Source organism: Ambystoma mexicanum, chromosome 5q (assembly GCF_040938575.1).
Source record: "Ambystoma mexicanum isolate Mex_15411 chromosome 5q, UKY_AmexF1_1, whole genome shotgun sequence".
NCBI classification, from domain to species: Eukaryota; Metazoa; Chordata; class Amphibia; order Caudata; family Ambystomatidae; genus Ambystoma; species Ambystoma mexicanum.
Window position 1 is genome coordinate 321,746,604 of NC_090933.1, and position 72,089 is coordinate 321,818,692.

A 72,089-nucleotide genomic window follows, 5' to 3' on the forward strand; every position below is an offset into this window, starting at 1 on the left:
GAAGTGCGTTGTATGTGAGGGATGCGGTTTTGAGTCTGATTTTCTCGTGGGTGGAGAGCCATTTGTAGTTCCTTCTTGTTTCTGAGATGTGTTCTCTCTTAGGAATGTTCAATGCAGCTCGGAGGGCAATGTTTTGCTGTATCTGAATTCTGTTAATGGTGGATTTGGTGGCTCCTATGTACAATGTGTTACAGTAGTCTAATTTGGAGATGATTAGGGCTCTGGCTAATGTTAGACAACTGTGCTGGGATAAAAATTGTTTTCCTGCTCTAATTAGTTTACATGTGTAAGCTGTAGATGAAGCTAGGGAATTTACCTGTTTGGAGAATGATAAGGTGGAGTCAAGGTAAATACCTAAGGTTTTTACTTCTTTGGATACTTGTATGCAGTTTCCATCAATGATGAAAGAGGAGTAGTTTGTACTTAGTTTATTAATGAGGGAAGCGGTTCCTAGGATAAGAAGCTCAGTTTTATCATCGTTCAGGCATAAGGTTGCCATCCATGCCTGAACGATGCTGTAAATTTTGTTCACTAGAGCTAGATCTTTTTCGTAGTCCCCTGTAAGTGGGAGGAGGATCTGGGTATCGTCAACATAGTTGGTATACGTGATACCCAGATGGTCCAGGTCATCAAACAGGGGCTTAGTGAAAATGTTATATAGCGTTGGTGAAACGCAAGATCCCTGTGGCACGCCGCAGGTGATGGGGATGGGGTCAGCAGCTGCTATAGGTGAAAAGACCCTCATAGTACGGTCACTAAGGAATGATTGGATCCACGCTATAGTCTCAGTGGAGAAGTGTGCTGCTGTATCTAAGTGGTCACACAAGACTTTATGATCCACTAGGTCAAATGCGGCAGATAAGTCTAATAGCAGGAGAAGAGCTGGTTTTCCAGAATCTCGTACTTTGTCTATTTGGGCTTTTAGGTCAATCAATGCCGTTTCTGTGCCATGCAGTGGACGGAAGCCGGATTGACGGGAGCCAAGTAGTTGGTTTTATTCCAGGAAGTTCTGGATTTGGACAGATGCCACCTTATCCAGAATCTTCATGCATGAGGAACGGTACGGTAGTAATATATCTATAATTAGTGGGTATAGCCGCGTCTAAAGTTGCCTTTTTAAGGAGAGGGAGCACCCAGGACTCTTTTAGATTGCTTGGGATGTTGCCTGTGGTTAATGAGGCATTGATCAACTTTGTGATGAACGGTGTTAGGTCTCGTGCGGCATCTTTGATGAGTTGTGCTGGGCAAAGGTCTCCTTTGCAGTTGGACGGTTTTAGACCAAGTATTACTTTCTCCACCTCTAATATAGAGACTTTGGAGAAGTGGAATTGGGCGGTTGGTTTAGGGTTGGAGAGCATTTTGGTAGAGGGTAATGTGGCAGTGGCTAGGGTCTCTCGTTTTAGTTCTATTTTCTTTTGGAGGTTTAGGACTTTGTTAGATAAATATGGAGAACAATTCTTTAGTACTTGAATTGGCTTGTGTGATTCTGTTGTTATAGGTCTCTTGTTTAGCTGAGATGATTTCTTTTTTATATTGAGATGAAATGTTAATTAATTTCAGTTTATTTTCCGGAGTGGGGTGAACTTTCCACTTATTTTCCCATTTCCTTTTTTTCTAGTCTGAGATTTTTTAGGAGCGGGTTGAACCAGTTATTCAGGTGGCTCTGTGGTTTACTGTTTCTAAGCTTGAGCGGAGCGATGTCATCAAGGGTTTTGTTCATAATGTTATTAAATTCTTCCACTAAGTCTTTAGGGTTTAGGTTGTTAGGTAGCGCGTTCAGAGTCTTGCTTTGATTAGTAGTCTCTGTTGACAATAATGTTCTGAGGGAGGTTTTCTCTTGACTCAGTCTAATCTTGTTCTTTCTTTCTTTCTTTCTTTCTTTCTTTCTTTCTTTCTTTCTTTCTTTCTTTCTTTCTTTCTTTCTTTCTTTCTTTCTTTCTTTCTTTCTTTCCAGGTTTTGAAGAGAGAAAATATTCACACATGGAGATTCACCAGTGTTTTAAAATGAACGCCACCAAGTCGGTCTGCCCTGTCGTATGGTGCGCGTGTCGTGAGCGAAGGCACACAGAAGAATTAGGTGTCATGGCCTGCTGTAGAACTTCACTGCGTGGTGAGTCTCTGAGAACTCGGAAGCTGCATTCTTCAGGAAACGCAGTAAGTGAGTGTGAGACTAATATCTCAGTGCGCTTTGTAGATTATGTCTCTTTTAACCAATTTACCTTTTATTGCAGGTTACGGAATGTTGGAGGTCAAAGAAGAACGTAGAAGTCTGAGGTACGGAGTTCAGAGAAAAGGCTCATCTTACTTGGAGAACTGCTGCAGAGAAAACTTCTCATCAGATACGTAGAGTCTTTGGTCTGTGGAATTTCCTGGTACTTTGATAACTTTATAACATGCTTTTCTTTTGTTTTGACAGGTCTCTGAACAGAAGCGCCGGTAAGCGTTGCACCGCTGTCAGATGAACCATTGTGATGCGCAAGTCAAAGCGTAGGTGGGGCTTATGTAGTCCTCCAATGCTAGCTACTAGTTCGTACAAGCACGTCTGTCTGTAGCCCACTAGGAGGCCATCCTGGGCTAACCCTCTACCATTAAATTCTATGGGGGCTCACTTTGGATTCAAACTCTGATAACTGAGAGAAATGTCTGACAGACTTGAGAGATGAAAAACATTTTGCAGACTATTTTGGTGGAGGGGGAGCTCATATTTCAAATGTGTATACCATGCCATCTGATAGTAGAGTACATGGAGGTCCCTCAGAAGGAACACTTTATGAAAATAATATTGACACACACACACACACGTAGATTTGAGGAGGGTACCAGTGAAAATATGGACCAGTGTGTCATGATAACCTCAAGAACTAAGAGTTAATTATGCAGACATGCAGGGATCAGGTGGTTAGCAGCATGGTGTGCCAAACATTGGGTTGGGTCAATACACAAAACTGTGAACCACTACATTCCCTCATCATCTGTCCCTTGTAGGAGTAACATGTTTTTACCTCGTGAGTTCTGCTACTAAGTGTTTGGTGATGGCAGTAATTGGCTCTAATTCCCTCTCTACTGCTGGTCGAAATATGATCTTTAATCTGTGGCACCCATGCCAACCAGTATTGTACCCCATACAAAAATAGTTTTGGGTGCAATGGTATGCCTCATAGAGTGGTGTGTACGCAGAATGCTTGTATGAGTGCTGCAACCCGCTTGTAATAAATATCTGGTGTGTAGCACACTATGCCCTTCCCTGGAAATCAAATAGTCATGTTCCATTTGCTCATAATGTCTCTGTCTAATATGTTGATAGGCGTGTAATTTGAATATAACAAGGGTGCTACAATTTGCTGTGGGCCTATGTTAAGAAGCAACTCTTTAGTTATAGGAACTGTTACTGAAGCCCCAGAGAATACCTGCTTGTCCATTACTCTGACAGGGGAAAGATACCCTCCTTAATACAGGACTTAGTAGCTCCCATGTCGACCAAAAACAAAAATGTTTTCTGGCCTATTTTCACTGCTACCTCAGGTTCCTCCTTAGGGTCTGCAGTTACTGGAAGGACTGGGCACATGAGGACTCACTGTGAGATGGCTTATTGGGTATTCATGGTTGGCCCTGAGAATGGAAGGGGTTCCCTCTGAAAATTGCTGCGCCCGTGTAGTATGGTTCTATATTTTGTGCTGACAAGTTGCTGTCCCACTGCTGTGTTGCTGCATGTGATTGTGCCTGGGCTTGTAGGGCAGTTGCCTGTGACTGCCGGGGTACTCATGGTGGTTGTGTAACTGTCTGTGGCACCTGTTGCAACATTCTCAGGAATAGTGCTTGTATCTGTTTCTGTGGCATTTACATCTGAGCCTGTGGGGTCTGCATGGGGGTCTGGTACACTTGGGGCCCACTCTGGCCATAGAGTGTTTGCGGCACACTCCTACATTCCTGTGTATAGTGTCCCATCTGACCACAGAAAAAACATGGCCCCATACTCCTTGGTCTTGGCCCTACATCCATAACCATATCCCATTCCCCTTTGTCTCAAAAAATACCACCTCCCTTGTTGATAAAATCCAACCTTCTGACCATACCCTCTTTGTGAGTAATACACTCCCTGTTGGGGGAACCCTCCTGGTTGAGCATACCATCCCTCCTGCGGATAACAATCTTGGGGTTGGCCATATCCTACAGGTGCTGGTGGCTGAGCAGACCCTACAGATGCTTATGGCTGGATCATTCCCATGAGTGCTCCCCCTCCCCTCTGGCTGTACTTATGTCACATGTATTAATACTGCTCCTTCCAGGCTGAGTTTTGCTAACTTTTTCTGTATTAGTTTTGCTTCAGCTTTTACTGCATTATCTGTGGGGTCCTTATCTTTGTTTTGCTGTGCTTTTCAAAATGCGTACTATGTGCACTTGTGTCTTGGTCTACCCTTTGGAATCTATGCCTACCACCTTCCTTAACACTTTATTTATGTGCGCAAGAAGTAGACTAATCAATATGTGGAAAAAAGCGGTAATATTTGCATCCCATGTGCATCATGTCCTTAGTGTCCACATCTCTTGTACAATTTAGATGTACTGTGCAGCGTCTTCAACTGGCTTCATAGGGTGAATCAAAATATCCTGCATGTTTGAGGTGACTGGGTACATTGTCCCCCAATATCTTCCACACATGCAGGCTGCAATTACTAAATGGCACTGTGTGCATTGCTACCGAGGGTCAACCGATTATATCCTGCCTTCTCCCAAATATTGTCTGCCTGCTTGCCCATCAAGGCGTTAAAGAAACTCTTCATATCGCCTACTGCCAGGGTAGTCCATCCCGTTTCCTTTTCCAAGACATCAATTCACGTGCCCGCCCCTGCCGTGAGGTCATCAAATTCCCCCTGTCCATGCTGGCCTAAGGTATATACTGAAGTCCCCCTCAACCCTTCTGCAGCAGGGGCAACTGTGCATGTGATGCCTTCACTACTCGCAACCTCCAACTTCCCGATCCTACTTTGGAGTGTCTGGGACCAATCCATTCCACTATTATGTTTCCTCTCCCTCTCTCTTTTCTTTTCTCTTTACCTTCTTTTGTTCTCTTTCTCCTGCTCCCTCTACTGTTCTTTCCCATCCTTCTCGACCCCGCGAGGCTGCCAGTTCCTCCCAAACACCTCCTCATCCTCTTCGCTCCCTGTTGTTCCATCGACATCTTCGGTGGAGTCACAGTTTACCACCCTTCCTCTTGGGAGGTCGGCCTCCGGACACCTTTTACTACATAATTTAAACAAACACTTTTCACGACATCCATGCATCTGGGTGTATTCAAGCAGATCACTTCTGCACCCTTTTTCACAATGCCTTTTCTACCGACTTCTCTGATACTTTTAACAGAGTCTCTATCTGTCTGCATGTGCCTCTTCTATTTCAATTAGCCATAAGGTTTAGCCGAAGTATGCCAGATCATGTGTCCTAATACCTGTAGTCCCTGTGTTACTCCCTCCCCTTCTCTTCCTTGCACCCCCTTAAGTGTCCTCCGCCTAAGGTACTCACCACGGGTTAGTATATCTGGCCGTTGGTTGAAAAGTGGTATTGAGTCCATATGGCTCCAGGGACAATGGGACCGTACCCCGGTCTAGAGGTATGTTAATTTCTGTGGGAGGTTGCTTGTTTTCTTCCTCAAACATGTTCCACAGGTCCAAAGTGCAGGATAATAAATAAGAATACATGTGTTCAACTATGTTACTCCCAAATGCGCCTTCTCTAGGCTGTGCCTTAAAAAATTGCCCTGCCGTGTCCTGCACCCATTCAAAATGATATTTATTTTATCTTGATATTGTGGCAGTTTAGTACACGGTTGATCCCAGGGCATCCCAGGGCATCTCCGTTATTCCAATCAACCCCAATCAACCCCATCCCCTCCCTTTAGCTGTCCTCAGATGCTGCTCTAACAGAGTTGTGTACTTCCCATTGCCAATTTAGACCCCATTCTGGCAATATCTTGCTTCTTACTCTCCCAACTCCATACTTCTCCACCAAATCCACACTATCCTTCCATGCACAACCCTACAACCATAGTCCTAACCACAATATTCTCCTTACACCAATAATACTTCCATACACTATAATACTATATACACGTTTTGGCCTGCATGGGCCATCACAATATCTCTAAATCTATGCTGCGCTGTCCTTCCTCTACCAAGGAGGTACCCATCTTTATCTCTAACCAGCTTCTCGATCGAGAAGTTTTCAAAACACTTAAATTACAAATTATGTCACCTTCCGTCGGCCAAAAAAATGACAGTGAGAGGCTCAACAACATGGAAGAATGGCATCAATTGGAATGTATTTGACGAGAATTTCCATTTATGTATGTCCAAGTTTAATTATTACTGGTTGAAAATTGCCTACATGTTTTACGGAGTATCCTTTATTTCATCAAGGAAGGTGGCAGTCTTTATTGTCAACATAGGTGATCTACCAGGGCCTTCATGGGACCTCTTTGTTTTAAATCTAATGTGTGTTCATGCATATTTCTGACTTGTTTCAGTCAGGAAAACATGGGGTTTATCCTCACGTTGCCAGAAGAGTGAAAATCAAAACTTTTTCCTTATCAGGATTACCTTTTATTCAACTAAATCTCAGTCACTGTCTAGTGTTCAGATTGTGTTTTCATGTAGTGGTCACATGATAACAGATGCATCATCACGGTTTACATGTGGCCACTCTGATTTAAATGAAAAAATCATTAGTTGATTCCATAAGGGATGATTTGTTATCTTTCAGCGTTTTTGTAAGGGGTACATTTGTCCATAAACACTCTTTTAAGTTGGAGTTAACTTCCAATGTATGGGAATCTTGGTGCAGTCTAGTGCCTTTACAGTGTCTTCACACAGCTCACATGACAACAGGGGCATCATGATGAATTGCATTTTACATGACTCGGCTACGTGCATTCGCTGTGAGGGATCTTAATAGAGCATTTGAAGTTATGCTCTTGTTGTGTTTGAAATTAAATAAGGTTATGACAGTCCTCTGTTCCATTATTTTCCTGACAGTTCCTTTGAAACGCACATCAATGCCAGAGCAGCTTGAGATGATGTCATTTTGAGACACTCCTGGACTATGACTAGATCTGCAGATAATTACAAGCATCACCATATATTTTGCTAGCGGTTTGCTTATATACATTTTTTAGTTAACGCGGTCCATTCTTTTCTGTCACCCCAGTCTTGTCCAAGAAGAAAGATGTTTTTACACTTTCGGTAAAACCTCAAAGTGGGTCATTCTTGATGTAGGTTGTTAAAATGTATTGTACCAATAATACAAATGGATGCAGAAAGAGAAGTGAATAGATGTAACCCCCCCCACTACTTTATGTGTTTTAGATATCACATCGAAACATATCACTTCTTCTTCTTCTTCTTCAGACCATGTAAGACAAGAAGACCTAGGTTTTAACATCTCCAACCACACACTGACGGAATTTGAATGATTAACCTTTCGGAAAGGTATTCCATTTGTACCCCGTTAAAGCAGTTCCTCACTCAAGGAGAAAATCAGTTTCTTCAGGCTTACCCGAAAGATGAAACTGAAGATATTTTTTGTTTCAAGTTAATTTCCTAATACTACCAGAGAAGAACCAGAATTTCTTGAGATTAAATCTAAAAGTACATTTATCCCTCCTGTTCAGAACTCCATTCTGGACTCATTTCAAAAACAAGTATTGAAGGACTTTCAGAAACTCACTTTTCTTGTAAACTGTCCATCAGCAAAAATCAGGAATCAGTTTTTACGCGTAAGGTTGAATTTATGGCCTACGAGGGAAGTCTTGGTGAGGCGAAAAATTATACCCGTTGACCAAAAATGCTGTCGATTCTGTGAATCTCCTACTGTCATAGAAACATTGCAGCATTTGGTAGTAACATGTCCTCATTTAAATGCAATACGCTTCAAACAATTCCCTAATTTAATGAATTTGTACTTGGTACGGGACGAAGGTGAGATATGAAGCATTTTAGTAAATAGTTCTAGATTTTCGATCTTAAAGTCCATAGTACACTTCTTGGAAACCATTTTACCAACAGAATTTTATTTTTAATGTGCTATTGATACATTTCGAGCCTATATATGCATGTTTGGGCTCTTTATTTTATTTTATTTCATTATATTTTACTTTATTATTTAATTTAATTGGATAAATTCTTTTGGTTTCCTTCGTGAGGTCTATAAATGTATATGCACTTTTGCGCATCACATGTATATGTACATATGTAATTTTTTTTTTTTAAGTTGCTCCTATGTCACTTTATGTCACTTTATGTCACTTTCTATCACCTAATCCTTTTTGATTCCATGTGAAGTTTGAATTGTTTATTGAATTATTGATTTTATCTGTATCAACATGTATTTTGAAAAGTTGATTGATTTCAGCTAAATCAAATAAAAAATAAAAAAAGAAACTCACTTTTAAAAATGACCGCGTTCTAACTTTACCCAAAGAGAACAGCATGTACTTGATTGTCTCTGGAAGAATCCTGATCTTACAATTAAACCAGCTAACAAAGGAGGAGCACTTGTACTTTTGGATACAATCAAGTACAAAACTGAAATTGAAGACCAACTGTCAGACCAAGATACCTACTTGTAGTGTTCAACAATCCCACTGAACAATTTCGTAACATCATTTCAGCAGTTCTTAATGAAGCTGTAGCCAATGAGCTTATCACTCACTGGACCAAACATTTCCTCACAAACCTTCATCCTTTCATGCCTGTGATTTACACCCTCCGAAAGGTTCATAAAAGCGTACAAGATCAACCAGGGAGACTGGTCATTGTGGATAACAATAGCCTTCTTGAACCACTGGCTCAATATATAGATTGCACGATTCACCCCTTGACAAGGGGATTCAAGACATATATTAAAGACACCAACGATTTTCTCATAAAGCTACGAAACACACCATATGATGAGAAAGTGAACATCCTATTAACCATGGATGTTTCAAGTCTCTATAGCAACATTACTCATCATGGTGGGCTAGAGGCCACGAAATGGCTTTTTTGACGACCAATGAAATCTGCAGAGCTGATTGGTTACTCATTTTGAAATTACTCAAAATAGTTTTTAATAATAATTTCTTAATGTTCGAAGGCAGGTACTTGTACACATTTCTGGAATCTCTATGGGTGCTGCCATGCCGCCCAATTATGCCAACATATGCATGGCCTATATGGAAGAAAATCACATTCTACACAATCAAAAATGGCAAAATCACCTAAAATTCTTAATCAGATAGACAATCTTATTGTTTTTTGGGAAGGCACACATGAAGAACTCTCAGATTTATTTAAATTCATGGACTCAATGGTGCCCAGGATTAAATTCACTTCTAAAACCAGTAGGATGTCCATTGAATTTTTAGATGTAAAGATTTACACCAAATCAGGTGACTCACACCACAATCTTCACCAAAGCGACGGACAGAAATAGTTTGTTACACGCCACAAGCTTTCATCTCGGGAAAATCTTTGAGAGGATACCACTTAGCCAATTTCTTAGGTACAGGCGGATTATTTCTGACAACCAAAACTACATCCACAAGGCTGAACTCCTCACTGAAAAATTCCTCAAACGAGGATATGATCCCGACTCTGTAAATCATTGTCCTGAGAAAGTGAAAAACATCACCAGAACCAATGCACTTACGCCTAAACAACAGCAGACAGCAGAAAATGTGGTATACATAACTTCCTAATCCAAACAGGTTTCACAAATTAAGAAAACCATTAAGAAAAACTGGAACACGCTTTTACTGGACACAATATTGGCAAAACCTTTTCCAAATCACCAGACCATCTGGTCAAGGTGGACTTTGCAACCAAGAGGATGAAAAACCTAAATTACAAAGGGACTCTACCTTTCAACAATTGTGATAACTGCAACAATCTAATCAAATGTAACTCCATCACCCATACCCACATGGGTTACAAAATTACTCTTAATCATACCTCCACCTGTGACACCAAAAACCTAATTTATGGAATCACATGCCCCTGTGGATGTTATTATGTTGCCATGACAATGAGAAAGGCCAAAATACGTTGGTCTGAACATAAATCAAATACAAGACTGAATTGTGAAAGATCCCCTGTGCCTCAAAATTTCACTGAAGAAGGACATTCTATACTATAGCCCAAATCAAATTAATTATACTTGAATATGTACATCTTCCAAGAAGAGGTGGCAATTTAACTAAATTATTACTACAGCGTAAACTATATTGGATAGACTGCTTAGACTGCATGTCCCCCATAGGGATGAATGTGGACTGGGAACTTAGCTGTCACTTGTAATCTTATTTCATTTCCCCCACCATTTCACTCAAATGTAAAGACCCCTTGTGGTTCATTCTCTGATAGATATTGACACAACTGTACAATGATTTACATTCCCCCAGAGGCACCGTTCATCTATCTTCCTGCATATCTTTACCTGTTAATTATGTATCCATACTGCCACACACATCGCACCCGTTGTGCAGTTCAACACGCTGAAAAACTGTTGTTCTAACACTTAAAACCTGGTGTACAATCATTCACGCCAAACTGAGACATCTCGTCCATTTACTATGTTTTTTATTTATTTTACTTCACATTTTAATTTGTGTAGCAACAATCACGTAATTTGATTCTTTTCATTATACACTTTGATCTTGTGCCCTGGCGACCGACTTTGGCACCCTCAGCATTGCACTTCAATTCAGCTGTTCTGCGAGCTCATCCAAGCCTTATTGTTCGTAAGCAACACACACAAGCGTGATGGTTGCTTTGACAACCATTCCAGCATATCAAAGAAGCTGTCCCACTCTCATAAGCAGGCAGAGCCATACACTTATACTTCTTACTTTTTACATGTAAGTATTCTGATCCTCCAGCAGTTCTGTTACTTAACAGCCATTCCTCCTCCAGTTTGACTTAATTATACTTACCGCGATCCGCCTCTTATCCCACAGGAATCGCAGATCTGCAATACTTTCTGCATCCTCATTGCTCTAGAGCAACACATGCTAGTGTGATGGTTGCCTTAACAACCACTGGAGTCCATCGAAGATGCTATCCTGTTCTCCAAAGCAGCTGGAGCCAGTCATTGATACTTCATACACCTTACAAGCACGTATTTCAATCGTTTAGTGGTCCTGTTATATAATGGACAGGCCTCCTCCACTTTCATTTAAAAATACTTACCGCAATCCGCTTCTTGTCCAACAGGACACGTGGATCCGCAATACTTCCTGCTAAATCAATCCATCAGAACTGCTGCATTCATCTTCCGGCATATCGCAGTAAGCAGATCTCACCAACCTGATTTATCAATCTCACTCGCTTTGATTGGTGAGAACACTAATGTTGTAGTAACCTATACCACAGCTAACATATTTACCTTGATGGCTTAGTCATGGAACCCAGAGTTACCTTTTAGCAACTGGTTCCGTGCATGGCCATCCACCATTTATTTCATACGCACCTCTTACTATCTCTTTCCAGTATTCACTGTACTGGAAAAAGAAGTCTTTCCAGATTTTGAACACAGAGGTCAGCTATTTTTAGTAACTTACCTCATAGGTCAGTCAAACTACATTTATTGAATATATCCCTGACTTAGTATTGCGTTTCTATTTTTTGCAGAGATTCCTCTTCATCTCATACCTGATGAAGGGCACATATGTCTGAAACACGTAGTATGTACACGAGGAGTAGTACTGAACATCACAGACCCATTTCAGTACTACATGCTCCTTGAAGGCGGTAGTGTTATTTAGTTATCTATTTATGTATTATCTATATGTATTCCTATTTGCTAATGTCACATGATTTACTTTATGTGAAACATTCTATTGACCTCATTTAAATTCACTGGCATTGTCAGCCCACACTGTGCCCTGTTGTTATCCCCTGAACCAGGTGGACCCCTTTTTTCTGTTATACAGCGATGCTTTATTGTGAACATAGGTGGTCTACGATGGACTTCATGGGACCTCTTTGTTTTAAATCGAATGTGTGTTCATGCATGTGTATGACTTGTTTCAATCAGGGCACAATTGGGTTTGTCCTCACGTTGCCGGAAGAATGAAAATCAAAACTTCTTCCTCATGTCAGGATTACCTTTTATTCAACTGAACTTCTGTCACGGTCTAGTGTTCAGACTGTGTTTTCATGTAGTGGTGACATGAAAACCGATGCATCATTTAGGTTTGGGTGCGGCCACTCTGATTTCAATATGTTCCATGGAATATATCTGAGTTGATTCGGTAAGGGATGAGTTGTTATCTTTCACCTTTGTTGTAAGGGGTACATTTGTCCATAAACCCTCTATTAAGTTGGATTTAACTTCCAATGTATGAGACTCTTGGTGCAGTCTAGTGTCTTTACAGTCTTTTAACACAGCAGTCACATGACTACAGGGGCGTCATGATGAAGTGCATTTTACATGACTTGGCTGCGTGCATTCGATTCCCGTGCTGTGGGGCATCTTAATAGAGTATTTGAGGTTTTTCTAGTTCCTATCTGACTAGAGTTGTGCTCGTGTTTGAAATTAAATAAGGTTATGACGTTCCTCTGTTGCATTATTTTCCTGACAGTTCCTTTGAAACACACAGCGATGACGGAGCAGCTTCAGATGATGTAATTCTGATAGACCCCTGAACTATGGCTAGATATGTAGGTAATTCCAAGCACCACCATATATGTTGCTAGCAGTTTGTTTATGTACATTGTTTAGTTAACGTTGGTCTGTTCTTTTCTGTCTCCCCAGTCTTGTCGAAGAAGAAAGATGTTTTTACACTTTCAGTAAAACCTCAAAGTGGGTCATTCTTGAAGTAGGTTGTTAAAATGTATTGTACCAATAATACAAATGGATGCGGAAAGAGAATTGAATAGATTTAACCCCCCCACTGCTTTATGTGTTTTAGATAAAACCTGCACAGTATTCCGGTGAGCTTTATTATATACTCAGCTTACTCCAGCAGGAGATGTGTACGTGTTCTTCTTGATTTTGAGATTCACAATCACATACGGCATCACTGGTTTTAGAAAACAGCATTGCAGTCCTGAGGAAAACATATCCTCTTCACTAGTTTTAACATTTATGACAACCCCACGTGGGAAATGTTATGGAACATCTCTTGTTGAGCTCATTGATGAAGACAAAGAATAGTGTCTTATTGTCTCACCTAGTAGGACTGATCACTGATTTGAATGATTACTGATTGTATCAAAGCACTTTATGTGTATGCCAAACCTTTCAGCACACAACACTTTATTACTATTTATCATGTATGTGGATAGGGTTGTTGTGGTGATTGATTTTTATTCTACTTTTGTAATTTTGTCATCATTATATGTATCCATTATGTATCTATCAATAAATGTTGTATTTCTCCTGTTGTGGTGTTTTCATGTGATTGACATATGGAGGAAATTCTAGTTTTACAGTAACAAATATATAATTATGTGCTTTGGTATTGATCCTTAAGCCAGTTCTTTGTTTATGTTTTTTTCTTGCCTTCTTTGACATTTCCACTGCATTAGAAACCACTCCATCGTCCTTCCCCTCCTCATGGACAGAATGGGATTCTCTGTTACTGTCCTGAATTGGTTTACCTCCTACCTCTCGAACAGACACCATGCTGTCCTGATGAGCACATTGTGATATAACAAACTCTCAGTCTCCTGTGAATACCCAGACAGCTCCATCCTCTCACTGATTCGTTTTGACCTTTACATGCAGCCTGTGGGCACACTCTTAAGTGATCCCAATACGTGGATGATACTCAGGAGTACATGCGAGTGAAAAGCCCAATGGAAATCAGTCATCTCTGTGATTACCTAACCAACATGCAGTCCTGGATGTTGACTGCCTACCTCAAATGTAACCCATCCAAGAAAGAATTGACCCCCATAAACCGCACCGGGTAAACACAATTGTGTCCAACAATGTCTCAATGATATATGCCTAGACAGACTTGATCTGCAAATCTCAGATTCACTTAAATCCTTAGGCTTCACCATTGACATCATCCTGACCTTCCAGTCCTTCCAGAAACACATAGCCAAGAAAGCTCAATGGGCCTGGTTCCAGATCCCCACCCTTTGCAAAATCAGACCCTTCATTCTGCCATAGGACTTATGGACCACATTGCAGGCCCTTGTGGTCTCTTGGTGGGTCTCAAAGACCCTCACTTGGCTATCCTAAAAGAAGTACACCATGCTGCACATGTCACATTATGAGCACATAAAAAATGACTAGATCACCACCGTCATACGCAAACTAAATTGCCTTTCTCTCTAGGCAACAGATATTGTTCAAGACTGCATCTATCATCTACAAATCAGCGGCATTTATGGTCCACATATCTGGTGGCACACATTCCTTGCCCAGAATATTGACCAACTGGCTCAAATCACAACTTTTCTGGAAATAGAGGACCTGCAAACAATCCTTCTCCTGTCTCATGCCTAAATTCTGGAACGCAATCCAATGAACAGCTTGAAATGCCCCCACAGATCTCCATTTTTGCAAATCTCTTAAAGCGTTGCTTCATCGACAACACCAGACTACAAACTAATCCCTAAGGACTGCAACTCACAGTACTGAGCTATTGTTAAAAGATGGCCGTTATAAATGCCATATCATATCATAACTGTTGCAGTGCATCAGAAAGAGACAGCGCACACAACTATAGTAGCGAGGCACAATCATAGAGTAGAAATATAGACTTGTTTAAAGGATGAATATATTGTTACAAAATTCTATTAACCTCTTCAAACTGGCCTTGCCTGGATGTGTGGCCTTGATTCATAGTCATGATAGTCAGCCAAGATAATGTGCTGTTGATTGATTGATTGTTTATTTCTATCGAGCTTATACACAAGTGTTTCAGGGCACGACAAAGCAAGGGAAGTGGAACAGGGGAGAACAAAAAAATAACGATTTTACTAGGCCCAGTCGCATTGAGAACGCGCAAGTGCATGGGAGAGAGGGAGGGGGAGAAGTGCATGGGAGAGAGGGAGAAAAAGAGAGTGCAGAGCGAGGAGAAAACAGATAAATAATAAATGAATAAATAAAAAAGGCAAGAAACAATGGCAGTGCAGGGTTTAAGGCAGCAGACTGGGTAGGCAGGAAGGAAAATGGGAGGGGGAACTGTATGGGTACAGATACAGACCTCAGTGCAAGGGGTGGCCATGAGGCAGTGCGTTAGGGTGGCAGGGTGAGCAGGTACCTGGGCCTGGATGACAGAGGGTGGCCAGGTGCACAGTGCCAAGGGAGAACACAATCAGCATGGGAGAGGGAGGGCAAAGGCAGAAGCAAAGAGGAAGGTCTTGAGATGCTTGCGAAACCAGAGATGGTTTTCCTCAAGGTTTAGGTGGCAGGGAGGCTGTTCCTTAGGGAATCCCCAGCCACAGTTCATTTCTTTGATATGCGACTGACCCTGAGGGAGTTAGAGGTGGAGGAGCGAAGAGCTTGAGATGGGAAGTATTTGTGGAGGGATAGCTGAAGGTATGTTGAACCCAGGCCCCAGAAAGCCTTGTGGACAATGCAGAGGGTTTTGAATTTAATTCTTGCATCCACTGGGAGCCAATGGAGAGATTTCAGTGCTGGAGAGATATGATCCCAGGGCTTGAGGCCAAGGACAAGTCTCGCAGTCCTGTTCTGGATAAGTTGCAAAGGGCGGAGTGTAGAGGCAGGTAGATTAAGAAAGAGGCTGTTGCAATAGTCCAACCTAGAGAGAACCAGAACTTGGGAGACAGTAAGCTTCTGGGGGAAGGAGAGGAAAGGCAGAATACCTCTGAGGAGGTGCAGTAAGAAGTTCAACTTTTTTGAGACATCAGCAATGTGGGCAGAGAAGGAAAGCGTGGAGTTAAAAGATGACCCAGAGGTTCTTGGCCCCGCAGGTGGGGATAGGCGGAGGGCCAAGGGAGGCCGGCCAGAGAGTGAGGGGGAAGGATGGTAATGGTGTGCCGATATGGAGGATCTCCATCTTGCTGGCATTCAGACAAAAATAGTTGGCACCACACCAACCTTGAATGGCAGTTAGGCAACCAGAGATGATAGATGAGAGAGTTAGAGGAGGTGGCCGAGGGCAGCCCTAATGGGCCCCCAGGTACATAGGGTCTAGGGAATGTTGGAAGGAAACATACACATGGTGTGTGTACGGTAGTTACAGTTGTTAAAAAAAAAAAACATGCACAAATATATCAAATTAAAAGAGGTTCACTACTAAGTAATGTATCATTGATGACAGGAGAGAGAGATGTAACATAAGCAGCGTTACTGGTATGAGATCCCAAACATGTGCAGCAAAGAACTCCATTGACATTGTCTTCCTTATAGGAACTTGAAAGCTTTGTTGTATATAGTGAATGTTCCTAGCAAATGTGGACCTCTAATGAATAATATTGATTTTGAGAAGGAAAAATAGCTGCAGACGTGCATGCATTGATATTGAAAGGAAGGAGGAAGTATACTGCCAAAACAATACAGAAAAGCTTGTATAACTCTATCATCTGTCCAGAGACTCAAAAGCAATGCTCAAAGAGGTGAAAGGTAATGCCTTTACATTAATAATTCAAAATGATCTCTACAGGTATTCAAATGGAATGTTACTTGAAATCTAGTACTGCTTTGTTATATTATTACTAGCAGGTGTACCCGTGCTTCGCACAGTAATTCCCACTGCCGTACTAGAAAGCATGAATCCTGCAAATCCATTGCAGCTCCTTTGAGTTGGACCGTTTAGATTGCACAGCAACATTATTAGTGCCCCAATCTACAGCCGAGGCATCAGCGACCTCAACGTAAGTGCCATACGTGTAGGGCTAAAGCATGTAAGCTTGAAGTGCTGTACCCGGACGTGAACGGTTGAAGTATGTAAGCTTCACACTGTTGAGATGGCATACATTCATCAACTTCTGTGGGAAATTAAGTTTCTGTAATTATCATGAGATTTGCCACGATGCAATGGAAAACACAGCGGATGCTTTTGAAGAGACATGCACCATTTTCTCTCACCCACATTAATACAAAAGCACCATTTTCTGTCACTCGCATGACTTCAAAAGTGAGTGCTGCTAATGTCAGCTAGAAGGTTGACTAGTGTGAAAGGCGCCATATGGCAGGGGTAAGCATTGCAGACTGCTTTAAAAAAATGATTAGAAAAATGCAGATTTTATACTTTTTCCATTGGCTGTACCTTGGAACCTACCCACATGACACATTTCAGAGTTGTAGCATGTTGGAAAGTATGCTGAACATTTCAAACAGACACACACATAGCTATCCACATACAGCAGGGCTAAGCATTGCAGACTGCTTACAAAAAAAAAATAGAAAAATGTATATTTTATATGTTTTCATTGCCTTCACCATGGCACCTATCCGCATGTCAAATTTCAGGTTTGTAGCATGTTAGGAAACATGCTGAACATTAGAAGCAGACACACATATATCAACACATTTCCCTTATATGTAGAGGGAGATACATGATATGAAAACGAATCAAGAGAATTTTATTCATTTCTATGCTTGCTTACACACGTCATTGTTTATTTCTCAACATAGTACCTTGTGCCCCTCATAATACAGTTTCACAAACGTTTTGGATTGTTCAACCGGAAACTAAAGGTTGGAAATTGCATGCTAAAAATTTTAGTTAATATTCCTTGAAAACATATGGATTTTTTTTAATCAATCACATTTGGAATCTAATGAGAAAAAGCATACAAATCAAAACATGTTATGCCTTTGATGAAAATGCTTATTACAATATCTAATTCTGCTTTCATCAGGCGCAATGCTGCAATATTCATCAGTTCTAATCATTAGAAAAATGAAGCTCAGTGAGCACAAATTAGCTTTGCAGGGTTAAAATAAGAAGCATCAGTTATGGGACAAAACACATTAGAATCTCGCTAATAGGCTTGTGCTTTTCATCCAGAGATTCTAATTTTCACAAGTTACTACAATAAATGTTGATTTGGTTGCGGACTCTGAGGGCTATGTTGTGTGTATCAAGGTAGACATATTCATTACATTCCCTGATTAAATTATTGTAGTCATTTAAATATCGTAGATCGGATGCTGTTTTTAAAACCTACCATCAAAAATAGAACTGAAAATGAGTGGTTAAAAAGCAAACATATAATGCTAATTACATTAAAATAATTATTTTGCATTGAGGTCATTTGCAGAGTTGCCTTACCCATTTACGGCTTTTTTGTTTTGCTATTTCAACAGACAATGGGCCTCATTAAGAGTATGGAAGAATTAACAGTCTCATTACTTCCATCTTCAGTCAGGGTTGCCACCACTCGTTGTGGTGTTAAATCTGAGTGGTGGTAAGGCAGTGCAGGGCTGCATTCATGGATTCAATGAGGACTCTATTGGGGGTTTTAACTACATTATCACAAGTGGGTTAATCCATAGGCTATAATTCAGCCATTTTTTGGAGATTTCATCCAGCCAAGTACTAGAAGCTTTTCCTCCACTTTCTTGGCCTGACTGGCATTTGAATCCTTAATAGATTGTGTTTTCATTGTACTATAGCAGAATCTAATGGGTGTGTGAATATAAGTGCCAAGGGCACCTGGTATGCATGCCCACTGACGTTTCAGTTTATGTAAGCGAGAGGGTGGCCACTCGTTCGTGTGTTGATGTAACAGGAAGTGGATTTAGGTCTGTTAGGTTTTTGGAGCAATTTTCAGCAATTCTCATAGTCATTGCTTTATGAAGAATGACAGTAAATCTTACCTCCTGAGTCAACACCTAGCATGGAATGTATACATAAAAATGTTGTACTACTTTTTAATGGATGAAATAATTCACAGCAAATGACAAATTTACAAATTAGCTTAAAATAAACATGTTTCAACAATGTAATTGAATTATGTATGGAAATTATGAGAGCAAGTCTTTCTCCCACAGGTAAACCATGTGCAGGTGGGACACAGAAATATCGAACGGGTAGTTAAGGTCAACTTCATGCTGGCTGCCAACACTGTAGATCATCTAAACCTCCATCTCCAGTAATGTTAAAAGTTTTCTTTATTTTCTCTCAGCTTTTCAATAATGCTTGTACTTTAGACATGGGAAGTCTCTACTAATAACACCAATGTGTCAAGCCGGAATTAACATGAGTTTAACGGTGATGAAAGCACTTATTTTCTACCTTGTACTGTTTGTGTCTGCTTTGTTATTTGCCTATATCATGCATTTATACATGTGTCCCCTATCACTTTTGCCCTTCTCCCACGTCCATATATTCCAGCAAGGCCACTCTATAAAACTTCCCTCGAGCACCTTTTGAATGCATACATTGCTGGTTTTCCATCATATTGTTTGGCATGATATGATATGATATGATAGTTTATTTATATAGCGCCTATACACAACGTGTTTCAAAGCGCTTCAAGGAGGGAGGGGAGCAAAGGAAAATACAGTTACATTTAGCAAAGTCCTTGAAGCAGTACAGAATGTAAAAATAACTATCATAATAGGCCTGTCGACATTTCTGATAGTGCAAGTGCATAGAACAAGTAAGGCAAGCGGTAATGGATAGGAGGAGAACAAAGCAAGCAGTAACATTACTATGTCTGACGACAGTTTACGCAGTGCAGGTGGTAACAAGAGGAGGGGTGGGAGGGGGGGCAAGGGTACGGAGGGGAAAGGAGAACAAGGCACGATACTGAACAAAAATGTCGGTGACAAATTTGAAAGTAGGGGAGGGGGGAGGAAGAGAACAAGGGGGGAGGAGGGGGGACAGACAAGCTGCTATCGAGAGTCACGGAACAAAAGATAGGAGTAAGTGCTAGGAGGGGGAAGTCTGAGAGGAGGGAGGAGGAGTGGGGAGTAGGAAAGGTAGTAGAAGAGGATGGATGTGAGGAGGTGGGAAGGGAAGGAGGCAGGAAGGGGGGTGGAACGCAGAGCAAAGAGGGTGGAGCAGGCACTCAGGGGGGGAAAGGGGGCACACAGGCACTCACAGAGGGCCAGGGGGGAACACGGGCACTTACGGAGGGGCAGGGGGGCACACAGGCACTCACGGAGGGGCAGGGGGGCACACGGGCACTCACAGAGGGGCAGGGGGGCCCACGGGCACTCACGGAGGGGGTGGGGGGCACACGGGCACTTACAGAGGGGCAGGGGCACACAGGCACTCACAGAGGGGCAGGGGGGCACACAGGCACTCAAGGAGGGGGGGGCACATGGGCACTCACGGAGGGGCAGGGGGGCACACAGGCACTCACGGAGGGGCAGGGGGCACACAGGCACTCACGGAGGGGCAAGGGGGGCAAGCGGGCAATCACGGAGGGGCAGGGGGGCATACAGGCACTCACGAAGGGGCAGGGGGGCACACAGGCACTCACAGAGGGGAGGGGGGCACACGGGCACTCACGGAGGGGCAGGGGGGCATACAGGCACTCACGAAGGGGCAGGGGGGCACACAGGCACTCACAGAGGGGAGGGGGGCACACAGGCACTCACGGAGGGGCAGGGGGGCACACAGGCACTCACAGAGGGGCGGGGGGGCACACGGGCACACAGGCACTAGGAACTCACGGAGGGGCAGGGGGGCACACAGGCACTCACGGAGGGGCAGGGGGGCACACGGGCAATCACGGAGGGGCAGGGGGGCACACAGGCACTCACGGAGGGGCAGGGGGGCACACAGGCACTCACGGAGGGGCAGGGGGCACACGGGCACTCACGGGGGGAAGGGAGGGCACACAGGCACTCACGGAGGGGCAGGGGGCACACAGGCACTCACGGAGGGGCAGGGGGGCACACAGGCACTCACGGAGGGGCGGGGGGGCACAAGGCACTCACAAAGGGGCAGGGGGGCACACGGGCACACAGGCACTAGGACCTCACGGAGGGGCAGGGGGGCACACAGGCACTCACGGAGGGGTGGGGGGGCACACGGGCACACAGGCACTAGGACCGCAGGGGGGCACACGGGCACTCACGGGGGGAAAGGAGGGCACACAGGCACTCACGGAGGGGCAGGGGGGCACACAGGCACTCACGGAGGGGGAGGGGGGCACACAGGCACTCACGGAGGGGAAGGGGGGCACACAGGCACTCACGGAGGGGCAAGGGGGCACACAGGCACTCACGGAGGGGGAGGGGGGCACACAGGCACTCACGGAGGGGAAGGGGGGCACACAGGCACTCACGGAGGGGCAGGGGGTCACACAGGCACTCACGGAGGGGCGGGGGGGCACACAGGCACTCACGGAGGGGCAGGGGGCACACAGGCACTCACGGAGGGGCAAGGGGGCACACAGGCACTCACGGAGGGGCGGGGGGCACACAGGCACTCACGGAGGGGCATGGGGGCACACAGGCACTCACGGAGGGGCAGGGGGGCACACAGACACTCACGGAGGGGCAAGGGGGCACACAGGCACTCACGGAGGGGGAGGGGGCACACAGGCACTCACAGAGGGGAAGGGGGGCACACAGGCACTCACGGAGGGGCAGGGGGGCACACAGGCACTCACGGAGGGGACGGGGGGCACACAGGCACTCACGGAGGGGCAGGGGGGCACACAGGCTCTCACGGAGGGGCGGGGGGGCACACAGGCACTCACGGAGGGGCAAGGGGGCACACAGGCACTCACAGAGGGGCAGGGGGTCACACAGGCACTCACGGAGGGGCGGGGGGCACACAGGCACACAGGCACTAGGAACTCACGGAGGGGCAGGGGGGCACACAGGCACTCACGGAGGGGCAGGGGGGCACACAGGCACCCACGGAGGGGCCTGCGATCCGGCGTACCGCGGTGGACAGCGGTAGACAGGGCCTTCGTTATGGGCCTTAGGTGGTGCGGCCGGCTCCCGCCTCCCGGTTGCAGCCATTGGCTAAAGGGGCCAATTGCAACCAATGGGAGAGGGGGCAGGGGCTGGCCCACCAAAGCAGGAAACAAATCACATATTCCTCAAAATGGCAAACAAAACGAAAGAACGGCCATCTTGGAGGGCCTCGGCAAGGTGGCATTTAGCAGGGCAACACATGAAACAAAAGGTGCAGGCAGCAACTAGTGAGATGGACGCATCATGCTGGACACAGCAGCCATATGTTTCAAATTCACGATCGATTCGTGAGCATTCCGACCAAGATGAAAAGTCACTCGCATTGCCACGCAAAGTCAATGATAATGTCTCCAGATACCTTACCCCCAGCATAGCGCCGTGTGATTGTCAGTCCAGCACAGATGGAGGGTGCTGGAGGGCAGAGGGCAGGGCTCCAGCTCGAGGTGAAGAGTGGGAGAGGAAGAGGGGATGGAGGCAGGGCCCCGTTGTGGGCCTTAGGTGGTGCGGCCGGCTCCCGCCTCCCGGTTGCAGCCATTGGCTAAAGGGGCCAATTGCAACCAATGGGAGAGGGGGCAGGGGCTGGCCCACCAAAGCAGGAAACAAATCACATATTCCTCAAAATGGCAAGCAAAACGAAAGAACGGCCATCTTGGAGGGCCTCGGCAAGGTGGCATTTAGCAGGGCAACACATGAAACAAAAGGTGCAGGCAGCAACTAGTGAGATGGACGCATCATGCTGGACACAGCAGCCATATGTTTCAAATTCACGATCGATTCGTGAGCATTCCGACCAAGATGAAAAGTCACTCGCATTGACACGCAAAGTCAATGATAATGTCTCCAGATACCTTACCCCCAGCATAGCGCCGTGTGATTGTCAGTCCAGCGCAGATGGAGGGTGCTTGAGGGCAGAGGGCAGGGCTCCAGCTCGAGGTGAAGAGTGGGAGAGTGAAGAGTGCTGTTACTATAATTGCCAAATAAGAATCATGCCATCATAAATTTTATTGAGGACAATTCAGTAAATATGAGCCCCCTAACAGAACAAAACAAATATGAAATGCATGATAATAAACAATGGTTATGATACTGGGAGTTGTACCGCTCACTGCTGACATTTGCATGACCGATCTGTAAGAGACTGGGGGGGTTTGGTTATTTGGGAGGAGAAGGAAAGGCAGAATTGTAGTGTTTTTGCATTGAGGTTGCAGATCGGAAGTACCCTGAGCTCTGCATGCTTGTAATCTTTCTAGGTGTGAGGTTTAGGAGGTATTGAAAGCTTTGTGCCAAAAGTAGTGGCCTTGTGCCTGTAATGTGGTCATGTTTTGGCTATGGGTTACATATGCCAATTGTATTTAGAGATGTATACTTTTGTTGTTTGAAATATGGGGATACGGTATTTTTATGTTAAAGCCATGTGCAAGTAGTTGGTGTACATATTTGTGTGGTGAGTAAGGTGAAGAGAAATTGAGGCTTACTCAAAAGCGGGAGAGGGTGTTCTTTAGGTTTAGACAATGCTTTCAAATGATTGGTCTGGCTCTTATCTGCATTATGGTGAGAGGTGTTTGGCTTTAATGGTTGATGCATGAAGATGTACTCCGTTAAGGTTTAGATTTTCTGGGAGCAAAGGAATGGGTTTTCTTTGGGTGTTTGCAGTGCATTGATCTGCTGTCTTGTACTCATTTTAGTTTTCAGAGTGCCATGCAATGTGTTGTAGGCAGAAGGTCAGTTGCAAGATTGCCTTTCCCTTAAGTTGTGTCTATTGAGGAGTGTTATTGTTGTTGCTTGATCAGTGTATGTTAAACAGTGGTTCTGTAAAGCAATGAAGAGGCAGACTTACAGATTTTTCCTAAATTTCAGGTGGTCCTTTAGGGTGTGGATTTCACTTGATAGCATGTTCCAGTGTGTGTTCACCACAATGAAAAAGGTGGAGCCTCCGTGTCTTTCTCTGCAAAATATTTTGGTTTCTACAGTTATATTTACAGTTGTTGCTGCTGGATTTTAAAAAGGAAACTGAAAACGAGGCTGTTTTGCTAAACAAACATTGTCTGCTTTCTGAATCATATGCCCCCGATTCTCAGCTTGTTCTGTTTATTGTGTGTGTGCCTTGTCCAGCGCCCCTATGCCTCCGGGCTTTTTGTTTCCCGCTTTAGAAATAAATTAAATAAATACAATAAATATAATTTCTTGATCTTAGGTCTCTGGTTGGTACATAACGTGATATTTCACATGGGGGAATTGTGCATGTTGACTTTTTATTATTGGTACACAGTGGAGTGCTGGGAGTCATGTGTTCCCTCCTGTTGAGTCTGAGTAGGAGCCTATCTGCTGTATTTTCAATCCATTGAAGTTTCCTTGTGAGGAAGTACGGCATACCTAGGTAAATAATGTTTGTGTAATAGATTATTGAAACAATCAATGAGATGATGGCCATCCCCCTGTGTACGAAGGAGGAGTAGGGATAAATCCTCAGGTTAGGGTTGAGATGGTAGAAGTATTATTGTACTGTTGCATTGATTTAGGGTTCGAGCATGAGTCCATTGTCCATCAATATAGTTGGGTTCTTGATCACTTTAGGTGGTTTAGGGTAGCTACCCATTTCCAAAGGGCATAGTAGAGAGGTTTCATGTTAAGCATTATTTCTGTTTTGTCCGGGTTGAGTTGTATGTAGTTGGCCATTTTTCATTCATTCATGTATTTTCATGAGGCAATTGCTAAGGGGGGTCCTGGAGTTTTGTCTGTCATTTTGTATATGATGTTTGAGTCATCCACATAGTTGTAACCGGTAGGCTCATAAGGTTTTATGATGTTCATGAAAGGGGTCATATAGATGTTAGGCAAAGTGGCAAGAGGTTTGATCCCAGGGGGACTCCACAGGTAATGCTTCTTGTGTTTGAGCTGAAAAGGGGGAGCCAGCTGATTTTGGTTCTGTCCATTAGTATTAATGTCATCCATTGTTGTGTTATGTTGTCCAGTCCCTTCAAGGCATCTAGTTAATGTACTGTGATTTACTTGAAAGCTGAAGAGATGTTGAGGAGTATGAGTGCTGTGGTGATGTTGTCTTCCACTGCAATTTTGAGGTTGTCCCTGTGATGAATTGCCAACTGGCAAGGGTGTGAAACCCCTGGCTTTTTTTTCTTTTATTAAATAATAACACTTTATGGTAATACCATCTCTAAAAGAAAAATCTACAGATTCCCCTTTCATAAGCTCTTTGCCAACATCATAGTCTGTATCTGTGTCCTGCTGCATTAGTAGCCTGATTTGCAGCACCTGCTCTACCATTGTCAGAGAGCAGGTTCAGAGGTCACAGCTACACATTTGACAGCTGTAGTGATAGCCAAGTCTCTGAAGGAGAGGGGCTGTATTTAAGATATTGACCCCTTTTCCAGAAAACTGCAACTCTGAGGATTCTGTCCTAGCAGAACATTAAACTGTACAAAATAAGCCATACCCGAGTTAGGGTATGGTGGCCCACATCTCTCATAGTTAGCCCAGCCATATTAAATTGATATCACACATGCGTCAGTCATGTGGGCCCAGTTCAGCTGAGAAAAGGTTCTTTATGTATGTTTGTTCCAGGCACGGCTCCTGCTGCCAATTGACTGTAGGATTGCCTCTCTGTATTCCTTTGTAAGGGCAGGTGACACCCTTTCCCCAGGAACAGCCCCTCCACAGGAAACTGCCCTGGGAACAGACATCAAAGGGCACACCCATTCACAAAGGGCTAGGCCCCACACCAGGGTGCTGCATTTCTAAAGGCCTTTAATTATATTGAGAAGAGAAGGGGGTTGGTGTAGGCGGGGAGACAGCTATACATCTGGGTAAAGATTCTGCTATCTTGTCTCTCTCTTTCCTCCACCCTCCAAGTCCTGTAGCACAAAGCACTTTGAGTGAGATATCGGAAGGGCAAAGTCCACATGTCTGCTTATTCCAAGAGCAGTTATTGGACTGCTAAGTCAGGCTACCTTTAGTCCACTCACCTGTGGACTTTTGCCTATAAAAGAAGGGGTCTCCCACCACTTCTTTGAATTATCTCTGGAATACATCCAGAATGAAGATGTTGCTGGACCCTGCTGAGAGAGATGTCCTTTCTAACTTCCTCCAATTGTAAGATGAAGGCAGGTGTTCCAAGGCAGAGGTGAGTCCTGTCCCCTAACCATCCACAAAGATCATTGGTGGTGAACTCTGCTGCTGGACCAAAACCTCCTTCTCTGCCAGCCATCCTGTTGCCTAGGACCTCACTGTGTTACAGGATACCTGAAGCTCTGTGCCAGACTCCCTAGTGTTTCGAAGCCAAAGACAAGTACTAACCTTGACCCTTGAGACCCTGGAAGCCAGAACAGCCACTCAAGTTCAGCACCGAGCAAACCACAATGACCCTTTGATGCTCCTCTTGATGTTCATTGCTCTTCAAACTACTGTTTCCTGTTTGACTCCGTTCACCGCTGCAACACGCTAGCTGAAGTGTGTCATTGCCTCTGCTCGAAACAAAGAAGTGCTGCTGCTTTGCATTTCTTGGAGCCCCTTTAAGATCGCTAGCATCAAATCAACTCACTTGTGCATCCTGGCAAAAGCTCACCACCACCAAACCTTGACCACTGACCAAACCTTGTAACCGCTCGATCTGTATAGCTCAAGTAGATGATTGGAAACCACACCTACCTTCTGTTCGACACTAACTCGACACCAGCTTGCTGCTGGACCATCGAGACTTCTGCAACCTTAAACCGGAGAAAACCTACAAACAATTCTGAGAAGCCCAGTTTGATACAACATTTGCAATGGGTTTACTGACACAAATCTGCCCACTGGTGCATCTGTGGACCCTATAAACTGGCTAGGTCATGTTAATGTCTTTTAGAAAGATTAAAACACATCATGTAGAACATTGAGGTGTTTTAACTGACTTTTCTCCCCTGTCTCATCACCCAGAGTGCTGCATCGATTCTATCTTTGCATATTCTGTGTTTCCTTTCTCAGGGGTGGGTTTTTACCATGTTTTATAGTCAGTTATTATTGCACATAGTGTGTTTGATCAAAGTAAATGTTTGTATAGAACCTTGATTCATTCCTTTATTTTGGGCTGTTATACTTCACTGTTTTGGTTGATACTGAACCACATTCACACCACCCTCAAGGGTATAGCTTTCCCTCAACTCATGTTACCACAACATGCAAAGGAGGTATATCTATAAACTGTGCCTGTTTCACCTTTATGATTGTGTTGGCTCTTGGTTTGTAGAAGTGTGTGGGCTGGGTGGAAACTTCAGCCTCTACTCATCCTTGTACTCCTGCAGGGAAGAAGTCAATTCACTACAGTCCCAGATGGAAACTAGTGCTGATTTGATGCCTCTCATAGGTCTAAAACCAACTTGTGAGAAATCTAGTAAGTTATTAGAATCTACATGCTCCATGATTTGGCTGTATACATAGCTCATTAGAATTGCGTTTGCATATGTAATGTTTAAAATAGGACACAATTTGGAAGGGTCCTCTGGGTGCTTCTCCAGCTGTGTTTTTTTAGAAGTGGATTGATGTAGGTGGCATTGAAAACTTTTGGCACAATTCATGTTTCAAGTGAACAGTTCAATCATTTGTGAAAGCAGAAAACTGGTGTTTCCTTGTTACGGATCTGATTGTAGATGGTCAGAGTGCAGTTCTCAATGGGAGAGCTGGCTTTGTTGCTAGGTTTCACCATTTATTTAAATGTGGTGCGCATATTAGTTTAAAGCTGTTCATCGGTGAGGTTGCAGGCTGAATGTCACCGAACAGGGTGTGCATTTTGATTCCAAATCTATTCCTTATGGCTGCATTGATGGCTTGCTGTATGTTTAGTCTTTGCTTCTAAAATAGTTGGTAATATCATCACATAGTTTCTGGGAAGGTGAAGGTGCTTTACTGCACAAAGTGGGGTTTCACATCTTATTAATTATTTTAAATGCTCTCTCGATGTGTTGCAATATTGATTAGTTCAGAATAATAACATCTCTTTGCTTTGAGGCTTACTGCTTTGTATTGGCAGATCTGTCTTTGGTAGGTGAACTTGGCTTGTGGGTTGTAGCATTTCTTCAATGTTTTTTCATCTATTACATTAATTTTTTTCAGTGCTCGTAGATGGGATGTGAACCATTTGGCTGAAGGATTTGTTTCTGAGAGGGTAATGCACTTTTGGGATCGTTGGGGTTGGCTTGGTTTCTCCCATAAGTTATCTTCGTTCCTCCATGTTTAGAGTTTTTCAGCTACTCTTAGCTGTGGTTCTTTGTCCTTTGCAAGTAGGGAGCTGATGCAGTGGTGTGTTGATAGTAAAAGGAATCTTATGATTATGTATCCAGAATACCTAATGGTTGTAGAGGGGGTTAGTAGGACTGCTTCAAAAAATATTGTGCCGAGGGTGTAACCTGCAGTGTGTGCCACTCCTTTGACTGTTTGAGGTAAAAGCGGGCCAAGTAGGAGCCCAAGATTTTGGTTGCTGGTTCTATTTGCTCCTTGAACTAAAAACGGTTAAATGTTTGTTTTGTATCGCTAGGTTAGCAATTACAGATAAGGAATTTCCTGCAACGGATGAGTTGTATGATTGTGGCCTGTAAATAAGTATGAAGAAATGTTGGTTTGATGGAATCCTTCACAGTCTGGGAGGTCCATTTTGGTATAAAGTTGATATATTTTTCTTCATTTGTAGAGCGCCTAAACCCTAAGGCACCAGGGTGCTGTTGTAGATCAGTTACATGTATGCACAAGCTTGATTTTGAGGTGTTCTTTGTGTGCCACAGTAATGCCTCATCTTATTTTTTTTCCAGACCAGTTAACTTGGATGGGTTTCAAGTGGGTGGGGATGGATTCATGTTCTTTTTTTTATTTTAATGATTTTTATTGCTTAAATATTGAGTTTGATACAGATATGAACAAGTTACAGACTTTGAATAATACAATAACCATAAAGAAATGATATAGAAATGGTTCTGGTCACTTGTAATAGTATTTCTATACAGCTAAATCATTTGTTGAAATCATGTATGAATATAATATGAACTATAGTAGCTATAAACCGCATTAATATAACAAATAGTATAAAATTAATATTAGCACTAGTCTGCAAAGAGTGACCTATATGTAGTGAATATAGAGATTAGCGGGAGACGTACAGGGAGACAGACAAGAGACATATAAGAATTAGGAGGGTAAAGGATGGGGGGGGAGAATGGGTATATTGGATTATTTCATCAAAATAAACTAATCATTTCAATCAATGTTAAGTTCAAGCATTTCAATATGAGTATGGAAAAAAGGATAATGATGCAAATATAAGGGTTTACATTCATGTACCATGAGCAGTTACATTAATACAGTTAAGATACCTGGTGAAATAATATCATTTAGCATTATATTTAGGAATTGTGCTATGATTATTGCCCATGCACATTTCAAGTTTATGAGTGTTACAAATGGTATTCCACCAGATTTTGGTAGAAAGCAAACTAGAGTCTTTCCAGTTAGCAGTGATGCATTTTAAAGCTATACAGATGAATAGATCATAAAGTCTAGCAGAGTCAGATGGAAAATACGTTGTTATGGCTATACTTCCTAAAAATATATTAACAGAGGAAAAGGGCACATCAACACAGAAGATACACTTAAGAAGCTTCCGATTTTCCTGCCAAAATTTCACAATATATGAACATTCAAAAAACATATGCATATACGTGGCGGGAGATATGCCACATGACCAACATTTTGCATTATAATTCGGATTGGACTTAGCCAATTTGGCCGGAGTAATGAATGCTCTATGCATAAAGAAATAATAGTCTTGTGAAATATTTGCTTATACCAATATTTGTTTGATTTTAGCAAACAGACGATGCCAAATTTCATCTTCAAACATGAAGCCCAAATCAAGTTCCCATTTCAGACGTATAGGGCAAATCTTAAAAGTTGAGGTGAGCATATTGTATATTTTGGAAGCTCGAACTTCACTAACTGTGGTAAGGTGTATTAGTCTAAGAGCATCTGGAGTAAGAATTTCATTGGAAAATTGGGTAAGTGCATCAAGGCAGGAATTAATTAAGTTGTTATAATATAAAAATGAAAGTCCTTCTTAGGAATGTTAAATGTGATAGAGAGTTGCTGGAAGGAGAGGATATATGGGTCATCTATTATGTGTTGGATAAATCTGATACCTTTTGAATCCATGTTTTGCGGTTTAGGATCTTATTATTAATAACTATGTTCTTATTATGCAATAATAGTGGGGAAAGATGTTATTGGGGGTTATAGTGTGGGGAAAAAGAAAGGTTTGTAGAGCTGAGATTGAAGCTTTAATAGGGTCTAAAATCTTTTTAGACGAATGTTTAAATATGTATATATAGTCCGTGATGTTGTGTGGTAGAACTACTTGTTTTTCTAATGTACACCAGGTCGGGATATCAGCGGATATAGGATCCATGAACCATTGACGAGATTGTTTTATAAGAAATGCAGAGTGATATGACTTAAAGTCAGGGAATGTAACTCCTCCCATATCATAAGGGGCTTTCAGCTTCGTCAGAGCAATTCTTTTACTTTTTGCTTTACCCCAAAGAAAATTAAGTAGTATAGAGTAAATGGATTTGAAAAAGGAAAGGGATAGTGGGACGGAGAGAAGTTGCAAATGGTATAGAATTATGGGAGTAAGCATCATCTTGATAGTATCTAAGCGCCCCCACCAGGAGAGGTATAGTAGAGACCATTTGGATGTTAGATCCTTGAGGGTGCCCAGTAGTGTTTCAGTATTGAGTTTGATCATATTTGGGATAGTTGGGGCAAAACGAAGACCTAAATATTTGACAGAGCTACTGCACCATTTGAGGCCAAAAGTGACAATATCGTGTTTAAGGCAGTATGGATTTAGGGCATAATTTCTGATTTCTGTGTATTTAATTTATATCCTGAGACCTGACCAAATTGCGATAATACACTCAAGAGGTTGGGAATGTGACGTTTGGGGTGTTTAATTAATATAAGAATATCATCTGCATATGCGGCTATTTTATTTATTAAAGCACCGACTTGAATTCCCGGGATGTTTTGTTAGATCTTATTAATTCTAGTAGTGGTTCAAGAGAGAGGATATATAATAATGGTGAGAAGGGGCAACTTTGACGCGTTCCTCTTAGTAACGGAAAAGAGGAAGAAGTTTGACCATTTAAGTAAATAGCGGATTTGGGGGCAGAATAAAGAAGTTTAACCAGTGTAATACATTTTTTACCACACCCATTCCAACGTAGAGTTTGAAACATAAATTTCCAGTCAACACGATCGAAAGCTTTTTCCGCATCTAATGCAATGGCCGCATAGCCTTGTGTGTCTTTTTTATCATTGGCTGCAAGGTTGATGGCGTTTAGTAGGAGTCTTGCGTTAGAGGATATATTACGTCCTTTTACATAACCTGTTTGGTCTGGTTTAACTAGACTTGGGAGTGAGGATTCGATTCTATTGGCAAGTACTTTGGCAAAAATGTTGCTTTCAATATTGATAAGGGAAATGGGTCGATAGTTGCTAGGAAGAGTAGGGTCCTTCTCAGGTTTTGGAAAAATGATAAGTAAAGCTTCAGAAAAGGAACCGGAGGAGAATTTTTGAGAGATGAAATATGAAAAAAGTTTTTTAAGCTTAGGTGTTAAGAAATGAGAAAATGTGTTGTAGAATTCTGTGGATAGTCCATCAGGGCCGGGTGCTTTACCTTTTCCGAGGCCATGGATGGCTTTGGTAATCTCGATAGAGGTGATGTCCTTTTCTAGATGAGATAGATCAATTTCAGGGTAGGTGGTTCTACTGATGTTGTTCAAAAAGGAATCAATATTTTCTCTGGGAATGGCACATTCTGGAGTATATAGATCCGTATAACATTTTCTAAAGCATTCCAATATTTCATCAGACCTATAGTGCATTTTGCCCAATTTATCTTGAATGTGAGAGACTAGAACTTTTTCTTTTTTGATTTTTAAATAAGAAGCTAGCATTTTACCTGCTTTATTAGAGGTTTGATAGATCTTTGTTTTATATTTGAGAATGGTACCAGCAGCTAACTCAGTGATTTCTTTATTGATTTCAAAGCGTATCTTAATGACTTGTCGTAGGTTAGCTGAGTTAGTGTCAGTATAGTAGTGTTGTTCTGCAATAGTGAGTTTAGAATAAAGATCATCAAGATGTTTTTTTCTGATTTTATTATTCTTGCCTGAGAGGGCCATTATGTGACCTCGAAAGGCTGTTTCGAATGCATCCCAATTATTGACAGTGGAGGTATCTTGATCTTGGTTTTCGTTAAAGTATTGTTGAATGAAAGTATTGATGGATTGAATAGATTTAGGATCATTTAAAAGAAAATTGTTGAGTTTCCATCTGGAAGCACCTTTGTTCATATCTGTAAGGGAGAAGGAAGGGATGACTGGAGCGTGGTCAGAAATAATGATATTGGATATCTTGGAGTCTATAATGGATCCAGAGAGAGTCTTTGTAGCAAAAATATAGTCAATACATGATAATGTGTTATGTGGGGGGGAATGGAAGGTGTAATCCAAATGTGAAGGATGAGATATCCTCCATGAATCTATTAGTCCTGTCTCTCCTAGACATTTTATAAAGGATTTGTGAGTTTTGTTGGGTTTAAATATGCAGCTGGATTTTCGATCCAAAAAAGGGTCAAGAACCTCATTGACATCACCACACATTATCAAATTGGTGAAGTCATTTTTGAAAATCATTTGTTTGATATTATTCCAAAAGGAGGGATCTGGTAGTGTAGGTCCGTAAATATTGAGAATTGATACTTGTGTCGTGTCAATTTGCAGTTTTACCCAAACCAACGTGTCATTTGTATCTGCATCTTGGGCAAGGATTTTGTAGGGTTGTTTTTTACTAATAAGTATTGCAACACCATTTCTCTTGGATAAAGCTGGACTAGCAACAACCTCTTTCACCCAAAGGGACTTGAGTTTCATTGTTTCTTTGAGGGATACGTGGGTCTCTTGTAGACAAGCTACTGTTGGTTTAAATTTATAAGTGAGATAATACTTTACATCTTTTCATTGGATTCTTGCAACCCTTAATATTCCATGTTATGCATTTAAAGATCATTTAGCTGGAGGAGATTTGATATTCATACACCTTATAGCTATCGTACAGTAATAAAGCATAGATCATTGTTATTTGATTGAAATTATGTTTACACCAATATTTGTACAGAAGGAAGGAACATTGGGGGTCATGGAGGGGAGAGTGGGGTTTGATCACTCCTTGACGGGTAGTATACCATGACGAATAGATGATTTTAGAGATCAAACAGGACATGGGAAAAAGGAGTTGAAGGGAGATGTATATTGGGGATGGGAAACGCCTACCGAGTCCCTAACTAGAAAAAAGCGACTACCTGTGGAAGATAGACCCAAAAGAGCACCCACCCCACATAGTAAATATCAATGTATAATCATAGCATTAGGTAATTAGATACTTATGAGTATAAAAGTCAGGTGAAGGAGATCGGGTTTCAGGTAGTAGGTGAAGTTGAAGCCGTCGTTGGAGAAGAGGTGTCCATATTTTCATTTTTGATGGATTGTATGAAGAGCCTTAGGTCAGCGGGATCATCAAAGACTGCAGAGCGTCCTTCGTATGTAACTTTAAAGGAGCAAGGATGTAATAAGACATATCGGACATTAAGTTGTTTAAGAGCAGGCCGGAATGCCAAAAAGACTTTTCTTCTTTGTGCTGTACTTCTAGCCACATCCTGTGAGATATATAACTTACTGCCATGCCAAATTAGAGATTTACGTTCTTTAACTGTGGAGATAATGAGTTGCAGTTGGGAGTATTCCAAAAGGTAAAATATGAGCGTTGTTGGTGACTGACGATATGAGGGAGAGGCTGAGGGTTGGCCAATCCTATTTGCTCTTTGTATATTAAAAATAGTATCCAAAGGCAAATGTAGTATGGCCGGTAAGAATTTTTGTAGGAAGCCAATGGGGTCCGTGCCCTCAGCTCCTTCAGGAAGGCCAGAGATGCGTAGGTTATTGCGCCTACTACGATTTTCCAAATATTCATTATGCTTTTGAAGTTCTTTAATGGATTTCTCCATTTGTGCTACCTTAGGCGATAAATATTCAAGCGCACCAATTCTTTTCTCTGCCTCTTCTACTCTGTTGTTAACTCCCATCCACCTTTCATCTAGTTGCTGTAACTTAATATTTGTGGTTTCAATGAAGGGCTTGAGTGCCCTGATTTCAGCTAGAATAGCTTCAATAGCTGGGTCTGAGATTCCATTTGGAGGTGGTGAGTCACGTTTGGGTCTTTTTGGAGTAGTTGAGGAGGCGGTAGCGTCTTTGATAGAGGCGCCATTTTTCTGGTTGGCTTTACTGGTTGCCATATTTGAGCAAATGTTAACCAATGGATTTGTTATGGTGTCTGATTCTTTATTATTTAGGATGGTTAGTAGTATATAATTATTACTTCCATATTATTCTTCAGGCTTTACTATGAGCTAGAGTGACCACAGAAAATGGAAAAAACCCAGAATAATAAGGCATATACTACTGGAGATAGAAATAGATATGTTGATTAGAGCTGTTGTCCAAAAGGAGAGGTTTGTACCAGTAAAGCTGTAGGAGTACTGCAATGGGTTGCTTGTAAACCAGTCTGTTTACCTCATATAAAACGGTTGCAACAATAATGTATGGCAGTGGTATGAAATTTAACAGGGGAGAAGAGATAATGCAGATGGGAGACTGTATAACGTGTTCAGAATTATTCTTTTGAAGCTTGGTATACCTTTGAGATGTGATCTGCTAGCCCTTTCGCTGTCTTTTTCCTTTTATTTTCTCTTTTTTTCTCCTCCTTCCCCTTTCCCAACTCTTTAATAAGACACAAGACTAGCGTTGCTTCTATTAATCATCCTGTATTTCTTCTTTTCTTTTATACCCAAACAGTCCTCTTAATAAAAAAAAAACAAAGGAAAATTCCTTTCCTCCTTTTTCCCCTTTTTCTTTCCTTTTTTTTTATAAACTTTTCGCTTCACTATTTATGCATGTACACTTTAAATATTGCATTTGAATTGCTTCTTACTGTATGGTTGTTTTTTTTTTTTCCTTTGTTTTCTTTAAGTACCAGCAGATGGCGTACTCGTGTGGAGGAGCGGCCTGTCTAGGCCAAGACCAGTATGTCAGCTGATATTACACACCGCTCCTCTCCTCACGAGGGGCGGTTCGCGTGTCGGCGTGCGTCCGATGCGGAAGCCTGCATGAACAGCTGACATCGAGTGAAGCTTTCCAGCATGCCGGAGCCGCGAAAGAAGACAACGAGTGCAGGCGGGATGTCGGCGGCGCTCGGGAGGAATATTAAGGTAAGTTTTATAATATTATATAGTACCTAAATGCTTTATTTATTTTGAAGTGGGGTGGAGCCGGTCTCTCAGGCAGCCATCTTGCCTTGGCGCCAAGCCACGCCCCCCCATGGATTTATGTTCTAATACCTTGTAAAGACATTTGGCAACCAGGTTTATATTATGCAAATAATATTACAGACGGACTTTGTTTGGGATTACAATTAGTAAGAAGTCATAACAGTGGCATAGTAGAAGGACTGGTTTAGAAAAGAAAATGTCACTATGGATAAACTAACCAGGTGCAATATACTTGGCTTGTGTTCATTTCCATGTGGAAAAAAAAGAGTGCTTTTTTCATTGTTTCTTTAACAATGTACAAGGGGAACACCAATAATGTTTAAAAACCTGCTCACACTTTTCTTATTTTAAAAAAAATGATTACTGTATAATGATAATGCTGCATGTTTTTTTCATTACATTATGTCATGCATTGGCACTTTATGATGTAGAGCTAATAATGATGTTTATGCTACTGGGTCAAATTCAAAGAATTTACAGAGACAATGTACATGCATTGTAATGCTGTAATCTGAGAATCTGTAAACTATATTATAATAATGCACCTCAAGAAATCTGTTGATATCTGACTCCAGTGATTCACTAATTAGTCTCCTCCTGCGTGACATCCCTTGAATTAATTATCAAGAACAACCTCCACTGAGACCACCTATCAATTTTTCGTACCTGTTCTTCCTGATCTAATTAATTGTATGTGTTTATTTTGGACTAAAAGCTAAATCCATAAACCAACGGGCCAGTATCCTAAATACATGTTTTTTGCATAACACTTTTTAATCAAATATAACGAAATAAAAATCATAAACATAAAAACATGGTCCATTTCATATGGTGAGATATGCGTTAATAAGTATTGCACAATCAAAAGCAGTGAAAACAGACGTAACCATGTCTAAGGTAACGTAGATGTATCCTTATGCAGTAATTAACAATCATATCCTCCAAGCACCGTGCACATACTTCATCTTTGCAGGGTACAGAATGGTCTCTGATCCTAGCCATAATGACATGTTCGGAAATGGGTCTGCAGTCAGGTTTGGTCAGATAGAGGAATATAATGATTCATGTGCCAGTCTTATGACGGAAACTTTGCACCAGTGCATATAACAATTTTGCCGAGTATTAGCACCATGACAAAAAACTCTTGAGTGCAAAAAAGTATTTCTTGAATGCGTTTATCCATCAGGGCATAGTTTTCCCAAGTTATATGACAATTCCATATTATTACTATGGTAAACAAGGGCCATGGTAAAAAAATAAAAAATAAAAAAATAAAATAAATTGCACAAGGTTAATGTTTGCCCTACTGCTAAGACGGTGACAAATTGAAATTGAAGATTTGTAATACAGCCTCTGGTCAGGACAGTTGTACTTTGTCAGAGCGAGCATTTGGACAAGTCTGCTATTGACAACAAAACTACTCCAACTTTTAAGCATGATTTCACCGATGGCTCAAGTTCAAAATATTTGTGTATGCCCCTTTCTTGTTTGTTTTGTAAATACTCGAACGTTAGGACTATACATGTCTACTATTTGCTGTAGCATACATCCACTCATCAACTAGTTCCTCACAAGTTGAATGCTCTGTCTGGTAAGCAATAGATACTCTTATAGTGCAAACACGCCAAGCTTAAACATCATTTTGATAAGCATTAATATGTTCGATCTTTATGCCAAATATGAATTATTTCATTTTGAAAGGTCATCTTTTATTGTACAGCCCCTTTGTTTGACCACACTCCATCCCATTGAAGTAATAGTTGTATGATAACGTTAAAATCAATACTCTCTTTTCCCAATTCACATGTAATTAGACAGAAGGTTTTGCGGTTGACAAGAAGAGCAACATTTTCAAGAAATGATGTGTGACTATGCATAATGTAATAGTTGACTGACCCTATAGTTCCGGTCCATATAGAGGCACAACAACTAGTCTAGATGTACAGAATTCTATCGGCGATGTCATCTTTTTCCTGGTCCATCATATACCAGAACTATTTATAACACCTGCATGTTGAGCATTTCTCTACCTGTGGTACCCAACTGTGATTTCTAGAAAATCTTAAAATCAGATAGGTAATGCATCAATCTGCTCCAATGATACACCTTCATAACTTCCTGAGTCTAATATCAAGGCACAATTTCACCTCCTCACCACAAACAAAGTATATTGCACCACTATTTATTGCATGTGCCACCCAGTAAATTACAGCCCCCAAATATTTTGTTTGGTCTTCAAGATATTTCTGGAAATCTTGACCAAGCTCAGTGATTTCTGGAACGACTGACTGACAAAACATGTGCTACGGTAAATTGTATTATACATTCTTGTGATTCTTGTGGTGGTCCCTGAAATATTCTTGCACAAGTTCCTATTGGCTGTTGTGAAAAGTCCACATATAGATTTGATAAAGTGGTTAACCAGATGTCTTCATTTGATGTTTATGTTGAAACATCAGGATCATGGTTACTTCCAATTGCTGGTGTTATCCCAAAATCAATGACATTTCTCCAAAATGTAAATTCATTCAAATGTAGTCAATATGTGATGCAGTAAATCAAGTGTGAATTTGGGTGGCAAATGTAAGTTGCATTGGCTATCTGTTAGTATCAAGTGTGCATTCTGGTCTTCTAGGGACAAAGTGTCTAGCCCAGGGATATATTAAGAAATCATAGGTTGTTTCCAGGATTTATCTTCTTCAACAGAACAACTTCATGTTTCAAGTTACTTTAAATGATGAATGTGTTTCACCATGATGATTAATGTGGCTTCCTAAGTACTTAGAATGTGTATTTGATGCCACACAATATTCCAATAACAGTGCTTATATGCAGTCATATAGTATATTGGTAATGTTTATATACTCACCTTATTTTGTATTTTTACAACCAGAATTGTGTGGAGCGCAGAGCACAGCATTACAACTCATTAGGGATGTTTAGAGAAATCCAAGTTAAGAAACATCCAGAGAGAGACAACATTATTTTCCTTTTATTTTACTTGTTATAATTTACAAAACATGTTTACAAGAAAAGAAAAAGAGAATATGGTACAATTCTCAACTCCAATTGTCTCATCACTTTGTCTGTCTAGTAACATCAGTGGTTTCAGGTATTCCATAGACGGATCTTTTTCAGGTCACCTCCCCCAAATGATTCCACCTTGTGTTTTTAGAGTTTCAAATTCATGAAGAACTGGGAAACCGCTATTACGTAACTGGTGTTGTCTCCCTCGATTAAGCGGTTCCTCCAGTCCTCCTCGTTACACGTTCTTGACTCCTTGAATAAATGGCCCAAGTGTGCCATTCTCAGCCTTATTAAAGCGCCACACACTAAGAGTAAGTGGCGCAGCGTCTCTGGTTGCGTCTTGTTTTTACAGAATCGGCAACTGTTGTCAGGTGTTAGTTTCCTGATCGCTTTGATCTCGTTTGTTGGCAAGAGATTCATTCGCACTCTTAGGAAGGTTTCACGTATAGTTTTACTTGCAAATTTTTTTAAGTAGTTCGGTAGATCATTTAAGCCTCTCGTTATTGGTGGCAAGTGGCTTATCAGTTTACTTCTTTGGTCCAAGGATGTTGTCTGTATCCAGTCGTGTTCCTGCAATTTTCATTTTACTTTATTCGGATTCAAGATAAGTTCTTCCTCAGAGCTATTTATTTCCACCAGTTTTTTTTTATGTTCTTTCGTCCAACACATCAGAATTTTGCTTTTCTGTGCTTCGATTTCCGTGTGGATAATAGACATTACATTCGGGCAGGTGCTAGTCAGTGATTTCCTGTATAGCATTAGCGAGTTTCTAGCAACCATCGATTCCAATGATTGCAGACACAGTTCCTGTCTAGACAGACAAAGTGATGAGACAATTGGAGTTGAGAATTGTACCATATTCTCTTTTTTTTTCTTGTAAACATTTTTTGTAAATTATAACAAGTAAAATAAAAAAAATAAAAAATTATGCAACCCAACTACTAAAGGAAAATAATGTTGTCTCTCTCTGGATGTTTCTTAACTTGGATTTCTCTAAACATCCCTAATGAGTTGTAATGTTTCCAGAACACACCTTCTAATCGTTTCCAGAAATCTGAGGGTATCGCCAGTAGTGCGTCTGCACCGTAGATCAAGGACGGGACCACCTTCCCTTTGTAAAATTGAATAAGTGGGATTGCTGTAAATCGGCCAAATCTTCTGTCAATTATTTTTGCTTGACGTGCCAATTTTTTTGCCTTCTCTAATAGGTGCAGTTGCATAGGGTGCTCTTGTTTGTTATTGCTGAGGATTACCCCCAGGTATTTAAATTGCACCACTTGTTCTATTTTCTCACCTTCCAGGGTGCAGCTAAAATTCTCTGTGCGGGTGGTTTGTTTCTCCATGATCATAACTTTGGTTTTGGCCCTATTAATCTCCAAGTTGTTCTTCTCTATATATAGTGCCAAAGCGTTTAGTTGGCGCTGTAGACCAATCGGAGTGTAGTCCATTAAAATAAGGTGGTCCGCGTAGAGTAATCTTGGGATCTTGACCTTCCCTACTGTAGGTGGAAAAGACCGTATCTCCTGGCCGCTTTCTTCAATATCCCAGAGATAGGAGTTGAACAGTGTTGGTGCAAGAGGGCATCCTTGCTTTACTCCTCTCGCCGTAGGGATTAGCTCAGTTAGCATCCCTCTTTGGTTTAAACGCACTCTTATAGAGGTGTTCTGGTGCAATGCTCTAATGGGCCCCAAGATGTTTTCTGGACAATTTCTCGCTGTTAGATTTCCCCAAAGTATTTCACGGTTGACCTGATCAAAAGCCTGACCAGGTCAATAAAAGCAAGGTAGAACTTTTGGTCTCCTTCTTGTGTCTTGCTTTTTAGGGTGGTTAGTAGGAGAATGTTTGGTGCCGTTCCCCCATCTCTCACGAACGCTGATTGTAGGGGGTCCTCATGCCCTGATTCTCTAGACTATTTTTGAAAGTTTTCTAACAGTGAGCCGAACACCTTCCCAACAACGTCTAACAATGCGATCGAACGGTAGTTCTTAGGTTGGTCTCTTGGCCCGACTTATAAATTGGGACAATTCTTGCTTTAGTCCATGACACGGGTATCGATCTTGTTTCATTGCATTTTTTAAGTACCTCGTATATAAAGTTTGACCATTCTACAGCATGTTCCTTCAGGTCTGCGTTAGTGATACCGTCGGGCCCAGTGGCTCTTGAGTTGTTCAGTCGGACAAGTTTTCTTCTTATGTCCTCCTGATCCCATGCATTTTCCCAAGTTGAGTTTGACATTTCTTGGTTATCGCGCAAAAAACCATGTTCGTTGTTGGGAAGATCGACATAGCTCTTTTTCCGAAATACTTTCGTGAAGTGGGTTGACCATGCTTCTTCTCCCACGTAATTATTTATCAGATCTTCTTGTGAGTCTGACGTATTCCTGATTAGGGTCCAGAAATCTCTGGTTCTCCTACTGCATATTGTCTTCAGCATACCTGCTGCATCGGCTTGGTTCATGCTTTCTCTGTGTTGTCTCAGCCAGTTTTTATAGGTCCTTGTTGCTATTTTCATTTCATTAACTAGTTCAGCAGTAGGTGATTTCTTAACTTGTTGCTTTAGTTTCCTCATTGTTTTCCTTTCTTCCACAATTCCTTTGTTAAATTTGTGTTGGTGGATTTTTGATTTATCATTTTGCCGGAACTTTCTTTTGACTTCATATACTTTTAACAAAGGTTGATAGTCGATCTTATTTTCCGTGTTCGCTCGGTTGTTTACTTTGCTGGTATTTTTGTATGAGTCTGTTAGCTCCACAACTGCACTAGCCGACAGTCTTAGTTTTGTACCAATACTATCGGTCTCAATTTTTGCTTCCATGATTGGTTTTATTCTTCTTGTGCATGCCCATTTTACCTTTAATAGGTTGTGATCACTATTGGCCGTTCTCACAACCTCGTACTCTGTTATAGTTTTAAGTAGCTCATCAGAAACAAAGATGTGGTCAAGGTTTGCTGCAGAATTATCTCTCTCCCATGTCGGTATTCTCGTGTTGTCTGTGTGTACTGATGTTTGTAAGCTCTGCAGACCCCAGGCAGTCATTGCCTTAATCCAGAGATGCCCACGTACCATATTCAATGGCACCTTCTTACCGGTCCCGTATTTCGAGTTGGGTTTTGGGCAGATCGCGTTAAGGTCTCCACATAAAATGACAAATTTCGGTGTCCATTCCAGGTGTATTCTTTCCAGAATGTTGTCTGCCATTTCCAAGTAGTCCTCGTTTTTAATCACTGCGGGATTCCAATATGTGTTCAACACAATTATTACTTTGTCCTTTGCAGTGTTTTTACTGTTTACTGATAGCTGGTTCGACGAGTTCAGAAGAGACCCCTGGAAATGGCTGTTTGAGATCACTGATTCGACGTAATGTAGTCCCGATCCAGATCTAATGGCGGTCAGCAGGCCTGAGGAGGGGCGCCCTTTGTTTGAACGGTCCACGGGGGCTAGGTAGGTTTCGTAACCGTCCGAAAATGGCTTCTTAGTTAGCCACGTTTCCGGCAGGCAGATGACGTCAAACTCTCCCAAGTTGACGTCGCTCTCTGTCAGGAGGTGGCTAAATCCCTGAGTATTCCAACATGCCATGACGATGTTATCCTCTTCCAAAGGCCTCACGACGTCGGTCCCGGGTCCTGCCTTGGTATCCTTCCGTGTCTTGCATGGCTACCTTCTTTTTCCTGATGCTTTCGCGGGAGCCGTCTTAAGATTCAGATCTTCTCCATCTCCAGGGTTAGTGCTTGCTGCTGGTTCATCGTTGACCGTTTCACTAACTTCTTGAACGAATGTGATTTTTATCTTCGGTAGGGGACCTTTTGGGTATCTATCGTTATTCACAGCATCGTGATCAGTACTTGCGTCTTCATTCATGTTGTTTGATTTTACTCTTTGATCATCTCTGTCTAGGATGCTTGTCTGCTTCTCTATCTTTGTTCCTTCCTTTCTCTGTGTCCACTCTTTGGTTGAGCCAGAAGTAGTCTCGTCCTGATTATTAAATGAATCTTTTTGGCTTAAACTCAGATTTGCGTTTTGTGACTGTTGTAGTTTCGCGCCAGTTGTTCGACACTCCAATCAATCATAGCCCAACATTTGAAAGCTTTCTTGTTCCGAAGTCAGCATTTGTCTAATTACCGGGGAGGGAATATGTAAATAAACACAGTCTCTTTTACCTGTGGTACTGAACTCCACGATCTTGATGTCATCAGTGTTGATCTGCCTTAGTTTTGGAATGCAGTTCAATAGGGCCATGATGTTTTTCCGATTCAGGATCAAGTTATCTCTGTTCTCCTCTACCCGTTCCAGTTTAAAAGTTCTTTCGCTGGCTAGCCTTTTACTGTACGGGGTGTGGGTATCTTGTTCTTTGACTCGAGCTTGTTTTCTATCAGCCTTTGTGTTGCGCTCCTTAATTTGTTCCAATATGAATCTGCTCTTTTCCTCTTTGTTGCTGTGGGTTGCAGATCGCGACTTCTCCTCTATACGGCAGTTCGTATCTCCTTTGGTATGTGGGGCTGCAGGCTTCATGTTTATTGCTGCGGCTGTCCTAGTGCTCCTTTTGGGGTCTTTCTCTGAGTTCGCCGATTCCAGAGGATATTGATTCGAAAGTTGTTTTCTGCCGTATGCCTTAGCTACTTTTTCCCGTCTTTCTGCCAAAGTAAGGAAAGGGCTCAGGTTTTGGGCATCTTCATTTACTTCAATTCCGCAGTCCTTTCTCGGAACACTCATTTTTTGCCTCTCTGATAGGGATTCTAGTTCCGAGCTTTCAACCGAGTATACCGACAAATCCAATAAATCGATACTTTCTGCAGACTCATCTATGGTCTGATAGTTCTTGGTTGGGTTGTCGGCCAAACTCGTTTCTTCTGTGTTCGATGGTTCTGTGTCCTGGAATACCACCGCTCTGTTTTTTAGTTCTTTGTTTTCCCTAACTTTTGTTTTCTGATTTTCTCTTTGGTTCTTTCCTGATAGTACCTTAGAGGGTTGGGGGTCCTCATTTGTTGCCTTTTCCCCTCTCTTGTTCGGTGGTCTTTTTCCCTTTGCAAAGAGCGGGTATAGTTTCGTGGTCATCCCTCGATTGTGGAGTTCTTTTTGATCCCTGGGTCCGGGATTGTTTGATCTCTGGGATTTACTTTGTGGCTCTGTTTCCGGTTCCGCCACAATCTCCTCTATAGTGAATGAATCGTTTTCTGCAAACGTAGTTACACAGCCATTTGATTGATGCCTCTTGGATAAAGGCGGGGCGGCAAGCCTCTGTTCTTTGCATGCTTTTGTTGGCTGCGCTTTTTCCAGGGTTTCCTTAACTTCCTCTAAGGGTTTTAATTTGGCTACTTCGTTCTGTTGTTCCCTCGGTAGCTGCACGTCATCTGTCACGATTGTAACTGAGGCTACTTTTGTAGGTGTCTTCGTTTGTCCAGCCAGCGTGACTTTCCCTAATATCGTCTCGTTCTCCACTACCATGGCCTGATTGTCCGGGTTTCCTGTGGCATCACCCTGTGGTTTATTAGCTGGCATAGTTCTCCCATTTCTCATTTCTAATGCTGTGATGTATCCTTCAATAAATGTCATTTTTGTATAAAGTATTGCTACCAAAGTTGTCTGGTCCTTTAAGGCCTCATGAATGGATTCGTACAATTTGCAGTATGGTGTCAAAGCGATAGTTATTGCCAACAATACTGTCAAGATGTCGACTTGTTTTGTGGACGTTTCTTTCTCGTTATTCGAGTCCAGGGTTGAAGATCTCCTATTCCTCGATGGGGATTGTAGATGGGTATTGTACAAGGTGTTCGACCCCTGTTCTGTGATCTTTGTGTGTTTCTCAGCATCACTGATCACGTTCCATGGGACTCCCGATGGTTGCTTCCTTTGGTCCACACCAGTCCTTGGCGTTTCCTTCGAGCTGGGCCTCGAGTTTGTTTCTCTTAAAGGGAAATCTTTATCAAATGTCGTTGTATGGAGTGCTTCTTGTCTAGAGGTTGATTCAAAGCTCTCGCCTATATTTGCCTTAATATTTTCACTCAGGGCCAGAACACTTCCGTTTATCGTGTGGTTTTTGCTTGTCCCTGGACTGTCAGTCCGGGGCTTCGTTGAGTCCTCGTGTGATTCCTTGGTTGTGGACCATTTAGATTTTCGGTTCCCTTCCAGTTGTAATTCGGGGTCTTTGAAGTACCGAATTCCTGTTTTTAGGAATGGACCGGAAGGGTACGTTTTAGTTCCTGGCCATACACACTCCCCCCTAAGTGGGGTTTCATTTATAGACATGCTCGTCCCATCTAGTAAGTCTGCCTCAGACACTTCGTCCAGCATCGTTAGATCCTTCCCTAACGTGTTTTGGAGGAATCTGGTCATTGAATTTGAAGCTGCAGTCTTTGCTCTCCCTCTCGGGATGGTTCTGTGGGTTACTCTCCTGTTGCTTAGCTTAGAGGATTCAAAGAAGGACGTTTTATACGTCAATTTAGCTGTTCTTTTTGTGCTGCCTTTTCTTGCGAAATTTTCCCTAAAGTGTTTTCCTTTAGGGTTTAAAGTCATTGGTTTATCCTCTGATAGTGGAGAGTTGTTGCTTTGTTCTGCTTCTTCAATTTCATCTCCATTACGATCTCCTAAACCATCTTCTTTGTCTATGTTTGTATCCTTTCCATCAGTGAGCTTTAGTACTTGAATGACCCCTGGCAATAATTGATTTTCTTTTCTGAGTTCTTCACTTGGACTAATTAGGTCTGGTCCTGTCATTTGATGATGAATCTGGATAATAACGTTCGACACGTTATTCGGGTTCACTTTTACTGCGCCAACACTTACGACTCTCTTAGATGTTGCCGTGCCTGGGGTCTGTGCTGCCCCCTCCGCGGGCTGGTCTGGCGGGAGCGACTCTTGAGCCACGCCCCCCCAAATCCCGGCGACGACGGGCCCTGGAGCTCCGCCCCTCCCGCCTCGTCAAGCGGCTCCGCGTCGCCCACTGTTTGGTCCGGGCTCCTCTCTCCCTCCGTACCCCCTCCCGACGAAAACCGCCGCTCCAGCGGCGGCTCCCGCAGAGAGGGTGAAGACGGCTGCTCGTCCACGCCGGGGAGCACCAGAGGACTTCCTCCCGCTCCAACTGGGAGCATGCCGACCTCCCCAACTCCCGCACCCCCGCCCCCTCTCCGGACCCACCACCAGGTAGGGGGGACTCCACGGTTCGGGGGGAGGGTTGAGGGGGTGTTTGTAGGTGTCTGAGGGTGTTTAAGGTAGTGTTTATGTTTTTGCCAACAAGGAGGAAGGGGGAGGGGGCAGGAGAGGAGGAAAAAACTTGCTCATGAGCGTTGTCCACGTTCTCCTTTTCCTCCTCGTTTACGATCGTGGAATTTTGAAATGTTTTAATTATTTCGGATGTTTCATCTACAAGTGGTGGGGGAGCATGAGAGGTTGTGTTGTGGAGCATTGATTTTGGAAAAAGAAAGATGTTCTGTTGCATACCTGACTCCACCTGTATGTTTATAGGTGACGGTGACGGTGAGACCAGTCGTCTTTGGCGCAGTCTGGGTAACTGCTTCAGCGGGCTTCTCTTGTCCAAACCGAAGTCCTCACGACCAGGTCATTTGCTCTGCGTGCTTCGTCCTGTGTCCTCCATTTTTGGGGTACAGGCAACCGGGCAGGCCACCCCCGTGCAGCCCCGGACTGCACCAGACTGCTTCCACCTCAGCTTCCAACTCCGCGGCCGCTCCGCGGTGTATGGTGGTTTTTCAAGGGTGGGCTCCTCCTCCAATAGCAATGGACAACAGACTGCTCAGCACAGGGGGGACTGCACCAGACTGCTTCCACCTCAGCTTCCAACTCCGCGGCCGCTCCGCGGTGTATGGTAGTTTTCAAGGGTGGGCTCCTCCTCCAATAGCAATGGACAACAAACTGCTCAGCACAGGGGGGACTGCACCAGACTGCTTCCACCTCAGCTTCCAACTCCGCGGCCGCTCCGCGGTGTATGGTGGTTTTTCAAGGGTGGGCTCCTCCTCCAATAGCAATGGACAACAGACTGCTCAGCACAGGGGGGACTGCACCAGACTGCTTCCACCTCAGCTTCCAACTCTGCTGGGTTGCATAATGTAACATATCTGTGTCTGTGTACCTGCCCTAATGCCCAAGTCTCCTGAAACATAGAGGGCTAAATTCAAAATAATTTGCACTCGAACAAGTCATGAGATAACATGCATACCTCAGATTAACTTCCACTTGCTTATACCTTATTCACAGAGCCTACAGCTGGAGCAACTTTGGAGATATCTGGAACATCTTAGAGATGCTTATGTGCAAATGTGATTGAGAAGGCTTTGCTCCAGGGCATCTCAAGGATGCTCCATTAAGCTCTGGATTTGATATATTTTTGGGTTGAGTCATCTATGAGGTAGCAGGAGCACATCTGACATGCAAACGGCATTTCCTGATTACCTTCGAATCAGGCACAGAATGCTACACTTTGAGATTAAATTAATGCGATCCTCATGTCCGAGCTTTCTTTCTAATCTGCCATGCCCCAACTCAATACTTTAAGTGAACCACCAGAAATAGTAATCTACTCTATACAATTGAGCATTTGTATCTCAGATTGTGGGACAATACTGATGTATGTTGATTATCATATAAGCCACATAATACCTCAGGGGACTTTCCAGTGTCTGGATGCTAAAATGTTCCTCTATTTGTACAGGGCAAATTTGTTAGAGAATACTGTCAGATAACCCCTAGCTTGCTGACAAGAGTCACTATTAGGCTGTATGTTGTCATTTTTACAGCCAAGGACAGGGACAGCTCTTAGAAATCTTAAGGAGCAGTTAGTACAAAAAAATATTTTTTGAAAAACATTGACTACTATACAATGCTATGTTGCAATATCTCAGGGTTAGAGCCTTTGAGCCACTGAGATGACTCAGTGTACACAATAGGCAATCTACTTTTGATGGATGTGAAGAGTCAGCTATTATTCTCTCTAGCATCATTATTGTGTTAATACCATATTTCAGGGGCTACCTTAGTGCAGCCCTAAGTGCAATGTGTGTGTGCCTTCTAATGGTTCCGATCTTGCATCAAGTGGCAAGAGTCATTTGTTGAGGCATGCATTGACCGATACCATCATAATGGTTTCAAGAGTATTATTCACATACAAAGATTGTGTCTTTGTAAAATATCTCACCATGATCATTGGCAGACATTTTCTGCAATATCTCAGTGAAAGTATGACCTCATTGCTGTGCAAAAGATTAATTTCAATCTGCTCACAGCCACGTGGAAGAAAGTACTTAGGTCCTACACAAAACCTGGCCTTTTTCAAGTTCTACTCTGCAGATATTCTTTCCTAACTGATAGCTCATACTTGATTGCTATTTAAAATAGAAGGATATGTTCTTAATATCTATTTATTTATTGATGGTAAATGGAATTTTCCATTTGGGGGCTAGTTTTTGTTTTTCTAATATTCCATTGCTTAGGTGATGCATTTAAATCAATAACAGCAAATACAGATGTCTCTGAGATGAAGTTGCAGTTGATTGAACATACTGCCCCTGCTTTAAACTGGTATCCGGTCATTCCATCTAAACCCAAACCATCGAATGTCAAACCATTGAATTTTTTTCATTTTTCATCGAGTTACCATTCCATCGAATGGCCATTTTGTTAAATAAAAAAAAAATGATGGTTCCATCGACATGTAATGGAAAGTATTTGGGTTGGGGTTGGGGCTTGGGTTAGTTTAAGGGTTAAATTAGGGTTAGAGCTGGGGCTAGGGTTAGGGTTGGGGCTTGGGATAGTTTAAGGGTTAAATTAGGGTTTGGGTTAGGGTTGGGGCTAGGGTTGGGGCTAGGGTTAGGATTAGGGTTGGGGTTAGGGTTGGGGCTAGGGTTAGTTTAAGGGTTACATTAGGTTTAGGGTTAGGGTTGGGGCTTGTGTTGGGGTTGGGGGTAGCAGTGGGGGTTGGGGGATTGGGGAACCCCCCAATATAAAAAAAAAGAAACATTACAAGGGGCTGGCCAGTGCTGAAATTTCAGCACTGGACAGCGCTATGTATCGTTTTAAAGTTACACACAACTGCATGGAAATGCTACTTTTTACATGTAAAAGTGCATTTCCATTGAAACCAGTCCATGTATATTGTCGATGGACTGGTTCCGATGGAATTGTACTTTTACATATAAAATATAGGTTTTCGATGCTTTGACATTTGACTGTTTGTATTTGTTGCTTTAGCATGTCGACCATTTGTTTTCGAGGGAATCACTACAAACCCTTTGAACTCCCTACCAAGCCCTGGCTATTTACTGCCTTGAGGGTGGAAAGAGATCCAAGGATCCCATATTGAAGGAACCTAAAATTAAGATACTCGCTATAAACTTGTTTACATTACACTATGTTATTCAAAATGGCCACTGGCACACGATGACATCATCCCAGTGTCCCGAGCAGACGCTAGAGCTGAATGTAAAGGTAAGCAAACGATTGAGGAACCCAGACATTATTGGCTCACAGAACATAGCCCTTATTACTTAGCCATACTTATTCTTACCTCTATCACAGGATACCAAGACAAGCTACACTTCAGTAGTGTATGGCCCCAACCCCAAAAAAATATAATTTTGAAACTTCATGAGTAAGATACAGAGTATACTTCTAAGTATCAAGAAGTAGTAAACATACCTATCCAACTTACATTAACAATCCTAGAATATGATCCAGGGTCATAGAGATAAACTATCTCCTAGAGGCTTACAGGAAGAACAGACATTCCTACATAATTAAAGAGGTGTAAAGAGAATAGGCTGGTAAATATGACAAACAATGAGATGAATAGATATGACAATAATATCTCATATAACAGGTCACTTACAAAATGTATTGTGATTATTTTCTTTTAGAACTTGGTCCCTGAAGATGGTCCTACGGACTGAAATGCATTGGGCATCTGAAAATATCCTATATATCTGGTGAATACATACATCTTTTTATATAGAAAAGCATAATGTTGTGAACATTTTAAGGGAAAAATCATCTAATACCTATGTTCAATGATTGTTGACACAATATATGTACACGTGAATGATAAAGTGATTTTTTTCACACAGGTCCTTCCAGACGTTGGGTCATCTAACTCAAACCAATATTTCTTGAGGGTGGAAAGACCCTTATCAACGGCATCCCAAAGTGGTAGGTTGAATGATAAAAACAATCCCAAATAGGCTGAATAATCGATGCACTGTTTGCAAGGAAAACTACATTTTATCACATGTAAAAGTATCGGACGGTCCTGTAGAACCAAACCAACACAGAGCTTGTCTCACCCAAAGAGGTCTACATCTTTAGAACATGATTCCGTATTCCCCATTGGCTAACATCTATACACAATTTTAATTATCCCCTATAGTCCATTACCTTATTAGTCACACATTTTCTAAAACACGTTCCCCTAAACACGTGACCTACTACATCGTCACTATGAAACTTAGGAGTTGATTAACTACCAGGTACATTGTTAGCATAATACATTTTGTTGACGAGTAAACATTCTTGACCATCATGTGATGTGCACCCCTCCGTTGGATCGTGATCAAAGTGTGAATAGCAAGGCTAACTCTGCTTTGATAATACAATGTCCCTCCTCATTATACCGGACACTGTGACATGCACAACAGATCCCGACCTTGTAGATAAATGTATTAGCATGTCCTTTGCTCCTCCCACCCCAAATCACGGTACAACACTAGCACATCTCCCCCCTAATCTCTCTGGAAGCCAGGTGCCCATGAATGAAGTGATTGGGGCACCACTCTTATGTATGAATTTAGCTTGTTTATTGATCCCTAGAGTGTGGTGCCTGTAGTTCAAATAGGATGGCTGCTCTTTGGGTGAGGGCAGTAGTGCTATACATCTTCACCAGGCCTCTTGGGATCACAGACTCTATGCCCTGCTCACATGAAATCAAACTTCAAAAGGTACATCCCTACCCTTCCTCCCTGAACCCATTATTCCTTTCCCAGCTCCTCCAAACTCTGCAGATGGACTCAATTAACTGTTAGTGACACAGCTCAGCTGCCTGTGACATTGACACCATAACTTCTCTGTGGGGGCAGGAAGGGGGACTTGTTTCAGGATTAACTGGACAGAGCTGAGATTCCACATTGAGCCTGTTTCGCATACTTTCAAAAACACATTGTGTAACCTTTCCTAAAATCCAATAGGGAGGAACTCCAGCTACCTTAGCCCCCGGACCTCACCTTTAGTGCAACACTTCTCTGACTCCATCTCATACGCCTACCTATCTCAGCTACCTACTCGCACATCCTTTAAAAATGCCACCATACACTACTGCTAAATGCAAAATATGTCACCCTATCTTTAACCTCTGCAACTGCAACTTGAATACATTGTTGCTCTTTCTGTATGGCTATATCATGTTTCTAATATGTGTCAAAGCTTACTACAAATAGGTACATGTGCATTCTGCCAAGCTCAACGAGAACTGCTAGCACTAGGACGCCTGCTAATATGTTTTGCAGTCTAAATCTCTTCGCCTGACTAGGACATTGCATTTACATCCTGACAAACTCCACCATGACCATGTGAAAGATGTTCTCTCTTGATAATCTTGCCCATAAGAAGAAGGCAGCTGAGTTTACTCATACTGTCCAAGCTATCTTCCATAATCTGCATCATTTTCCAACAGCCTGTGCCATTTTCAAAACAATAACAAGCAATGAACCATTCCATCAGGCTAAAAACACACCATGGCTGGATGTCTACATAAACTCCAAGTGTTGCATCATTGTGAATCTGAAAAACAAGAAAATGTCAAAGGAGAAATAGAAATACAAACATGTGCCTATAATTGTGGGAATTATTGGAATTATTTCGGAAACATGTTAGCCTGGTCCACAACTTAATGTAGTTCAGGATGGAACTGAAATGATTCTTTTCAAATAACACTTGCAAGCACAATGATAACAGACATATGGAATTAACCTTTCACTGCTCCTTTAACTTCTACTCCCTAACTTCACTCTCATTTACATGCTTTTGGTATTTGTTATCCCATTTATTGTTGTGTCAAGCAATCTGTTGCTTGCTGAGTTAATGACATAAAAATAATTTCATATGGATACACAAATGGTTACAGGCAAGTTTGATCATTGTGCCCTCGGCATGCTAAATGCCATGCCCTGAACACAGTGTCTACTGGATATGTCCACACCGAGGCCAAGTTGGCACATTTGATACAGTACTGTATTTTAATACCCTAAGTGAGGGAGATGGCCTTGGCCATAGGCAATCCCCAGCACTGTGGGAATGGTCACTATGTGTGGTAAATGATCTGGTCACTATTGTTGTTCTTGTATGTTTATGGTCACTATGTGTGGTGTGGTTTGAAGATACAGCTGCAGATTGACAGAGATGGAAAGGCCATGCTAGGCCCGCTATTGTGAGAGTGAATCTGGCTAATGTGGAGTCCCATTGAATTATAACACTGCACGAAAACAATGGTTTACACATTTTTCGAAATGTTTAAAGCATAGCAAAACCTTAGATTTACAACAGTTCCCAAAAATGTTGCAAACTTGATGTTTACTTGATGTTTACCCACATGTTCGATGAGTGAACTTTGTGTTTACTAAATGTTTACATGGATGCAAACAATAAGCATACCTTATGTTTACAATATTTTGCAAATTCGTAAACCATAGTAAAGTTAAGGTTTACAATTCTTTCCAAGGTTTGTAAACTGCAAAAACAGACAGGATTTACAACACTTTAGTACAATGTTGAAAACGTTTGGCAAAGTCAATATTAGTTTTTCCACAGAAGTTGAGTGAACATTTTCCTGAAGACTTTTGCACACACCTGTGCTTTACTGCGCAGCTCCACCACCACACAGCTACATATCATCCATAGCCATGGTGGTGGAACTGCCCTGGTTGTCAGCCTGCAGTGGCCATTCTACTTCATCAGAGAAGATTGCTCCTCCAAGATGACAGATGTTGTGTCTGCTCTAAGTATTGGGCTCAGTTCAGTTTGTGTTCCTGCATCCGATTGGCGGATGACTTCTTGAAACGTCCATTGGTGGGGAGTCGTGTAAAGGTTCCCGGGTAAAGTATTGCTCCCCTGTCTGGGCATGACTGGGCTTGGAGTGGCTCTGCCCTGTAACCATTTTCTGCCAACAGCCGGAATTGACTGTCTCGCTACTCTCCTGGCAATGTTGTCACACTTGGCAGGTAAGACTCAAATCTTCTTTCTTTCTGCCTCATTGTTCCTCTTTACCCCTCTCCCCGTCTCCTTCATTTTCACACTCTCCTTGATGCGCATTGCCACCTGCAGAACATCACAGCATGTGCCTCGCATTGCCCTTGCCCATGTCCATTCCTCCCTCACCATGGCAGTGGTGGCTGGTGCTGCCCTCCACCTTTGTTTGAGCCCATGCTGGCTGTCGACGTCTGGCTCTCCGCTCCGCTGCCCTCTGCGGCCACTTTGGGCCACTCACTGGCCCAGCTGGTGCTCCCCAGCTTACCCCCTGCAGCAGTCTGCCCAGCTCTAGGTGAGGCCTTGCGTGTTTTTTGTTCCTACCTACTGTGCCCTTGTCAGTCTGCACATAATGGTTTCCACCACACCCTCAGACGTGGCTTTTCAATATGTTATTTACTTAATGCTTCCGGCCTGCAATTTATAGATCTGTTTTCCCAGTCCGAGTTGTGTTTCTCTTTAACCTTCTTCACTTCTGGCCTAACCTTCCCTGTGCTTTGTGTTTCATTTACTTCCCTTCTACCTATTGACCTAACTTTTCTCTCAGATATACCTTGTCTGTGGTGCTTCCTCTTTCATGCTCCACTCCCCCTTATTTGCTCCTTTGCTGCCTCCGTCCAATCAACTACCAATTATGCGCCCTGCCTCCCACAGACTCTTAGCTGTTCCTTACCAGCCCTGCACTTTGTTCCCTTTAGCCACCACTGTATCACTGTGCTCACTCTTCTCATCCTTGCTCTGTGTTACAAATGTCCCTCATTAACACGGGATTGTTTCTGCACAGCCCTTGCTATGTTTTTGCATACCACTACAATCTTTGTTTGACTTTGAAACCTTGCTGCGCCTTGCATTTCACCTACCTGAAACCACTGAATGACTTGAACCTTGCTGTGCCTTGCACTTTGCCTACCTGCAACCACTGAATGACTTGAACCTTGCTGTGCCCTGCATTTCACCTACCTGCAACCTCGAGTGACTTGTAACCTTACACCTGATGTAGCCCCTCGCTCCACGTGGTGCAGCTTTTCCAGCTTGTATGCAGCCATACCTGCCTAGTCATAACTGCTTGTCTGCTTGCCTGATGTAGCCCCTCGTGCCACAAGACATGGCTTTTCCAGTGTGCATGCATTCATACCTGATTGCCATAATTGCAGTCTGTTTTCTTTCCACGGTGCTGCTTACCTACTTGTACTTGCACTTTTTTCAACTTACATTTGTACCTCTCTCCTCTCCGCCCCTCCTTCACTTCTCCCCCACCCCCCTCCAACTTCATGGCTGAGCAGTTGCACGATCCAAATCACCTCACGGCCTAGTAGGACATTTTTGTTGTTTTTTTCTCAACCCTTCCTGTGCTTCCTGCACTTCCGTCCTCCCCTTCTCCCCTGCTCTCTTTCTATAGAACTTGCACAATCCGAATCTTTCCTCTTCCCATCCACCACCCTGTCTCGATGCGTCTTGAAACACAATTTTTGCTGAATAGTGCGCATTACAAGTAACTAATAAATAAATAAGCAAACTATTTTTTGCAGAATTCTAATCAACCTTATCAAATAATTTTATGTTTGATGTTTTTTAATGTTTTAAACAATTAAATTAGTATTATATTAAAGGTTTGCCAGAGTTCTGAAAAATAAAAAAAACAAAGTGCTGCCTGGTTGCAGGCATAGTGGATGCATAGACTGCATTGATAAAGGTTTCATATATTCAGAGGGTAAGTATATGGATGAGAATTGTGGTATTACCTGTGGAGGATGTAAGGGATGGGAAAAAGAGCAGAGTGTAAAGAGAGTGGAAGGGTTCAGTATATATTTGCTATGCAAGTCCGCAATTTCCCTGTTCGTGGATGTGAATTAAATGCTTTTTCATCGGTACGACATTCATTCATGGCCTGTTTGTTTTTCGCTGCATTTTTGCAGTGGCATGTTACTGTCAGCTTTCCATGCCCCCCTTAATTACCTATATAGGCAATCAATGTTTAAGTAAGAGGGCCATGCTTCGTGAATCAAGATGGTGCTTGGCTGCTACTGAGTTACAGAGCATAGATAGAAATTACATGGGTCAGAGGATCTAATCCCTCCTCCTGCCCTTACCAAGCACACAATTCAATAATTGCGTGTCTGGGGCATGGAATTCAGTTATTTTGACGGATGTGTTTTCTACCTATATAGGCAGGCCATGGGTTCTTTAAGCTCGACTTGGATCCAAAACTGGCACCATTACCCACAAAGTCAGGGCTAGGGGAGGGGAGCAGGTTTGACAGAAATACCATGTGCCATTTGCCGTTGAACCTTCACACCCTCATTCATGCAAAACCTGTTTGGCTTGTCTGGGCCCAACACGCTAGCTATGATGATTATCTCATTCTCCCCCACACAATCCAACCCTGTGTTGGATATCCATCCTCTGCAAAGTGTGATGGAACTGCCATGTGCTGCACAAAAACACACCAGCACCTCCACCAAACCATTGAAGTAGGGACCTTCATTATCCATCTAAAAAGTCACACTAGTCAACTCAACAATCCATCCTGCTCACACTCACCCATTTAACCTTCAATTCATCCATATATAAGTACTAACACATAAAAAAAAGCCAGAACTTTAGGCTTTGCCAATGCTTGCTATTCCACATGTTTAGTGGTAAGATGAAGTAAATGCAGTGGAATATGATGGGAAAGGTACATCACATAGGAAGGTTCAGCCTTTGTGCGGTTTCATCCTTCTCCAATCCTTAATCTGCTGACTTGGTTTGGTACCTTTATATTGCAAGCTGCTTAGTAGTGGCTCCATGGACAGAAACAGTGCTGTCGAAAATGTGCCTTTATATCAAAGAAAGATTGTATTGGTTTTAATACAATTAACACATGAATGAATCTACAAACAAAAACTATAAAGAAAGCACTTTGCTGATATGCCTTTTGCTAGAAGTTTGATTCAGTGTTGCTTACAACGGAAGAATGTAAACAGCATTAAGCCTCTGTTAATTGCAATCCAAACTCTGCTGCTCTCCTCGCTACAGTGCACGTGCTATTATGCCCGCAGGAGCATAGTTTCACAGACAGCTAGTTAAAAGCTATCTCCTATGTTTACATGCTGCCTGTTGCATTGTGACCCCTCCTGGGAGCATGATAGCTCCCAGGATGTTGTAATGGGTCATGTGGCAGTAGCCACGTGACCAAGATAATAAAAGAAGCGAGCCGCTTCCGGCTCGTCAGTCTCCCCACCATCTGGCTGACTCCAGCATCGTTCTTTTGTGAGGCACCATGTTGGTGCTGCGCTGCATACGCTGGGCCCAAGGATGGGGTCCAGCTTGAGGACGGTGCCCCTGCCGGGCAACGCCGTCCAGACGGTGCCCCTGCCGGGCAACGCCGTCCCTGTGGGTCCCCAACCATGTGAGGCGGGTTGGGGAGGTGACCCCGGCCTGAGTGCCCCCAGAGCCAGGGCCGCGGTGAGCCGGGTGCCCCTGGCCACCTGTGTGGAGCTCCGGTGATCCGGAGCGGGTGGGCTGAAACCCCACCCTTGAATCTGCGGCATTGGCGCCACATCGGTGTGTCTTTTGTCGGGTGCCACCCCACCAGAGTATGGGGCTGCCCGGTGTCCCGGAGCAGCCCCCAACAGTGGCGATGAGGGCTGGAGCCTTGCGTGCGAGGAGGCCTTGGCCGCGTGTGTTGCGGTGCCCCTCCCCCACCATGGAGACGACCTCTCCTCGGCATCAGAGAGGAGAGAGTGGTGGCTGCGTTGGCGGCGTCGGCTGCTTGTGGGGGTGTTGTCTGCCCCCACCAACACCAGAAGGGAGGAAGCTGCCCATTTACCCCTGTGGGGAGCGAGAGTGCCCGCGGCATCGGCCGAAATGAGGAGGTGCTGCCCCTCCCCCACCCATGACCCGCGGAGGGTAGGGGAGGCAAACATCGCCGAAATGTGGAAAAGGATGCAGGCCCAACTCCAATGGAGCCTGCAAAGGTGACATGGGGGGAGCCGTTCCCTCCACCCGTGTGGAGGAGAAGAGAGCGGCGGCGTCAGCGTGTTGTGAGGGCGGCGGTGGCCGTGTGTGCTGCTCCCGCTCCCATCTGACAGGGAGGACTGCCCGCAGCCTTGGCCACTTTACACAAAAGAAAAGTGCCAGGCGAGCCGCGAGGGTGTGTGCGCCTACTCCGAGGAGCAGGACAGGAGGTGGGGGCCGCCGCACAGCTGAGGCGGCCCCGGTCCAGAGGTGGGGCAGGTGCCATCCAACAGCGAGGTGTCCCCCACTCGAGAAGAGATGTGGTGGCTGCGGCCACAGTAAAGAGGTGAGCTGCCGGCCACTCCCCCACCCCGGGTGAAGAGCAGCGAGGTTAGCTGCAAGAAAAGAAATGAAAGGCTACTGAAGCCGGCGGCAGCCCATCAAGAACACGGCATGCCGCGGCAGAAAAAATAAAAAAATAAAAATGCACAAGTGCAGGTGTAAAGTAACAGAGGCCCGAGGTGGTCTCAACACCACAAACAAGAGAGGCGTGGCCCAAGCCAGGCGGGCCCAACACCAACTGGGCTTGCCAAGGAAAAGGAGGCGGGCCCAAATCCAGCTGGGCCTGCAAGGCAGCAAAACCCTGCGGCGGGTCCCAACACAAACAAAGGGAAGGAGCGTGGCCCAGGAGACCGGGGCCAAAAGAAGCACAAATAGGTAAGCGGTATCGACCGCGTGAGCTGATGCTGACCCCACCCAAAGCCATGAAGTGAGCTGGCCCCCACAAGACTCGGGACACCCCCCCCCAGCAGTCACTGGCTGTAGTGCTCCATCCCGGAACACACAAAAGTAATGAGGATGGACAGCACAGCAGACCTGAGGGTCATCCAGCATGCATGTCGCCCTCACAAGCTCAGCATCGACACCTTGGGTGCCCAGAAGAACAACAGGGTGAACGATCCCCGAGAAGCAGTGAAAGCCATAATGTGCTGCCGGCCCCCACAGCAACATGAGAATGGGTGGCCCTAGACACCGGCCACCAATGTCTCCCGGTCAGCAGCCCTGGAGTGGAAGGTGAGGTGATTTGAGTGGCTTGCCGTCCCGCCACCAGCACCGAGCAGCGATGAGCGGTGCACCAGCCTCAAAGGAGGCAGCAGCGGCCCCTGGCTCCAGGGGCGGTCGTCCCAGACCCGGACAGTGGAATCATCTGGCCACCGCTACCATCCTGCCATGAGGCGGACCCTCCAGACTGTGTACCTGGCCAATGTGGCCCCTGGGCCTCCCCAGGTGCAGCTTTGCCAGCCTTGTGTGACTCTGGTGAATGTTGGTGAGGACCCAAGCAAGTTTCCTGCAACTCCACGAGTACGGGAGATGGACAGCCTGCAGACATGGACTTGCTTGAAAAAAGGGCCCTGTTGGTGGGCAATGTGATGTTGTGCATACCCGCACATGCAGAATGTTTTGTGTGGTGCCAATGACTTGAACTGGTGGTTGTGTGTTAGTAGGACCACTCACCCAGGTTAATAAAGGGTGTCTTAGTAGAGAGGTCATAGGAGCAATAGTGCATGGTTAGTGGTATATGTTTTGTGTTGTTGTTTATTAAAAAATGGAGTGGTGTTGCATTGTGACCCCTCCTAGAGCATGGTAACTCCCAGGATGTTGTAATGGGTCACGTGGCAGTAGCCACGTGACCAAGATAGTAAAAGAAGCGAGCCACTTCCGGCTCGTCAGTCTCACCACCATCTGGCTGACTCCAGCGTCGTTCTTTTGTGAGGCACCATTTTGGTGCTGCGCTGCATGTGCATGCGTTAGGCCCAAGGCCGGGGCCCAGCTTGAGAACGGTGCCCCTGCCGGGCAACGCCGTCCGGACAGTGCCCCTGCCAGGGAGCGCCGTCCCTGTGGGTCCTGGAACCATGTGAGGTGGGTTGGTGAGGAGACCCCGGCCTGGGTGCCCCCAGAGCCGGGGCCGCGGTGAGCCAGGTGCCCCCGGCCACATGTGTGGAGCTCCGGTGATCCGGAGAGGGTGGGCTGAAACCCCACCCTTGAGTCTGCGGCATGGGCACCGCAACGTTGTGTCTTTTGTCAGGTGCCACGCGACCCGAGAATGGGGCTGCCCGGTGTCCCGGATCAGCCCCCAACACTGCCTGTCGCCTCTAATGTGCATGTGCAAGTCATGCGCTGTACTGTAGTTTAATGTAACTGAGCAAAGTAAGAAGCCGCAGAAGAGCCGTTACTATTGCTCGAAACAGAAAGTGTTGTGGAGATGGAGGTGACGTTCCATCTCTCTCTCTCCCAGAGGAAAGTGCTGGCCAGCAACATCCCAGGGTCCACAAACTCCAGCACAGCACTAATGCAAGGCACTGCACGGGTGAGTATGGAAGGAAAGGGGCACTTGAAATGCTTCAAAAAAGCACAGACTAGGACGAGCACGTTTGAATAATGTTTCCTTTCTTCAGCCTTGCGTTCAGACATACTGGGTCTTGATTCTTCTGTTTTTGTGACTTTTTATGTTTTTTTTCATGACGAATCAAATACAACAGTATGCTGTGCCTTATGTTTTTATTTGTATTGCTTACCCAGCGCCACTGTATGCAATTTGCTTTGCACGTTTGATGGAGAGGAAGAGTAATGCAGTTGCTGAATCTCACTCTAAAAAGAAAACTTTAAATGTCTAGGGCTCTAGTATCAAAACGTGAAGTTGGACCTATTTGCAAAGTTTAGGGTGATAATGTGCTAAATGTCTGGCCACATAAAAATCTTTGAGTGGCTGACTGGTCTTTAGTTTTATGTTGGGGAAATACATTCTATATCAGATTTTAAATGGATATATCTTTGGTTTTGAAAAAGCATTAAAGATGGTGTAGATACTTTCAAAAGTCCTATTGGACCACAAAGAGCTTATTGTGAAAGGTATGGAGGGTGGAGGGAGAAAGGGAAATGGTTTGCATAGTTGGAGCTTAAATATAGGGTCTTCAACTGGAGGTATGCATTAAGAAAAACACAAAGTGTGGGACTGATTGTGAGACTTTTGACAGACATGGGAAAAGGAGTGTTGGGAAGAGAAGGAAGCAGAAACACGGAAGCATAGGGAGACAGAAACAAGAAGAGTAGTATAAAACCCTAATCTGTAAAAAGTGGCAGAGAGGAGAGGTGGTTTCAGGGATATCAGGGATGAGGCACAATAGAAGGATCAAGGTTACTGGTGAACGACCTGCCTGCCAGAAAGATTGAACATGCTTAAATGAAATCATTGCTATGCAAAAGGTGAAACTTTCTGGATATAAAGTCACCAGAAGATGATGTTTGGGGAATGACACTGTTTAAGAGCTCTGTGTGTAACATTTAGGAGGTACGAGTTCAACCCTTTAGCAGACCATTTTATCAGCTGCAGGGATTGGATCCGCGTATAACATGCAATATTACCCATGGAAGATACTAAAATGGGTTGTAGCCCTTTTGCTCCAGGTGCTGGCGGGTAAGTTTGCGTTTATCCATCCGTGGTCCATCTCCCTTTGATAGTGATATAAAAGGACATTGTGTATTTCTGTGCTTTCGTATGCCTTCTTGTGCCTTCCGGACCCCTTTTCTCAGTCGCTTCCTTACTGTGTACTTCTCACGCCTTTTAGCCCTCCCACCACACAGTGATTGGCCCCCTACTGCAGGCTAATTCCCAGCAAGTGTTCAGGCCCTTCATCAACTCCCACACACCGTTTTTTTCTCTAGTTGCCAACTGGTAAGTTTGCCTTTATCCATACATGACCCACCTCCCCTGGAGAGTGTTATTTAAGGAAATTGTGTATTTTTGTGCTCTTGTGCGCCTTACGGACCCCTTTTCCCAGACGTTTCCTTGTGTGCACTTCTCCCGCCTCTTAGCCGTGCCACCAACCAGTGATTGGGCCTCTTCTGCAGGCTGAGTGCCAGCAAGGGTGCAGGCTCTTCAGCAACTCCAGGCACACCATCTTTTGCTCCTGGTGCTGACAGGTAAGTTTGCCTCTATCCATTGATGGCCCACCTCCCTATGAGAGGGATATTTAAGCACATTGTGTATTTCGCCGCTCTCGTGTGCCTTCTTGCGCCTTCCAGATCCCTGTTCCCAGTGCACTTCTCCCGCCTCTTAGCCCTCTCACCACTACATGATTGGCCCGCTACTGCTGGCTGACTGGTGCAGGCCCTTCAGCAAGTTGCTCCAGGTGCAGATGAGTATATTTTCCTTTATCCATCCGTGGCCCACCTCCCTTTGACAGTGATATTTATGCAAATTGTGTATTTTGGCGATCTTGTGCACCTTCTTGTGCCATCCGGACCCCTTTTCCCAGCTGCTTCCTTCCAGTGAACTTCTCCCGCCTCTTAGCCCTCCCACCACCTTGTGATTGGCCCACTGTTCTCTTTATAAGACATCCTCCCAGGGCAGTCCTCGGCTAAGGGCCACAAGGAAAAGGGCGGCTCCTGAAGATGCAGCTCCAGTCTGTGTTTGCCCGTGTTCGCCTGGGAAACCTGCCACCGTCAACCATCAGCGGCTGATAACCTAAGTGTGGTGTGGGCGGGGAGTACAGCCATTATTGTACTTCATTAAAACCTCACCACTCTTATTACCTATTAAAGTCTAAGGTATCCATATTTTGCATTTATCCTAATTGTGTAGGGTAGCCTAACCTCGTTTATAGCCCATTTATGTTAGACGACCATATCTCACATTTAGCCTATTTGTGTAAAACATCACCACGCCTATTAACTAATATCATATGCCTGCATGCAGTTTGCCCAATTGCGCCAGCTAACCAAATTATGCATTTAGCCCAAATTTGTCAGGTAGCAATCCTCTGCTGTTAACCAAATTATGTCATGTGCCCACTCTCTGCATTTAGCAATTGCAAGGAGCACCCACGTGTCTCACTTAGATAACATTGTGAAGATTAGTCACGCGTCACACTGAGATAGTGAAGTTTAGCCATGCAGCACATTTAGATAGATTGCTGAAGATTAGCCATGCGTCACATTTAGATAGATTTGTGAAGATTGGCCATGTGTCACACTTAGATAGTGAAGTTTAGCCACACATCACATTTATATAGATTTGTGAAGAGTAGCCACACTTGTGAAGATTGGACCCGCGTCACACATAGACTGTGAAATTAACCATGCGTTTCACTATATACAATTGTGTAGATTAGACACATAGTAGAACTTGGAGAGTTGCCAATGTACTAATCACCCGGCACCTGCTTCCTCCGACACAACACCAAACACTTTATACTGCCACTGGGCTAGCCAACCTATACCCTAACACTCACCCAACACAAGAACCACAAGCTTAAAACAACAAATCTGGACCCTGGGCCTTACCCATACAAATACAACAAGCCAGTGCACACAAACTGAAACACCATACAATCTACACATGAAACACAGACACACTCCTACATAACAGTCACATAGAAACAACCCAAGCATTGGACCATACCTGTACGGATACAAGCCAGTGCACACAACCTGAAATACCATCCAATCTACACATAAAACACCCAGACACACTCCTACATAACCAACAGTCACATAGAAACAACCCAGGTATTGGACCTTACCTGTACGGATACAATAAGCCAGTGAACACAACCAACCATCTGCAAGCCAACACACGCAGATGACAGTTTCTCCTGGTTCTGGACCTATCCTATCACTCTTCCCTCACTAACCAACCCTGTCCTCTTTCTTGCAGAGCCATGTGAGCACCTGGAGACTGCCCCTGAGTGGTAGTGGTGCGCAGTATAATTCAACATAACATAACCTGTAAATGACCTGGAAGGAGACTGCGCCTGATTCTTGCACACAAAACTTATTTTTTTATATTTTATAATTTTTTATTATTTATGTTTCAGAAAAAATTGCCCTTAACGTTGATGACACGTGTTTCGGTCCTCCAAGGACCTTTTTCAAATCAGGGCTTATGGTCATGTAAGAGGCCCCTGTCACATAATGTGAAAGATGAGCTTCCATATGTCATTGGGATAAATCCCTGCTGTTCAAATTAAACGCGTACAATCGCAAAGTTGCTACAAGTCTCAAGGGGGCCCCCTTGAGACTTGTAGCAACTTTGCGATTATAAAATATAAAAAAATAAGTTTTGTGTGCAAGAATCAGACGCAGTCTCCTTCCAGGTCACCTATACTTCATATTATTCAGCAAGGGGTCTTGTACTTGGCTAAACCCCCGACCTGGTGAGACGCGACTCTAAGGACCTATTGGACTACTTACATTTACGACATTCAGTTTTTTACCACTATCGGATGTCGCCAGTTTAGACCAAACCTCCTAAGCCAAGGGTTTTTTATGAATAACCTGTAAATGAGCTTGCTGTTCACCATTCAGATGTCATATTCCCATCCCACTACCCTACATGTATTGATGCATGGATGAAGTTATGTATGTGTAAGCTCTGAATAGCATAGTTGAGCCGGTTAATGCATCTGCTGCAAAGATTTCTGCCCCTCATTTACTGGTTCTTTCCCATATGCAATGTATAAATACATCTATATTTATAAATGATAGGGGGTAACACAGAAATATTGTCGTATTCAAACCCCCTGGGTAGAAGGAAAAAGCAAAGTCCTGGTAGCAGTGAGTACTTGCTTTGTTCTTTTTTTATTCTGGATTAGCTGGCTCCCCAGCAGAGCCGTCAAGTCACCTCATTCAAAATCTCCCAAATCACTCCCCAACCATCATGCGCACGTCCCGGGCATCTCCATGCACCACCACGGGCTAGCTGTACGCTTGCCTTCCGCTTGACACCCAGCCAAACATGCGTTCTTGCACTAGAGCACGCAGCATGTATACTGGTCACTGAGGCGGCCTTGCACCATCTCAGTCAGTCTGAGTCCCAGTCATTGCATCATATCCAAACAATTGCAGTGTATCCAACAGCAATAAGAGGTACTGTACAAATAATATATGGCATAACCTCTACATCTTTGTTTCCCAAAGGTGTATGGGCAACCTGCCTAAAATAATTTTGTAAAAGGAGATATTATTTTTAATGGTTTACCACCAAGGAATTCTCTTTCTCTCTCTCTCTTTTTCTATCTCTCTTTCTCTCTCTAACTTTTATATGGCTCATAAGATGTTTGTTGTGCTAAAATGGTATAATGCATATGCTTTGAAATTCAAGATTGGACATTATATGTGGATGTAATTTAGGTATGTGGTAAATGTTGACTTTGCAATCTCTCTTTGCTTGAGACTCAGCTTTTAGAAGAGAATGTGTACGTGAATGCGTTTGCCTTCTCCTACTGCATGCACAGATGTGAAGTGAGGGGTGCACTTGTGCCTGATAGTGGGTGACCAATGCCCCCCATATAGCCCAACCTGCAAGGTTACAATCAAAACATGGTGATATTTCTGGAGTATCAAAGTTGCCAATCCTGAAGTAAAGGAGAAGTAGACTAGTCGAATCACTGGAATGTCATCCAGTGTCCTGCATGAGTGCCATAACATAACTGGCACCTGACACAAAGAGAGCAACGTGTCCTTGGAGAAATCGGTGAGAGTTGAGAATGTAAAGATACAAAAACCTGGCGCATTCCTAGTGGCCAAAGAAAGAAAACACCAACGTTTACTATTCAGCAGACTGCATATAATAACGGGGCTGAGTAAGACACACTATTACTGAAATAGATTTCAATAACACTGTACACGGCACTGAAGTATGCTTTCTAACCCATGTAGTTCCCACTAACTCTGCAGACAGTAGACTTACTGAGAGCACTGCAGGTTAATCATTTTGATATGACCGAAGGCTATGATCCCAAAATGCGAGAAGGGCAGTATTACAACATCAATCATTTGTGGATGTGTGTTCTAAGAAGCAGTGTAGGGCTTCTCCCTTTAAAATTCCTCACAGACACATTGCCATTTGCAACCAATTTGTGCAAAGGTATTTATATGCATGCTGTGTTGTTGTTAATGCCTCTGCCTATATCTCAAATTTTCTTTCTGTTCCTACAAAAGGGAGTACCAAAACTGAAGCTGTAATGAGCGATGGCTGTGGACTCTCACAGTGGGTAAAAACCACAGAACTGGTTATCATGCCATGTTCTTTTGAGAGAGGGGCACCTGCTACCTTTTTTTGCATTTTTGGAAGGAACGTGGGGATGGTCCCCCTAAATTACCTGGGTGAACCCAGATGTGAACCCCTTGCTCATTGTGCTCAGTGAGGCACAGCTCCACCTCACTGATGAGGCCCAACAAGGCTGAAACACGTGTATGGGGTTGCTGTTGGTCCTCTTGTTCAAAGGAAGTTTGCCTGGCATTTCGGTGCTGGTCTGCCCTTGTGGGCGCGACAAAGACTGATATGGAAATGGATATTCCTCCTTTGTGAAAAGTACAGTGAGCTATATGCGATGGCGGCAGACTCTCACAGTGGATAAAAACCCCAGGACAGGTTACCATGCCTTGTTCTTTCATGAGAGGGGCGCCTGCTACTTTTTTTGGAATCACATAATGTCAAATCCTAGCGGTTGCTGCAACCTGCCATTGGGCCACATCTTCACCATCGGTAGTCCAGGTAAGACAGTGAGATTAGCCTTTTAGTGCTGTGTTTATGATCGAGAGCTGCCTGAGCTGGGCCTTATGTGATTGCACTGAGTTGAGTTGAGGGCTGCGCTGCAACATTGTGAATTATGTATGTTGAATAGCTGCTAGCATGAGTCAGGACTAATAGGAACTTCAAAGTAATTGTGAATCTGCAAAATTATGAAAACCATAGTTGTTGAGTGGAGTAATTTGGAGGCTGGCTTGACGTGAATAACTGTGAGCAAGAAGCCTGTGCTTGCCTGTAGTGTGCATCGGTAAACCCTAAAAACAAGCATTAGGAACCCCCCCGTCCCCAGATGGGAGTAAGTCCTAACATTTTCCTCCAAGATGCCCTCCCGGCCATTTGCTACTCTGCTGCAGTCCAACATAAATTCCATCTTATTCAAATGTCCATTACCATGATCTAGGCGCCTCCTGGTGGCAGTTATTTTACTCTCCTTTACTTTATGGCACTTGCGTGGTCAGGAACACAGCAATGCCCACCTCAATATTTGTGGGACCCTGGTTGGCTTTAGAAATCCTCAGAGAACTCATCCATTGGCCCTGAGGTTATAATCCAAACGTATATCCACAGTGAGACCCATTGGCATTGAGATGTTCTCCCTTTTTGCATACAGATCTCAACATTTTTCTTAACCACTATCTCTGGAGACCAAGGGCCTCATCACGAGTTGGACGGTATCCCGGCGGTATTGCAGTTGGGATACTGCCCGGGCTAATAGCATTACAGCCAACCGGTCCGGCGCTATTAGCGCTGTATCAAGGATTGGTCAGTAATGTGTATTCCCCATTCTGCATTGGGTCCATTGGACACAATGGGGCATTTTCAACGCTAATTGCGCCTGAAAAATGGGTGTTCTTGGGTGCATTTACCACCAGCTTGGTACTGGGGCTAAATGCTACCCGAATCGTGATAGGGCGGACCCTTAAATGCGGCAGTTATAGCATTACTGCTGCATTTAAGGGCTACTGGCCAACTCGTGATGAGGCCCCAAGTCCATTTTCAGCACTTGTTTCACAATGGTGAGATCATTTATTACCTGCAATCACTTGATCGCACCTTTGGAGTATGCAGTAGAGAATGGGTAATATTTACCTCAACTTAATTTGGTTTACAGGCCCTTTACATTTTTAAGGCAGTGGGCCTCATTCTTCATGAATGGTGCCGGTGCATCTGTCAAGGTATGAGGGCAGGTGCCGTTCCGTCCTCCAGGTCATACCTGGCGGGTGGGAGGGCACCCGCCTGCAGAACTCATAGTTTGCCAGTCCAGTAACAGCGGTGCTGGTAGCTTACTGGACCGGCAACCTTGTAATGAGGCCCATTGTTGCTTTTCTGCACTCTTCAACTGGCAAAAGATGCGCCCTACAGCCACAGGTTTTTCTTCTCAGCATACTTTAGCATTCTTTAGCAAAGGAAAACCTATAGAGGGAGCAGAAGTGAGGAGTGCAGATAGCGCTGCCATGGATCTCCTAGTTGACAATGACGAATATTGAGGCTTCACAACATTGGACAGAACCTTTTGCAGAAAAGTTAAAGCTCCAAGCGGGATGGTGGGAGTCTGCAACTACCACAACTATCTGCCTGGTTTTGAAGAAACCTTTTTCCAAAAATGTGTAGAGGTTAGTGGTACTTGATAGCCTTTATAAAATGTTTTTGAATTCAACATTGTTAATGCTGCTTATAGTCATAATATGAACTCCATTTACCAAATGTACTATCTATTAATTATACCGTGACATTAATCCACAACTTCACTGAAGGCCAAATAAAGCATTTGCTCCACAGAAGAACATTATTTTCTGTATATCTTTGTTAAGAAGACCTTTTAAATTCAGATCATTTCTGGAACCAAAGAATCAAAGCAAATATTTAAAGAAGGGTCAAAGATTACATAATAGATGGCTCAATGGGATAATGCAATGTTGTTAAGATGTCTCCATCCAGTGCTCATGGGATGAGAGAGACTCATCCACACTTGGGTAATAGTGTCTCCCACTAGTTGTAGACGTTGTTGAGTCATTCAGGTTAAATATTGGGAGGGCAAAGGGGTGGCTAAAATACTAAAATAATGTAAAATCTGTACTTTCTTTTCTCTAAAGTTAAGTAGATGTTATGAGGTAAACTTTCACAAAGGAGTTTTTACTGTTCTCAGATCATGACCCTACAAGTTTTGGTCACTGCTAGTATAGAAAGCTCTGTGGATACTCTTGATAGCAGATCTTGTGCTCCATATAGTGGGTAATTTTGTATCCAAATACACTCAATCTGAGACAAATTTCATATAAATGTATAGTATGGATGGACCAGCTTCTAATTGGTTTAGTGGGCCTCTTGACCTATGCACTATTGGCTCTGCCCTTTTCTGGTGCTCTTCTTCTACATGACTGTCCCAACACTTTCACCAGGGCTGCACTGCTGATGTGGCCCATGGCGTCCAATTCACTGGGCTCATCTCTGCATGCTTGACTCAGACCTCTGCCATGCCCTGTGCGACTGCTTTATGCCACTGCATCACAGGAAACCATATTCATCTGCTTCTCTCTCTGGCTCATTTTGTTTTTTTCCTCAACCCCTTAACTCTTTTGTAGTGTTTCCCTCTTCTTTTCACCTAGAGGGCCTGTCCACTGTCTATGAACAGATGAGACCTACCCTTTGAGTCATTGTTCCACTAAGTAATTATGATCATGAAAGGACCTATATGCATAAAATACACATTACCTCAAAATACAAAGCAAGCATTGCTTATTATCCCATGCAGATGCTATTAGAGTGTAACCCCACAATAGCTAGGCCCTAATTGGCCCAGGGGTTACACAAATATTATTTATAACATTGAGATTGTCATTTAGTGTTTGTGTCATGTGAGGAACCTGAGTGCGTCCTCACTACTTTTCCCTATGGATACTTTTCCCGCTGGATCCTCCTCTCAGGTGGCCAGGTAAAGGACACCATTTTGGATCCCGACCCTGGGGGTGGATATGTGAGGGAGGATCACCTGGGTGAAGGGAACTTGGAGAGGGGGAAGAGGTTGTAGGTGACACATTTTATCCCTCATTCCCTTCCAACATGAAACTTCTATCCCTCAAGCCTTTGTAGGCTGTCAGCCTTTTCCCTTGTCTTCCCTCTGTGATGTCCCCCAAAATGATCACCTTAACACTGGGACTATGAAGAGAGCAACTAGGAGGACATATCCTCATTTTGGTTAAATAAACACATATTCACCTTATGTTTATGCAGACACACATCAGCCAAGGACCAAGACGAGTAGGAGACAGCACAGAGTATTGATTGCACGCTTCCTTTAAGTTAAACCTATCCAAACACCACGTTGGTACTGAGACAAGGAAGAGGGCTATGGAAGTGTACCATTGGAATAGCCAGGGGTGTCCAGCTAATTGTTTTTTTTAAGTTCCGGCCATTGGACTAAATTAACCACACACGTGAGCCATTAACAAATCCATTGGGTATAAGAAGCCTGGCTGCATAGCAAGTGGGAGCACGGAAAGGAACCCAGAAGTGAGTTGCAATAATGAGCTGGAGGGAAGCTGGCTGGATAGCAAGAGGAGCAGAAGACGTTGGGCAGAAGAGAGCGGGATGCCACGGGAGGGTCTAGAAGACCTGCCATCCCCAATTGTTGGATGCACGCAGTGGGAGCTCTGGGGTGTCAGTGCACTCCAGTGGCACTCCAGGGTGCTCTCTACAGAGGAAGAGTGGAGACACAGGAAGCTGGACAACTGTGCGAGAAGCAAGAGAGAATCCGATCAGAACTGCCTCCTGGAACCGGTGAGTGATAAAAGGGAAACACTCAGACCGGGGCGCTCTGGGAGCTTAAAATACTCACTCTGAAGTACCAAATGTACTGAAAGCAATTATAAGCACTTTGGGATACAGAAACAAGTGCTTTTGGAAAGTCAACATTTTGAAAGCTGTAACAAGTAATTTGGAATGTCGAAATAAGTATGTTGAATACCGAATGAAGTGAAAGACATTGTGAACGTTTTGAACACTGCGTGAGGCAAAAGACAAGTTATGAGTACTTGTGAATGGAATGGAAACAAGGTGGTGAAAGTAGGAGATACACTGAGTAAATTGTTTAAGACACAATTGTTGGCAAAGCCAAGAGAATACCAAGAAGGGTATGAGAGAAGAAGCCAAATGTTTGACAATGTTAAAGTAGTTCAAGCAACAGCAGGTAAGGGAAAACCTGTAGTGGCAAGAGCCAAAAGAATGCACAAGGCACAGAAACTGCTCTCTTGAACACCTGTAAGGGAAGAAGGGTCCTTTCGACACCCCCCCTGTACATTATGTATGGAATGAATCTTATGCTTATTCAATGATGGGAGACATCCCCATGTCCCGTGTTCTGATGACAGGCAATGAGGGCCATTGAATGACATATAAGGACTCCATTTTGTACTACACCAGACTCCATCTTTTGACTAGGCCGCACAGTGATCTCTAAAAAGCCATCTCTCCCCTTGTTCAGTGCCGCACACATCTGGCCTGGCAGCCCCCACCATCTCCTCCTCCTCTGTCTGCACCGCACAAACCCTTTTCTCACGGGAGTCCAGTCATGAAATGTTGCACAATGATACAGTATTCTTTCTTTTCCTCTGAGCTCATTGCCCTGTGTGTGACCGGAGCAGAACCACAGTCCTTGTGCCCATCTGTCTCCACAAACCTGCCTGCGTCACCTCGACCCACACCTTTAGGAGACCCTGATTACAGACCCTCTGATTGCAGTCTTTATTCTCTTTGAACTTAACTGCCTGAAAGACCCTTCCCCCAGACCACTCTAAATTGCCCACCATATACCTAATCCAGTGTGATCATATATCCATTCCTAAACTAACACTGTCCGGCTGAGATGAGCGCAGCTGACCCACGTGCTTGCTGACCGCCTCTGCCACAGCGGCCAATCAGAGTCTGACATTCACTTTGCCATATACTGTGCCACGAGGATCAACCAGTTAAAAATTGTCATTTCATACTGTATGTGATTAGATCACCTCTGACATGTTTTGAGTTTATTATACACTGTTCATGTAATATTGGGCAGAGCGCTCTCTGGGCAGCACAGTTCTCTGCGTGCATTATTTACTTGATAAAAACCTTTGTTCTCTTGGTGTCATTCCCTACTGGGGTGTGTCCTTTAATTTCTTATTTTGGATTTGAGTATGGGGATGAGCATCTTCACACCCATGAAGACTTGCTCTAAATTCTCGATTCCACCTCTACCTCTGTTTTCATCCTTCTTAATCTTTCCTCTGCCTTTGACATGGTCAATTATGTCACCCTTATAAATTGGCTCTGTGATATCCTTGGCATCACTGACCTGGCAATGGACTGGTTGACCTTCCTATCTGACTGACCTTCTCAGCTTCAACTGGGCCCTTTCCTCTCCTCCCACCCTCTCCAGCTGTGGCGTCCCTTAGGGCTCTATCTTCTTGCTGTGGCTTTCCAACATCTACCTTGCTTCTCTGGCCCACCTGAACTCCACCTTCTCTTCTCACTTCCAGTGTTATGCAGATGACACGTAGCTCTCCATCAAGCTTCCCTCAACTTCCTCCTCTTCTTCCTCTCTCATTCCTGACTGTCTGATTGCTATTTAGGTATGGTGCGCTGCTAACGAACTCTGTCTTAATGCCAGAAAGACTAAGATACTTCTCATTGGGACCCCTGTTCCTTCCTTCCCTCCTACTCTCTGGCCACCCTCCGTGGGTCCCTTCCCCTCCCCCTCTTGTGAGGCTTAAAACCTTGGCATCATCTTAGACTCCTCTCTCGCTTTCTCTCGTCACATCGCAGACCTTGCCAAGAAGGCCCACTTTCAGCTGCAACCCCTCAGAGGATTTCTCCCTTTCCTCACCTTTTCCCAGAGCTCTGGTCCTCTCTAAACTGGACTACTGCAACAGCCTCTTCCTCAATCTACCTTTAGCCTCCTTTACCACCTTCAACTAATCCAGAATAGGACTGTGAGACTCATCCTTGGCCTCAAGCCCATGGACCACATCTTTCCAGCCCTAAAATGTCCCCACTGGCTCCCCGTAGCTGTGAGGATTAAGTTCAAGACCCTCTGCATCATCCACAAGGCTTCTGGGCATGGGACCGTGCTACATCCACATTACTCTCGCTAAATACCTCCCTGCTAGAGCCCTTCAGTTTTCTAGATCCAATTCTCTGCAGATCAGATGCTTTTCTAAGCAGAGAGCCGGGGTAGATCTCTCTCTTCCGCAGGATCCGTTCTGTGGAATGGCCTCTTTGCCCCTCTCAGGCTTGAGCCAGAACTCCTTGAATTCCAGAATCTTCTCAAGACCCTCCTTATTTGTTCTTCCTTTCCCCTCCCCCTTCCCCTGCTAATGCCCTCCTCTGCCTCATGGACTGGCTGCCTAGTCCTTTCTGTGTCCTACAGGGCATCAGACCCTCCTTGCCCAGTCTTTCCCAGCACTCCGGTCTCCCTAACCTGCACTTGCCCTTGCGTGCCCCCTTCTACTCACTAGCCTCACATGGTGTGCATCCCTACCGACCCTGGTCCACCCCCGTCCTTGCATTTAGCTTGTGGTCCTCACTCCCTGCATCCCCTGGCACTTGCCCACCTGGCCTCCTCTTGGCACTTGCCTGGACCAATGGGCCCTCCTATTCCCCTCCCCCTAGTACTTATATGCCACCACTCTACCCGTACTTCCCTCCCACCCTAGAAATGTCCATTCCCTCCTAACTGCACCCCTCCCCACTCTTCTCCCCCGTGCACTCCTTTGTTTCTGCACTTGCACGATCCAAACGACACAAGACCTAGTAGGACCATTATTGTTGTTTTCTTTCCAGTTTCCCCCAAACCCCCACACACTTTTGTCTTGTGGCGCCTTGAAACACCATTTCATGTATAGGCGCCATATAAGTAAGCAATAAATAAAATATGTATTTTGCATTGTGGAAAGTGAGTCATCTGACAAATGTTAGCACCATGTGCAAGACTGACCATTTTGTTCTCTTTTGTCCTCCTCAAATGGAATGCAGCAAGTGAAATTGCTGGGAGCTATT